This window comes from Platichthys flesus, chromosome 13, assembly GCF_949316205.1.
Source record: "Platichthys flesus chromosome 13, fPlaFle2.1, whole genome shotgun sequence".
NCBI classification, from domain to species: Eukaryota; Metazoa; Chordata; class Actinopteri; order Pleuronectiformes; family Pleuronectidae; genus Platichthys; species Platichthys flesus.
The window spans coordinates 12,597,398-12,669,486 of NC_084957.1; the positions used below are offsets into that span (position 1 = coordinate 12,597,398).

A 72,089-nucleotide genomic window follows, 5' to 3' on the forward strand; every position below is an offset into this window, starting at 1 on the left:
GTGGACCCTTATGGTAGCAGTGACTCAGTACTCTGCTTTAACTGTATCTCGAACAGTAACTCATATTGTCTTATATCATCATATCTAAAAAGAAATGGAGTAGATTTACATGAAAATTGTCACGCAAAACACGTTTGTCACAGTAAGGGTGCAGCGCCAGTGTTGGAAAGTAACTAAGTACATTTACTCAAGTATTGAACAATTATGAGTTACTATGTATTTGTACTGTATTTCTGAGGCAATAGTGTACAAATTCACTGCATGTTTTTATTTTACCAGTTATATTTATTAGTTACAAAATACAACATTTATTAACAAAATATTAGATCAATAAATATAGAATATTCAGTAGTAGATAAAGGAGTTAAGACTATTTTCAAAGTCAAAGATGTGAGTTTTTTACTAAAGCCAAAACCAAGAGAATGATGTGTGTAACCCTCGAATCACCATGTTCACCCACTGGGATAGTTTACGTAAGTTAAATGAAGTGGTTGTAAAATGTGAAGTAAAGTATTATTTTTAGAAATGTACAAGTACAATAAGAGTCCTCAGCTCCAGTTATGTGACTGTACTGATATCTTTATCAGATCTTCCACAAGGTGGCAGAATACACCACAAGAAAATATGTTTTCACCAGCGACTTGTTGGCCTCAGTTATCTGTCCACATTGGATTCATGCCAGTTACAGAACATGGTCGTGTTGTAACTACAGTGAAAACATGTGGTGTGGACTTATCCATTACTTACATTAAAAGGATTTTAAACAAATGTTATATCAAAAAACTGTTTAACTTAAATCATTTACATATTTCATTCGATCTATAGTTAAGAGATATGAAATCCACCTGGAGAATTAAAAGGAGCCAAACTGGATTTAAAGAGATATTAAAAGGTTTATTACAACAACTTATCAAGTCAAATTTTTTACAGAACTTTCACAAGTCACAAGAACACTTTCAACACAGTATCACAGCCCGTTTGAGAAGTTAAGCCAAGGTCAATACATAAAAAACAAAACCTAAAGGTTTCATAGCCTTCGAGCCGCAGCTCAAGTTGAAACTTGTTTAAAGATATTTTATCTGACGGAGACATTATCGAACAAACAGTTAAATTCTCGCAGAGAACTGTTATCTCATGCAGATCGCACACAACAGTAGATTTAAATGAACAAACAGACTTTATGAAAACAAGGTGTTAGCTTGTTGTGAAACTACACAGTAGTAAGTCCGTACAGACTAAGAGAAAAGGCAAATTGACTTCACGGTGTAATTTGCTTCGTACGATTATTTCAATGATGAAACTTTCACGATTTATACAAAGCAGTAGTAGTTTCAGTCTAATATAAATGATGTGACTCCAGGTCACATCTGAACGCTTTCATTTATAATAATAATTTAATAAGCCAGGAGCTCTATCCTAAAGTTCAGTAGCCTTTAACCGCTAACAGAGTTATTGTGATAAAACAGAGCTACTGAATCTACCCTATTTAAAAAAGACAAAAGTACACAACACCTTGAAAGATCATGTACAATGTGTCAGTGATGGTATTTACAATGTTTTCTAGAAACGTTGTTGCGATCATGAAAACAGCTAAATGTCCTTAGACACTGAAGCCAGAAACAGTTATAAAGCAAAGACATGATATAAAAGCAGGACATCTCCACTAAGCTGCGACGATCTATATGAGACCTTTGATCTGAGAGGACGGCATCCGACTGGTACTGCAATAAAAAAAGGTAGCGAAGTTGTTACAAAAACGTTAATGGCACTGAATGAACTCAACATCACCATGATTGAGCAATGGAAAAGTACTGCGATCCTACAATCACTGCTTCAGGAACAATCAGACTACAGGTGGAATGTCAATGAAAGAACAAACACTAGCAGCCCACCCGGAGACTCTTTTACAAACAGAGGTGAGCTCCAACATTCAAACTGTACAACGCCACAACAGCTGATCTCACGAAAACAACAAGATCCGCTTCGACCATTTACATCTGTGTAACGTGGCAGCGTTTCAATCTACCTTTAAAAAGCTGCCTGTACCTAAGACAACGTAAACCCCTTAACTCTCTCTAAATGTGCAAAATGGAAAAAGCTAATTATTAAAAAAAGTGACTGTTGTCTACGATATCACAAAGATAGTGCTTATAAAAGACATGGAAAGAAACAAGCAAACGTATCACAAATGAGCCACCACACACTTTGGTAGAGACTCTAAGCATCAACTGATCGACCGCTTCAGGACAATCAAATCAAAAAAACATTGAATTAATAATTAATGTATAACTCGCCCAAATAAAAAAAAAATTCTGATCCATGTGTTTTACATCTTACACCTAAAGTGCCTGAACTTTCGTCTTCATCAACCAGAGAAAACATTTGCACTTTGAAGAAGCATCGCCTACGGAGGACAAAACGGACCAAACAGGAAACAAACCGATCGAGAATAAATTAGAAAACAGAAGTGAAGCGGGGAGAGAATCGTTTTGCTCCGCCGGCCGGAGACAGAAGAGGCGGCAGCTCGAACGCCCTTTTTGGACAATCAGCTCCCTGATGGCTGAGACTGGCGGGTCTCCTCTGTGCTCTGGTTGGACGTGATGGTGCCGGCGCTGGACGGGGCGGAGACGGCCGGGGTCGTGGAGGAGGAGCTGACCCCGTTGGAGGTGCTGACGGAGCTGTGCTGGATGGCCTCGTTCTGGGGGCTGCCGGGGACGGACATCTCCTCGCTGCTCTCGTCTTTGTCAGAAACTGTAGAAAAATTTTAAAAAAACAGAAATTCAGCAACTAAATCACGACAGTGTCTGGATTTTCTTACACCGCTGTTTCCCCGCTGTTCTTAATTAACGGCGTTTAACTGGTATGATCCAGAGCGGCTCTGGAAAGCGCCGTCATGTGGGCCCTAATCACAGGTAGAAGAGCCGTTTGCGTGTGGTGTACACAAACCGTTCCATTAATCCCCATAATGCTACTTGTGCACCCCTTCCCTTTAATTAAAGCTCCTATGTCAATTTAAAGCCACATCATATGGGTGCGTTCCATTCGGGGGCGTGTGGCCGTGTTTCCATCCCTAACCGCGTTCTCATTTGTTTTTTGTTACCTTGCCAACTGCTGCAGCGACAGATGATTACAGCACCTGATTTTAACGATGCTCACACTGGAGAGTCGGGGAGACTTGGAGTTGAAATGCCACCAGCTGTTCGGCAGTTGCATTGAATTAATTGGATCCGGATGGAAAAAAGAGAGGGGGGGGGGGGGGAGGGAAAAGAAAAACGAGAGATTCTCCTCTCATGCTCGGTTTCATAAAAGGAATAAGGAGCACTATGATAATTAATATTGCTAATGATAGGAAGTCACTTGGTGTGGCACTTTGTAATTAATGACTGGGACTCGTATTTGAGTTTGTAAAATACCGATTCGGTAACAAGAAGAAGCAATTAAAGAACGGTCCGCGTGTCTTTACATTAGAAGCTTCACGTGCGCTCTCCACTGCACTCTGACCGTGTGATTTAGTGCAAGTGAATGTCAAAGCGCTATGAACTACCACGCTGCTTTACTACGCAGAAGGTCAACCTCGGAATAAATCAGTTCGGTGGTTTAGTTCCATGTTCAAGTGAGCATTATCACTCCTAACGACATTAAGGGCTGGCCGGTGAGAACACTCAGAGACCCTGGTTCCCCGGGCAGACGGCGCCTCGCTCTGCTCTCCTGATTCCTGAAGTGGGCACCGCGGAAAAGCAGATGGACGGCTCGGCCTGCCAGCTCGAAGCATGTCCTGGCTTGTTTGCGGGGCAGTCTGGGTAATTTCCTCCCTTCTGCCAGGGCTCCGCCTGGTCAGGACGATGAAGGGTATCACCGGGTCTGGAGGCCAGTGTAACTCTCAGAAAAACTGAGAGCTTGATGAGGCCTTTATATGAGTGAGAGCCATGGATCAGTCACAGTTAAATAATGTGTTTGACTAATTAGAGAGACCGATTATTTCAGTGATTCCCAGCCAGGGGGCGCTGTGCCCCAGGAGGGCACTGATACAGTTGACAGGGGGGAAAGAGTGTGGAGTAGTTCCAGTCCTTATTTCATCTACAATAAAATATATCAGGGGCGGAACTCATATGGAGGCTAGAGTCCTCCTGCAGCAGTGGTGGACTCTGTTCCAACCACGTCCCCACATGTACTACTGTAATTAAAGGCAAAGTTAAATTTAATTAAATTTAAAATTAAAGTAGAAAAAAAATACAAGTAAAATCAGTGTCGTAACAGTGATGAACCGTTGCCTCTCATTCACTTCTGTGCGAGTGAGGAGGCTTACTGTGGTGAGGCAAATAGCTGTGTGGCTTCTCGTGGAGTTTGATACACAAAGTGTTGCCATTTCAAAGCTGATCAAACTGACATCAACAACACGAACACTGCAATGTCTAGAGTCAATAGAGTTTGACATGAATGGCTCTCGCTTAGAAGGGTTGTGAGGAATCAACAGAAAAAATAATATAAATGTAATGTCCTTGATGGAGGTAACACGTGTTTGGGTTGTAAAGCGGATCAAATTGACTTCAACATCGACAGTTAAATTGTAACGTTGATAGTTTCAAATCTATTTTTGCATAATCAATAGTGTTAAATAACATTCAGTTAAAAATCTATTGCAAGAAGCACATTTGAAACATCATGGAGGTCGATCCGGGGGTATATGATCTCATTTGATTGGACAGTGGTTGACCTCATAGAAAGAGTTATTGTTTTAGTCACATTAGTCGGCTTTCCTTCCGTCTAAAATCTTCCCACCTGTCATTGTGAACCAGTCTGATGAACTGGCCGATTTTCAATAAGGTTCTTCAATTTTTTTCGAACTGCATAAAAAAGTGCCCCAAATATCATCCTTCACAAAAGGTCTAGAAACGCGTCCTCCGCAGGAACACGTGGGAACGATGACCCGATTCATCTGCACTTCCTGCTAAAAAAAAAATCCCGACGACACTAAATGGGACCCTGGCTCCGACGGACCACTCCAGCCTGGAAAACCATCAGTCCCATAATGTGTGACGTGTGTCAGTGCAACGGTTGGCAATAAGGGATGCATAATGAACAGCCTAGCTCGGTGGACGTCCTCCCGAGGACATTCCGCAGTCCTGTCGAGCTCTCTGCTTTAATGGACTTATTTCAGAGGCAATCATTGTCAATACAAGTCAGCGGAGGTGTTTAGAGCACGAGCGGGGAAAGTGGCTGGCTGGTGCAATGGCTCTCGCCGCGTACAGGCTCATCCGTGGGGGAAGGTGAGTTATGAGCGGGGGATCGAGTTGACAGAACCACGGTGTCGGGAAACGAAGAAATATAGGTGATATAATTCTAAATGAGAGCCCGTACAGTACAGGCTGACAATAGGAATTTAAATAAAGAGGCAGTAATGGGCAGAAACCTCTCGTATATTCAGGTATTCATAAAGAAGATGGTGGTGTGCGAGCTGAAGACGCTTAACATTATATTTTTAATACCGTATTAAATAAAGACATTCATTTTCATCCACAGGGGATATTTAGCTTGATCTGACAAATGGTTATTTTGGTGTCACATGAACAAACAATTACTTTCTTGCGGTTACCACCTGAGGCCTCATGAAATATCTCTGACGCTGCCTCCAGTCAGAATTTGTCTAAAACAGCACAGCCTATAAATATCTGAACTTCTTCAAACTTTTTTCTGTTAAAAATAAAGGGGGGGGGGGGGGATTTAATACGACAATAGCTCTTTCCACTGGGCCATAAGTAAGACGTGTCCTTCTAGTGGTTAGCTGGAGCTCATTTCAGGAGCATTTCACTGGAAGCCTCGGGCTGAGAATAATGGAGCATTACTCACTGTGATAGCCAGATTTCTTCTGCATGGCGGTTACAGGGCAATCTTTATGAGCCAGGAGAAGCTGCTTCAGCTGAGCCACTTCGTTTCTCAGCAGGGTGACTTCGTTCTGCGGGAGAGAGGAGACACACGGCGGCTCTGAATAAAACGGTCACTACAGCGTGTCGGACGGAGACGTGAAGACAAACAGATGATGTGAGCTCATAGTTCAAACAGTCAGACTTCAGCTCCTTTTTGTGGGAATCAAAATATGACTTTGAACCTTTTGTTTGAGTTGGACCTGTGCTTGATATCGATCTTTGGCAGTTACCGATATCCAATCCCAACATATCAGTTGATACATCTACTAATTATATACAGTAAACACACTGGTTAGTAAAGTTTTTACCAAGTGGAATATGTAACAAACAATGTGTCAGTGCCTCTCTGGTGGACAAACTATTCTACAAAGTCACTATTTCACGTTCGCACACACCACACACATGCTCTCGCCCAAGGGTACAGGCGAGGGGGTGTGCAGGGTTCTTACGGTAGCAGACATTTATGCTAAAGCCATGCCATGTTAGTGACGCCGTTTCGAGTTGAATTTGAACACTTGATGACACCACAGGAGCAGCATGGAGACATTTACTGTTTTTCTTTGTTAGAAAAGCTGTTTATCCCCGAAACTCAAAGGGTTTGTGGACTGAAGCACTTCATCCACCCCTCCATCAGCATAGTGGTGAGTAGATAATGAGTGAATTTTCATGTTTGGTGAAATCACAGCGACCTTGACCTTTGAACACCAAATTAGCTCAGCTGGCAAAAATGTAAGAAATTCCCGCTCACCATTCCCAAGATGTCTCATTCACAAAATAGGACATACAGACAACTTGAAAACATAATGTACGCCAGTGTGAAGGCATAATTAATTAAAAAAAAAATATCATAGTGTGTATACTGTAAATGCTTAGTACAGTAAATAGCAAATCACAGCGTGAATATAGCTCTGTGTCATCTATAGATGAATCGCTGTATGTTCTAACTAATGCAAGTTATTAATTGGATCACAGGGTGAAATACTTGAGACCTTTGTACAGTTAGAACACATGACCACTTCATTACTGCACATTAAACCCGTATTTAGTCCCACAAGGAAGAGCAAACACAGGGAGGCAACAGCACAGTGAAGGAATTCAGAATAAAGTATGATGTACTTCTTCATTTATGTTTTTCCTACACAATAATTATGGGCCTTCACTGCAGACCGACCGAGCACATTTGTCAGAGCTGAGCTGTTCGGATTGTCACTGCAACTTTGTAGATGCTGCAGAGATTTACACAGTCGTGTCGTTACGGCTCCCAGGGGAACAGAGGATTTCTGCATGTCGTAAAAACGGAGCCACATTACGCTGAAGGTGACTTTAACTGGATTTAGAGCGGCCAGGGGCCTGCGCAACACCCAATGGCAGATTTAGGCTCCTTCGCTCCTCCTTAAAAGGACGATAGGCAGCTTAACCTATTAGTCTAAAAGCAGCCAATTCATTTGATTCCATCTGTTTAGTCTTGCTGGTGTTGGCAGCGCTGAGTTATTGTAAGGCAGATTTAAAACACAGCTGGAAGAAGCGTATGGACCACATGAAGCCAACGCCATATTCACAGTGCTTTTGCCACAGACTGCTGCCATTTACAGCCAATCTAAACACAGGCGTTCCTTCCAACTCCCTGTGCAACTGACCCGAGAGAAGCCCACACAATAGACTCGTACACAGAATCTTGTTTCGGTGGTTGAACGTGAAAAAAACAGGACATTCTGCTATACAGCTTAGCCGTGAGAATAGTGTTCGGTTGACTTACAAAACAAAACAATATCATCTAACCGTAAGATGAAGTCAAAAACCGTGACAGTAACCTTGCCGTCAACGCTCCAGCTACAGTCACATCACACTGACGTTGACAGAGAATGTACATCCTGGCTACGTTGGACTTTTGTGAGTTTCACTTGTTTCTAACTTTGTGTATTAATCAAAATTGAGCAAATGGGCCTCGGGTAACGCTGGGAGCCCTGTGAGCTGCCTGGTCTGACACCTCATTAAAAAGCCAGTTAAGGATGATGTTAAAATAATTGTGCATCATTAGAGGCAGTTTCACTGATCAGCTGGGCCGTGTCAGCGTGTTCCTTTTTTACAAAAACGGCACCGCTGATTAATGCCTTCGTATAAAGCAGCCCTTTTACTCTCCGCCACATGTTGTTCTCCTCTTTGTAGTTAACAGCGATGATCTTACTGTTCAGAGCCCCGTTCACTCACCCATCCTTCCTCTTTCTTCTACCTATATTTATGTTAATTCTCAGCTGGTGCACCCATGACAAGTGGTGATAACTTGTTTTGTGAACCAGATATTGACAAAAACAGCATTTTTTTCCCTGTGCCGTCTGTCCCCTCCTCCACCTCTCACATCTTACTCGGCTTTCATAGAAAAATGAGACAGTGAGCAAATAAACACCACATCTCATTTAATTGTCTGGAACACCGATGTGCTGCACCCCCGGCTCACACTTATCAACAGAGACAGCAGCTACATGAACTGTTTCGAACTTGTCAGCATCAGATCCTAATTGCTTCCAGCTAAATGAAGGTTCAAAAAGACACCTTTCCCTAGGAGATTTTTGAGGCCATTCGGTAAACTGCTGAGACAGAAGCGAAGACACGCTTGTGTGCAGCTGACATCTGGAGGATACATCTTTATTGACAGGGACATATCGATGTAAAGGGCTCACACACTGCTGCTGTCACATGACAGCTCTTCTTAATCAGCTTTAATGACTTCATCACCACAGAAGGGAAAAGTCTGTGTACACATGCTTGTGCCGGCAGCAGATGATGATAAACAGACGTGGGCGTGCGTACATAGAGAAAGTGACACTTTCTGAGCAGCTGTGTTTACATGCAGCGAGTGAGGGTCAGAAGTAAAAGGCACCTGTAGTTGTCCGTTCACGGAGTTCATGTCATCTGCTTTCCTCTCCAGAGACTGGACCCACACCTTCCTCTTCTGCCTGCAGCGAGTAGCCGCAGCCCTGTTACGCTCCAGGAACTTGCGCCGCTTCTCGTCAGGGTCTTCGCTTGTGGTTCTGCGCCGCCGCCCCCCTGTGATCGGAGGGTTTTGCGCAGGGGGAACCGGGGAAGCCTGCACAAAAAACAGGAATATTCACACAGAAGAGCTACGATCAAAACAAAATTTTAAAAAAACACCACATCTGTTGTGCTTACAAAAGGCTCTAATGCAGTCAGTATTATGTTATTCTGCATGTACACTCATCCACAAATAAAGACACAAATAAATTTCTTGCTCCTCTGGGACACTGGTGCAACTCTGTCATGAGAAGAGTCTGATCCGTGTGTACTGCAGTAGTGAACACTTACAGGTGTCTCTGTGGTGGAGGTGGCCGGCTGCTGAAGAGAGGGAGGGGAGGGTTCCTCGATAGTGGGCTGGTGGGGAACAGGAGTTAGGACCACGATTGCTGTGGTTGGAGCTGGAGCTGGAGACGGAGCTGGAGACGGAGCTGGAGAAGGGGGAGCAGCAGGGTGGTTGACAGCGCTGCTCTGGACTTCACCACCATCTCCATTGGTTACCTGAGGAAGATGCTGGCTCAATGTGGGTTTCAGCTTCTTGGGAGAGAATTCAAGCACAGGGGGAACAAATGTTAAACCGTTCCTGCAAAGAATTAGTTCATACAAGAAAAACACTTCAGTCAATTATATGAGGACAGTAAATATGAGGACCATTTTTGTTGTTTTATCATTCAATATATTTTTAAAAAATTAGACTATACAAGGTAAGACTTTTGAAGTTGAAAATCAAATGGTATTTCCAAGGCACTGTAGTCTTGCAAAAACCGTGACAGCTTATTAATAATTCCTTGGAACATATTTAACAAATACATTTTTTTAATCCTAGAAGAGAATGTTTGTTATCCATCTTTTTTATTATTTCATTACTATTGTTTTAAAGCTCTAATACTTTTAAGGATTTTAGCATTATTTTATTCCCTGATGTTATTTGCCTCAGTCCTGACATTTTTTAATCGTGTTTCCATTTCCCTGAGAGAAATAAATCCACAGGATGCGATTATAGCACAGATCTCCTGAGTGGTCCTCTGCAAGATATTCAACTGTTAACGAGACCAACGGAAAACTAAAGTGTACATTTGAGAATTCAGACCTGAGCCACTGAATGATAAAAAGTGAGAAAAGTGTGGGATTTATCTGAAGAAAAAACATGAAATAAAAGAAGTGCTTAGTGTCTTTTTCAGACGAAATTTTAAACATTTCTCAAATGCTTAAAAAAAGACTTGCTTGAAGATGTTAAGGGACGAAGTTCCAAAAGATGAATAACACCACCAGACCGAGTCTTTAGCACTATGTGAACCAATTTTAATGAAACTACTGAGCTCAAAGCAGTGAAAAGGAAGAGAGCTGTATCACTGTTGACTATATTAACAAGGACGGGTTTAAGAATATATAAAATATCCTCCTTCTACAACTACATATGGATTCTCCTCAAAATTAAGGTTATAAAATAAGATTCCACAATAAAAATGTATGAAATAAGTCAATAAAGAAAGTAAGCCAAGAGGAAACAGCGAAGAACGTTAAAAAGCAGAAAGTAAGAAAATCAACAAGGTGGCTAATGCCAACATGTGTCATACTCAAAAGGTGTGTGGTGTCCATGATACATAACACATCTATCAAAAACCTTTTCTTTTTCTCAACTTTGAGTGAATGTGACACACACATACACAGAAACTGTTTCTCTGCAGATTGGTCTCCATGATTCAAAGGCCAATTCCTCCAGCATCAAGCACTGAGCAAACAAGGTGAAAGTGAATGAGCCTTTCGGAGCAATAACAAAGTGAGAGGGAATACATTTACATGAGAAAACAGAGGAGCACATTATTCTAACAACTACCTTTGCCAGAGCAATCTATCTACCAAATTAGTTTATAGTGTAATACCCTTCCAGAAGCTCTTCTGGCAGAAACAAGATATTATTCTCTTGGAATGGCCCATAGAACGAGAGAAAAGCCAGTCAGATTCATATTTCATCTCTGCCATGGAAACCTCATCAGTGTAATAACCCTCCATCTCATGGGTGTTATTCAACCATCTGCTACTATATTACTTATCTTTATTTTGCAACTAATTAACAGCATAATCTTCTAAATTCAGCAAGTTAATTATCATTATTGTGGTCTTTGCAGCATCATCAGTCCTTGTAAAGTGCCGTCTCCACGCCCCCTGAGAGCCAGGTGGGGGCGGGGGAGCGGGCAGGTTGAGCAGGGGCCTGTTTTCTTGACGCGGGCTCATTAGGTGTTTGCTGATGAGCTCAGTGCGGTGGGAGGTGCTGGGAGTAAGGGGGGGGGGGGGTGCAGGTCAGGCAGGATTCTGCTGAACAAAAGGTTCCATGCAGGGTGAGGCCGACTTAATGTGCCTCGCTGAGCGTGTGCCAGGATGCCCCCAGCTGGCGCTCGCTGGTAGCCCCCCTCCAGTTGGCCCCGATGACGGCGTGCTGAGCACAACGCTGTCTCCGCGTTTGTCTTCTCCGTTACCCCATGATCCTCGACAACCCCCACCTCCCACTCCCTTCCCTCCTTCTTGCCAGTCAGAATCAATCCACACACACACACACACACACACACACACACACACACACACACACACACACACACACACACACACACACACACACACACACACACACACACACACACACACACACACACACACACACACACACACACACACACACACACACACACACACACACACACACACACACACACACACACACACACACACACACACACACACCTCATCACCATGGTTTATCTGTTAATTTCCACAGACAGACCATGCTGGGAACACTTACAGGTTCTGTGATCCGTGTTTCATCACATTGCCACTGATCTACCTCACAACACTTCATATCCCCGCCCTTCAACTACCATGTTTTATGTAGGAGGACTTCTAGAGCTTACAGGACTGCTGTGACGTCTTCTCCCCAAACAGAAATAGTTCTTTTATTTTGTTTTTTAACAGCTGAATTATTCTATCAAGATGTTTGTTTATAATTAATATGTAATTATTTTCTTAATCACTTAAAGACTGTGTCGTCAGGTAATTGCGATAAATGCCTCGGAGTCGAGCAAACCTGTGTTGTCGGGTCACATATGCCCGAAGATATTTAGTTAATTATCATGCACGACAAAGATGAGAGGTAACTTTCACACATGGTTTTACTGATATTGTTTTTGATACTTCAATTCTTGTTAATGTTAATGTCATGTAAATTGTGAAACAAAATTATGTCAGACTATTATTTTAAAAATTACAATTATTATTATCATTTGTGAAGCTGTGACCACAAGATGTCCGGCTTTTGATGTATAAACCAAAACAAAGATTTAATTATTGAAATCTTTACTGTTATGAAAGGGGGGGTAGTAAATAAAAATCAAACATACTGCTTACACACTGCTTACCAAAGCTTCCTCTAGCGCCCTCATCAGGTCAAAGACGGCAACTATGTCTCTGTAGTCGAGCTCTCTCATTACTTTGGTTGTTATTCTCGCTCTCAGAAGAGAAATAACAGACTCCAACACAGAAATAATATTTGATGTAAAGGAAGAGATAATAAATACCAGCTTTACCTCTGATTGGGCGGGCTGAGGCTGTGGTTGTTGTTGTGCCTGTGGCGAGGGAGGTCCTGGGATCCCGGGGACGTTAGGCACTATGGTGACAGGTCTGACAAGCTGACGGCAGAGACACAGACACAGATCAGCACAGAGAAAATTAGTCTACGGCAGTAAAAAAGGCAGGCGGCACAACACAAACACACAACGCTGCGGCAGGCTCTCATAGTTTCCTCATATCTCAGCCTCATTAGGTCGGATGGCCTGTTATTTTGTGGAGGCAGCGCCACTTGGAGATGCAGTGTGCACGCTAATGAACCTCCGCCTGTCTGCGTGAGAGCATATGGACGGGGAAACTGAAGAGAGGATGGAGAGACATGAGTCGGAAGGGCAGAGCCAGGCTCCCCTCACAGTAAGACAATAAGAGAGAGGGAGGTGGGGAAGGCTGGTGAGGGAGAGAAAGAAGAAGGGGGGAGGAGATGATCGAGGGGAAAGGGAGGCCCACTGGTGGCCCATGTTCTCCATTTACTTTTGCACTACTTTGCTTGTCAACAGCTTTCTCAATCCCCACAGACTGAGAAGATATAGGTTCTTTCCCCGCTGTGCCGCTATCAGGAGATAATCATCCGTTGCTCAGTGTTCCACACAGATAATCAGGACTACAGTGTACAACAAGACACGCTTCCACATGAGGGAGTTCAAAAAACACCAGCAGGACTTCCATTTACAATATGTTCCCGATATGAGATGCAGTTATGATTGGTTTGCTAAACACATTAGTAGCATCATCTATCTGCTCTGCCAGAAATTAAGAGAGCTAATTCTAATTGTACAAGGACAAATAGTAGTGAAGTATCCTGGAAGGGAGCCTGCTGTGCCTCAGCCAACTCCTGTGTCTCTTGTCACTGTGATGCAGTTGTACTCCAAAGTCCATTATTTCACTCAACCTCTATTGCTTCAAGTGACTGCCAAATCTGAGGTGCCAACGTTGTAAAGAGTCCCTTTGTCCAAGAAGTGCAAAAGAGATTTTTAATATAACGCCAGCAGCTTAAGTTTATTTTGAATGTTACATGTGGAGGACTGCAAAACTGCTGATGTTTATACTTTTCTGTGCACATCAAATTCAAAACGTGGGTCAAAAGCTTTTATTCCCATGGAAGGGATTTGTATTTTTATGTTAAATCTCCAAGATGCACAAACAAGCAAACTGGTGCCCAGCAAAGCATGTTATTTGACACAGTCCAGTGAGTTTGTTGGTCTACACAATGGACTCCAGCAGTAAGATACAAAACAAATATTTAAGTTCATTAGTTTGTTCCTTTTAGTGCCTAGAAAACCAAACACTCCCCACAAGATGCATTTAGTAACTATGTTGCGATATGATCAAAAGGTAAAGAACGTGACTAAATGGATGTTGAGGTGAGACTTTTTCAAAATTTCACAGCTGGATAAAATCCAGTTTTTAACACATAGGAAATCACAACATTAACACAGTATGAACTCACCGGGATTGTAGTTGGAATATGTACACTTGAGCTTGTAATAGTCGCAGGTATAGCAACTGGCATGGTCTGGCCGTTAGGCAGCTGTAAGAGCACAGGGAAGGTGCCCGACACTGGGCTGGAGGAGAGAAGAGACAACTTTGTGATAAAAAACACACAAAACAGAATCTGTCACAAATTTAAGAAGAACGTGGCTAATGATTAACAAACTCAAATAAAATCATATTCAAGCAACAACTGATGGGAGTAAAATGAACCCAAAACCCAAATCAAACCAGACTTTAAGTAAATACACTAAATTCATCAAAAGAACATGTTTTACTGCCACAAAAGATCCAACAAATAACATCACTTCTGCTCATATATGGACTCTGCTGAAAATTTGCTGAGATTTTCGCAATCATATCTGGATTAACTTCTTTTAGATCACAATGAATCTTTAAACTCTGACAACAGTTTTTAAATTCAATCTGTGATTTTACCACCAGAATAGTAGACAAAAAGGAAAATCTCTTTTGTCATAACATAGCATAACAATTAACAGGAATATTAGGGATCATTCAAGAGCAAAAGTAACAGCAAAATACAATAAGTGTGATCATGATGATTATCAGGGGAAAACGTCCATATTTGAGCAACGCTGATGTTATTGGAAATCTGCCTAATGAGGTCTGCAAATGAAAAAACAAGCACATGCTTCATGAAATATGAGCTCACCAAGACAAAACTGCACAAAAATCATTTAAAAAACAAAAAGGATGAATTCTTTAAAAACTACGATTCTTAAAAAAGAAATTGACATGGCAAGTTACTTACACTATGGGTCTATTAGTGGATGGGACTTGGGTAATAACAGAGCTAGCTGTTGGCGATGGGAGAGCTTGCTGTATTACAACACTAGCCTCTGAGGTTGCTAGAAGTACATTGGGGACTTGGAGGGAGGCAGGATGGACTATAGTGGAGGTTGGCAGTGAGGTTGGCCGCAAAGATAAGTCCTGAAAACATCATACAACACCTTAGCTGCAGGAAGTGTTTCACCAAAACCAGATGATGATGCTGATATTAAACTTTTTCCTCAACAAACAATATCAAATTTAAAATCAAATCAACCTAATATCTCCAATTATAAATAATCTTTTGTGCAGCATTGTTAGTATTTCTTCTGTGTTTAGACTAGAGATGTCCCGATACCATTTCCTCCCTCACATAACCAATCCTGATGCCAAGGTTAAACATTTTGGAGAGAAAAATACACACATACATCTTACATGTCCATTTTACTTATGGGACCTTCTAGCGTGAAATATTGTCACATTTTTGACATTCTAGCTCTGGAGAAAAAGTGTTTGGGGTAAAATCTGCAGTTTGATCTGGGTAAAACGAATACACTCTAAAGTAGTGGTATCAAATCAGAACATGGATTGCATTCTTGTTGATGCCCAATGATACATTTTTTGCAGAACCTTGGGCGTGTCCGATGCTGGTATCGGTATCTGAACATCTCTAGTTTACACAACAGTGTTAGTCATAACATTATTTAAGTCAAGTCCAATTAAAATGACCAGAACACCTATCAGAAGAATATTCATACCAGGAGATCTGCTGATTCCAGAGTAAATAACTAATCACAGAAGCAGGAGAATATCCTTCATGAACAGTCGGGGTAACTTACCCGTGTACCAGTTTATTTTAAACTTTACCTTGTCATCACTTGTTGTGGACTCAGGGTGAGGCAAAAGATGCGCCTCCATAGGTGTGGGTTGCCCAGTTTTGTTGCGTATGATGGGCGTCGCAAGAGGTGACAAATCCAGTGGTAACTAAAGAAAAGAAGAAGAAGACGTCAGTAATGGACGATTGATGGAAATTATAGAACAAATAGGTGTCAGGTCATCTGCTGCCAGGTTTAATGAGAAGAACCTTTTTAATGTCATCTTCAGCCGCTTTTTTGAAGTCGTGGTCAAACGGACTTGCGAGTTCATTGAAGAGCCCGACCTCCTCGCAGTTCTTCAGAAAGCGGGTAGGTGTAGGGGTTTGATCTGCGGTGGAGGACAACCTTCAGTGCACTGGGCAAAAGTATCAATTATACCAAAATATATCGAGTTCAAGAACATTTACCAGCAATGATGGCATTGTCGGTCCTCGCTGGACCGAACTTCAGGGTCATCTCGTGTTTGTGTTTGTGGACAGCCAAGTGGTCTTCATTTGTAAATCTCTGCATGAGGTCAGAGAAGAAAACAGATGGGATGATTATGATGTACATGAATAAGGTCTGGAGAACAAAACAGTTTTGGTTAAAGTTAGAAAAAGTACATATTATGGATAATTGACAATACATGTTGAGAACATGCAACAAGAACAGAGAAGAAAACCAGGTTATTACATCTACATGTATACTAACACATTTACAACTATATCTGTTGATTTGATCAGTGTGGGGCAAGTTATTGAGAATTCGAAATGAGTTACTACTTCCCTCTTTCAAAAGTAACAGTGTAAAACACAATTATTTATTCAGGAAGGTCTACCTCAATTAATCGTATTACACAAAGCTACATTATGTTAGTGATGCTGAGCCTGGGACACAGAGTGGGAAAGGACTTCTGTCAAATTTGAGGCTTCAATGGGTCTTCAAATTAAGGACAAAGACAATGATACTGCAAAATGAAATTTCAAACTGATCCTAAGACTTTAACAGTTATACAGTTCAACAAGGAACAAAGTTGGATAGAGAAGAGTGTGACATTTAACAAAAGGTATGTGGCTCTGCGGTATGACCTTAGCAATTAGGCCACAGGACATCCCAACTTGTGCATGGTTTTAAATTAAATGTGTATTCATCCATTACCATGAACTCAGTAATAAACATTGTGTTTGTAAGTGCTCTGATATGAGACCTGATTGGTGTCAGCCTCTCTGCACACAACACCATGATGCTGCCGTGTGTGTCATGTGCAGGAACCTTGAGAGTCAACAAGACCTTTGACCCCACCCATGTGAATCAGGTGCACAGAGAGCAATGTGAAATAGTGGCAGAGTTTGTGTTACCGGTTATAACTTACCTGTCCACAGCCAGGAGCAGTGCACTGGAAAGGTTTATCATCACTCATATTAAAAGGGATTCGTGTTGTGTCACCCTGGAATCAAACAGGACAGACTGGAGATAAACATCAAACCTACAGATGCGCGATGCAGACAGATTCACAAATGAGAACGTGGAGGCTTCAATGTGTCAAGTAAACGTTGCGGCTTATTGATAAAATGAATGTCAGCAGATTGCAGATCTGGGATAAGACAGCGTGGAGGTGACAGGTCGGAGGTTCTGGACAAAGCGTGTCGATGAAGGGCGGCTGCTCCAGTTGTTTACATTAGAAAGACACGCAGAGCTCTCCCTCCATTCATTCTACTACAAACACGCGATTAAATAACGACACGCTGAGCCACACGTGTTGTAAACATGACGAGAAAACACCGCACACATCAGCCCCGTAAGGTGTGTAAAACAGAAGGGGGGGGGGGGGCGTTTGTTCCAGCCTCGTCCATGCAATAGCCCGAGCCCCCGCGTTAACATACAACCGTCGCCATGTTTGGAGCTGAATCTCTCGGCAAACACGGGACATGTCAGCGGGTTTTCCCGGGCCTTCGTCTTGTACCGGAGCTCGGGTATCGAACAGTGACACCGACATAGTGTTTAACAGCATCTTTTCGACAGGACGCAATGTTTGTGTGGTCACTTACCCTCAGCCACTACGCTTCCAAATCCCACGACCGAGCCAAAGTATCGCGAGAGCAGCTCGGGTACTTCCGTAAACGTCACACGAATGGCTCATTAGCATAGACTTTTTTCTGGTTTGAATGTTCCCCCTTTTTTCTTTTCTCTCCTTTATATGAACGTTATAAAAAATGGGTTTATGTTTTTCCTTATTAATTAACTACACGACTATATATATAAATGCACTGCTGATACTATTTTTTGTGTTGAGCACTATCTGCAGTTGTTAAATTAGGCGGTTAATATAAGGCATATTCACTGTACTATATTTCCATTGTTTATATGCATATTTTTATACATTTGTTTTGTATTTTTATACTCATTAGCAAAAACATGTAATAGAAAATGTTACTCATTTCAACATGGTAACCATACAGAGCTATTATCTTTTTTAATTAATTTACTCTATAAAATACTGAAAGTTCCTCAATTCCCTGTGTCATCTATAGATCTTAAACATTGTGTAAGAAAACCTTACCTGGAAACAGCAATGTTATACTTTGATTAATGACCTGAAACAATAATCTATTACTGAAACTGACATTTAAAATCGATTGACGCAACAGTTTTAGTCACAATAAGTTCAGTCCAATCGGCCTTAATTACGATTTTCAGTTTTTGGAACAACCTACAAAGGACTTTCATTCGTTACATTCAAAAAAGTCAGAACCCATTGTTTAACTTAATTAAATTGTCTAGATTTATTCAATGCCATTTACAAAAGCAAGCAATCACTTGCTGCCTAATTACATTACTATTTAACTTCATCTGAACCATAAGTCATTAAGCTGGACCCTAAAAAGCTTGCATGTGATGCTGTGAGAAAAACAAGGCTGATGTCACAGAGCTGCTTCACAGAAAAGATGACATTCAGAAAAGCCGACCGCTCTCTGCTCTGAGATTCCACACATAAAAGTTACTGCCATCTTTTAAATAGTCAAATACATGTATTTTAATCACGTAATTTCTTACATTCGTACAATACACGTTTTGCTTATTTCGAAAGTGTCTGAAAGACTTGAAAATGTACATTTCCATGACACCAACACGGGACAATTTTGGTAGCCACAATAAAATATGTAGTCACATCTGTAATGAGCGTGTCACATGACAGGAGATTCTTTTTACATTGCAAACAGGATAAGGAAAGCGACCATCAAACAGAACAGTCCCATAGCTTCAGACAGGGCAAATCCCAGGATGGCATATGAGAACAGCTGCTGCTTCAGAGATGGGTTCCTAAGAGAGAACAAGAACAAAACTGTCAGTGCATCTAGGAAAAAGATTCTTATTGATACAAGTGAATATTTCAAGCATATTTTCAGGTTATGTGACAAAAGCACAAAACAAACCTAGCGTAGCCGATGATGAGACTACCGAACACTGTCCCAATACCAGCACCGGATCCGGCTACTCCCACTGTGGCAGCTCCAGCTCCGATGAACTTGGCAGCGGTGTCAATGTCCCTGCTGACAGCGCTGGTCTGGAAGCCCCTCAGTATGACCTGGGTGAGGGGGCTCTGCTGCATCAGAGCGACATTGCTCTGGAGCAAGAGAAGGCAAAAAGTGTTAACTGTCAGTTTTACTGATTAGTTAAAGGTTTAGTGTTTAGAATTTAGTGACATCTAGTGGCGAAGTTGCAGCTGAATATTTCCAAACATGACAGAACCTGTGGCAGCCTTCAGTTGTCATAGAAACTCAAAAAGGTGTTTAGTTTGTCCAGTTTCGGCTACTTTAAAAAAACATGGCGGCTTCCGTAGAGAGAACCACTCCTGATATAAATATAAAGTATTTAAATATAAAGAGGTCATTCTTGAGTAAAGGAAACACTTCGAACAATTTAGATGGAACACACAAGTGAAAACAGCTCTAGGATTATTTTATATTCAGTTTCTGGTAGCTGATCCCTCTCACTTAAATCTTACAAACTGGACCTTTAAGAACATTTGCTGAGCACCAAAACTGACATAAGTTGCTTCTTTATTTCAAAAGAAGTGTGGCTGTTATAAATAAAATGTGTAATTAGACATGGGTTCAGGTCAGGGCCAGTGACGCTAGCTGGGCCATTTACTTTACTTTCTACACTGCAAGAGCCTTTAATCTGGGGAAAAAAATCAAGTCAAGCTCAGGTCTGAGACAGACACAAACAACTGTGCCTTGTCTTGGAGAGAAAATTGCAGCACGAGCTGGTCTACATTTCAAATGTCATATTGCAGGTCTAAGCATTTGGCATTATATTTGATTTTGTTATCAAGCATAAAACAATTCAATAATAAAAAATAAAAAACAGTTATAAATAACCAAGAATCTGACACAATGTTTGCAAAATCACTCTACAGAAAGCCCCCTGCATGCCCTCTTACCTCTGATTTGATCTCAGGCCTGGACAGCACAGAGGCAGAGAGGGGTCTGTAAAGAGCCCGGGAACCAGCACGGACCTGCAGCAAGGACACAAGCATTTAAATAAACAAAAAACAGTACAGGTCCAGTTACCCAGCATGAGCACAAACTCTACCTGACGTGAAACACATAGTCGGTACTATTCTCAAACAGACGGCAGTTGGGAGGCCCCTTGAAAGTCACTTTGTCAGTCACAGTGTCATTCCTCTCAGTGACAGTGTGACCTGTGGCATTTGGAGGTTTGTGGTACAGTTTGTACCGACAGCCTCTTGTGGTTAGTTTAGTGACATGCTGGTGTAAGGTGAAGGAAGACTACAACAGAGCAAACGTATTTGCCACCTGACATATTGTGGTTGTCAGTAGTTAGCGAGGTGGAGCTAACAGAAACTGAAAAGTGACCTTGGAGAAACACCAGGCAGCGTCACTTTGCAGAGTGTAAAATGCAGAATAGAGGAGCTGATGGTTTGTGCATCAGTAGCTCAGAGGTGTCTACAGGTTTCCAGGTGGATTCAGTTCTTTTCTAAGCTAACACAGGCTAATAATGACCTTAGCTGACGGCCATCATTGAATATGGCCGCTGGAAGCTACAGAACAGACACTGGGGCAGTTTCGTTAAGATAATAAACGTGCATTGTCTTTGTGAATAGCAAAGCTACGATGTCACCGTGTTTAATATCAGTGTCTTCCGGTGCATTAGCATTAGCAGGTTAGCATGCCGGCCTCCTCTGCAGATACCCTTGCCACTGAGCTGCAGTCAAGTTCAAGCGGAGGCCCGGCGGCTCTGAGCGGCGACACCGCGGAGACACACCGGGGAGACAACTCACCAGCGCCGGCGTGGAGACGAACTTTGCACAGGCGTACATTTTCTACGTGTGTTGGTGGGGGTGGTCGTTGGATCCGGTTCGGCTCGAATGCTGACGTGAATCCCGGGTCTCTGTGCGGAGGGAAGAACCGGAGAGGAACTGTAAGGTCAAACAGGCGAATAAAGGCTCCGCGGAGCAAATACACACAACAACATGCACATCCACGTTCGCCCTGCACCGCCCGCTCACATGTGCGCTGCGATGGCCGCTCTGGTGGGAGGATGAAGACGGATTTGTTAGAGAAGTGAGTCTCATTCAATCTCCCATCACACACTTACCGATGCAGAGGTCGTTCCACAGCGGAAGAATGCGCCTGCGCGGTGTGACGTGAGCACAGGCCCGGATGTGTGACAGCAGGAGAGGTCGAAAACTTTATTGAACAAGAGCACTGCGACAATGTTCATTCACAAAACCCAGCCGGACTTGTGTGGATACAAACCCGAATTCTGATTAGAGATACAGTTATTGACACAATGTGTGAGTCTTGATCTGTGATGTCAATACAGATCTTTAAATCAAGTTTCAAGTTGTAATCGTCGTGTGCAGTTAACTCGGTCAACAAAGAAAGGGGTTGGACAAGAAGAAGGGCAATTGTTAAATTCAAATTGAATTAAAAGCAAGGTAAAAACTTATTACTATTTAAAAAAAGTCTGATAAAAAACTAATACTATAAACATTAAGAGGTGCTGGAACTTTAAATGTGTGGAGTGTGTGTGAATAGTTATTGCACATGTATAGTAAGTATCAGTTCACATTTCCAAAATCTCATGAACACAATTACAGACACAACTGTGACAAATCTAAACAGAAATAATACAAGACTTACAAAAAACAAAGTTTTAAAATCTCCAGGAAGTATGGCAAACTCCAGTTTGAGGGCAGGATTGGTATTGAATATTTTCTCTAGTGTCCTTGCAGCTGCTGTTGTTCAGAGTTAACTTGAGAGCTATGAGTTCCAGCCTCAGCTAGATCCAGAGAAGTTCAAGTACCTATTTGTAATCTAAAACGGGAATGTAGTATTTATGTGTTTGAGGAAAGTGTATAAAAATATAAATAAACATTTCCATTTGATGGAACAGAGGATCTATAAAAAGTATTGTGTTCAGGTCAACATCAACATGTTTCTGCTGAAACATTCTGATTCTCTATCAGTGTGCAATCAGATTTTTTCCCCAATTTAAGGGGAATTTTAAGGGCTCATTTGGTTTCTCTAAAGCCGCATTCAGCTTAACAAGTAACTACATCCAAACACTGAGTTCAAAGAAAGAATATATAATTCTTGATATTTTAAATCTTTCGGAATGAATTACTACAGCTCATGTGACATCAATAAGATCGGTCAACTCAACATAAATCCATTTGCTCTCCTTTCACAAACCATAAATTGTAAATTAAAAATATATCGGTTAAATCATATCTAGTTTTTAAGACATTAAAACTGGTTTAATTTATAAACTCATTCTTAAATATTGGGTCACAGCAACTGTAGACTTTTCCTCAACTGAGGGAATGAAAGTCTTTTCCAAGGCTGAACATTTTTCACTGTGGGTCAGATGAAACCAGGAAATGAGAGTTTAGATGAAATTAGTGTTATCCTCAACCTGATTCTGAAGCACACGTTTCCCTTTCCTGCACGTTGGACTGTACACTGACAGTCAGGAGCACAGTTTTCACTGAAATCCATCAAAACCTGTGTCAAAGAATTCACCCAGATATAGGGTATAGGTTCCTCATTTGAGTATATTCTGAATTGCAGTCTGACACGAGTGATGTGATGTGTGTGAACGCTACTTTTCAACACGAGGATCACACCGGACCATATGATTTTGTCTTCATCCTGTTGTTGCAGGCACAGTAGAGGTAGAATTCAGTTCTAGTATTTCAGCTTATCTTTAGCTCCCTGACGTGTTCACTACTCTCACCTGTTGTGGTGTTAATTTAAGGAGCCGCCCAGAGGGACCGATGGCTCAGGGCCCTGCCTGTGCATCTCGCAGGCTGATGGTGGAGCTGTAGGCTACCGACGCTGGGCGGATTTGTCGTTGTGATGAATGACTCCATGGCAGCTGGTCTGTGATGGAAAGGTAATGAGCACGGGGGAGTCTGCCTCTGCTGGCTTTGAGGGAGGAACGTCCCAGTGGCTCCTCAGGTATGATCTTTTCAGTTTTACAGCGCACATGAAGCCACCGATTCCTGACCTCCTGAGCACTGAGTAGAAACAGTCAGTAGATCATACATGTACCCGAAATACTGAGAGAGACAAAGAAGGATCTGATGCATTAACAAAAGCCCAGAACAGCTGGCTGAATACTGCACTCTATTCTGCTCTATTTACTTTTACATTTACTATTTGCTCTGTGCTATTCTGCTTCTATTTTACTCTTTTGTAATTTATCCTAGTCCAAATTTATCTATTTGACTCTACTCTGTTTCATTCCATTCTACTCACCACTATTCTGTGCTGCTGTTTGCTGTGCCTCTCTGCTCAAACTCCCCCAGTCTGTTTTATATTATTCTGTTCTATTTGTCTTTTCTGATCTGTACTATTCAGTTTTTATTTAGTCTATTCTTATTCAGTTTTGCTTTATTCTATTCCTCTCTCCTTTTTTTTTTACAGATTCCACTCTTGGCTGCTCTGTTTTCTTAACCGTTTCTTGAAAACTCTATTCCACACTATTCTGTTCTGCTAGTATCTATTCTTCTTCCTCTCTCCTCACTTGTTCCCTCCTCATATTCTATTCTTGATTATTTTCTGTTATTATTGTATTTTTTCTAGTTGTATTCTGGTTTGCAACAGAATATAAAATGTAAATGTTGTGTTCTATTCTCCTCTGTTCCTTTCTATTCTCTTTTTATTCTATACAAAATATCACAGTATTTCTATATTCATGTTAAAAATATCTAAATACAATAAAAATATGATCTGTTCATTGCACCATCAAATGTCGTGTCAGGCCTAAGCTTAAGACTGTGGAGCTTGAACGTGACCTGTACAATTCAAGAACCACGTTATTCCTCTAAAAGTCCAGCAGAGGGTGCAATAGGGTCTAATGTGATCCTAGCTTTGGTTGTCGAGGTCATGGCAACTACACAAAAGAGAAGAGAAACAGACTGTGTTGTAAATTCATGATGGATTAATTAGTTCTGATGCAGCCCAAGAATAAATATCTCATACAAAATAATGTATCTTTTTTTTTTGAGAACCAGTCTCAGTACCAGAATTAGTCTAAATCTCTTTGTTGCCCTTGATATTATGAAAGTACAGAGAAAGACGTATAGGTATTATTTGACGAATCTTTAATTGGACACTGTTGATAATGTATTTCTGTTGATGTGAATGTAAAATGTATGAATATATTGTGGGCCCAAGTGTAATGGAGCCACTTATAGGTCAGAGCTAACCGTATGATAAAACATGAAGATTTACAATATATTAATTGCACGACAGCACATATCAAAGTGGCCGTTAACCACCTGAGGTCAATGTCATACTGTCTAATTAACCGGGCAGCGGCTGTGTGGTCCTACATGGACTGTGGAAGGTAGAGAGAGCAGCCGATCTCACGCAACCTCCCCACCACCCTTTACCCACCTTTTACTTCCTCCCATTCACGGGCACGCACGCACTCGCTGTCTGAGTTCTTGCATAGAACAATCTGAGACATTCCATTTGCATGCCCGCCCCATCAAGCTGGATGCACTCAGACTGGTAATAAAAGGCATTGACCCCCTTAACCTTTATGAATTACAATTTGTGCCTGCAGCACGTCCTGTCAGAGGCCTCAGAAAAGCCGGCACCTCAGTCGGGGTGTGTGCGTGTTGTTTTGCAGTTGTTAAGGACAGGGGAAAAGGTTTTTACAGCTCCTCGACGGAGCTCCTGACAAGCAGGGAGGAGGCGGTCTGACAGCAGAAGCAGGGTAGGGAGGGACTGCAGCGCTGCTGATGGCTCCATGCTAATCTCCATCTCTGGATGCCGCACGAAACTACTGAGGCTCCTTCCTTTGTCAAGTCCAAGGATACGCAGGCTGCAGGGCTGCAGTTCATCTTACGATAACGTACATCAACACAGGCAGTTTATTCTCAATGAAGTAAATCCAGTAACAGATTAAAGCAGATAGCCTCTTATGGAAACATCTGGATTTCTCAGCAAATTGTCAGTATTAAAGGCAAAGGGCTATTCAACCTTTGTAAGGACAAAGAGAAGATTTATTTAAAAGGTACAAGATGTTTACGTAGTATAAATAAAGAAATATGTTGTGAAATCATTGTTGTCCATATTAGTATTTCACCAAAACATCTTCTATCTGAACTGTAAATTTCAGTTTTTTTACAGGAAGTTCTACATTAGAAGAATAACCTATTAAAACATGTGATATCTGACAAATATATGATAATGATCTAAGACAGTTGTTTTACTTGGTGCATGAAAAGTTGACTTTTGAATCACACAAAGGAAAGCAAAAATAGATTTGTACCATCCCCAACAGTTCAGTCACAGACTGATTAAATATCCACAACACTATTTAAGTAAGAGAAAGAGAATTGAGAGTTAAAAATCTATCAGGGAAATGAGTGTATCTGACTTCACCTTCCCAGTTCAATTAGGGAACATGTGGAACATAGGTACATGAACACAAGTCCCATGTTTAAAAGACCTGCACAACAACGATGGCTTTTCCAACATCTAAGCTTGTGATTTTTGCCAGAGAAAAACAAGTCTCTTTAACATGAGCAGGTCACACAGAGAACCTGAGAACCCTTTTCACTGAGAGTGCAGCCTTCAAGCAGCTGGTCCAATAATCCACGGTAAGAAACACGGGCAGATCTCTGATACTCTCAGAAAATCATCCCAGAGAAATGCAACGAGCGTTCTACACCCCTGAAAGATGTAAAGGACATTAGCATTCGCAAAAATGGATTTTTCAGCAAATCCATAATAACACTGATCTTTGTGCAGCTGGAAGTAGTGTAAGAAATGCTGAGGCTCGCAATATCATTAGTCTTTACACAGAGTTTATAGCCAAGTCTGTATCACCTCTATATCTACTGAACAAGAGCTTTAATATTAAACCATTCCTTAACAGAAACGCTAGGATTTAATGTAAACATTCGCTGCATTTTAAATCAAGTTTAAAACCGACACTGTGTTCTAACAAACACTGGTGTGAACTGAGCTTTATTCCTTCTGCTGTTTAACATCAGGAAATTCAGGCGGTGGCTGTGTGAACAGGAGCGTGGCTGACAGGGGCAGCCGTGCGATGATTGGTTTACGGATCTGTGCTTTCTCCAGTGACTTCAAGGTCACTGAGATTTACAATCAAATGGCTTATGACACTTTAGTAAAAAGCCACCCACGGCTGATGACAGGGGAAGAAAACGAGTCGGGCCACTTTAGAGGAATCCGCTTGACCTCACGCTGCGGTCCATTACGGGGATGTACTGTTGTCTTTTTTTATTACGACACCTAACAAAGATATGCACGTTAATTTTTGCAGACAGAAGGTTGTTAAGGATGGCATATGGAGGAAGTGTTTGATAGACAGACAGTGTATGTAGCACACAGAATAGTAGATCAGGAGCACGGTGTGTTTCAAGCTCCAGTCAAACTGCAGTTACAGTCTACTACACAAAAGAGCAATTAAATATGATTTAAAGGCCAATCTGTAATGGCAGTGTGCTGCCCCCTATTGAAATATTATTGCCCAACTACTTACTGTTTTAGATGGTGATTTAGTATGGTGTTCAGTCTAGTTTAGTTTATTTCTGTCGTCACTCTGAAATGTAATAGGCGAGTTTTGATTTAAAGACTATTTAACTAGAAAACATGTGTATGACTGAATATGGAAAGTGTCCCAGCTTTGTTTTTTGTTAAACTGAATAAATGTATACTGATCCACACAAAGCTTGTCAATCTTCCACACGTCAGCTTTTATCTCCAAAAAACACCTTATATGCAAAAGAATGGGTGTGCAGGCTTTACTTCAATCATTAACCAAATCACATTACAAACACTGGATATGAGACTTGTTACACATTAGCATGTTTACTTAGCACTCGCATGGAACGCTCTGGATTTTTATGGGACACATATGGCTGCATTTTATTGTGCTCAATTAAATCGCTTTAAAGCGAGATTAACTTTTTTTTTAAAGTGGCGAACAGTTATATCATGTTTCCTTACTTAAGCTGCTCACTGCCGCAAACGTCTCCTCAGCACTGCTCGCAGACGGGCATGTCAAACATGAGGCTGTCACAACAATGTTTAGTGAGAGAGCCCTTCCTGCTTTTAATGGCCTGACCTACATCTCAGTTCAGAGAGCTAATAAAGGCAGTCTGGTGGAGGTCCTGGAGCTGCACAATGTCACTCACAGATGCCCAACTCACCAAGATCCGGAATGCTCAATTAGTTGCTTTTATAGGCCCCATTAATATGCATTAACTCCCTTTCCAATGTTCGAGCTCAGACAAACAGTTGCTGCTGCCGACATCAGCCAGGTGATACTGTTTCTTTTTTTTATACCCTTGTAGAACAGGAAGAGGTTGGTGTCATAAAAAACAAACTTCTAAAGAGATTAAAAAGGAGAAGAACTGAATTAAAAACAGTAATGTCAAGATTCAGTGGTGGAGTGTAACTAAGTTAATTTACTCCAATTACCTTGAGTATCTCTATTCAAACAAAACATGATGATCATACAAAATATAAGACACTGCCACAGATTAAACAACCTAACAGTAAATAGCAAATTAGCTCCACTTAAGGCAACTACAATGGTAAAATGCTACTTATACTTTGGGTCAATCAATAATCCATAGTCAATAATAATCTAGTGTGATATTTGATACACACTTTAAACATCATCTTGCACTTTTGATTCTTAAAGTATATGTTACCAACATGTTGACAATGCTTTTTAAAGGTAAAAACCTTTCTTTTTTCAAAGAAAGGTTTTTACCTTTAACTGATTTTTTGTATCATGTGGTACTATTAATATAGCTTCTTTAGAGAAAGTACTTAGGTAGGGAACCACTGGAATGAGTATATTGTCTGAAACATAAACATGATACGACGCAGCAGTTATCGAAAGCCATATGCCACACGTCTGTGTAAATCCTAACACTTACATGGAATCATTCCTCCAGGCTTGAACCAAGACAACAGATAGCTCACCACAGAATCCTACACAATCTGGTACCACTCCTCCCACACAATAAACCGATCTGGCACACAGCAAGCGGAATCAATCATGGCACTTTATTATCCTGTCACTAGTCTGCTTCCTGCAAGTGTGTTTACCCTGTCCATGGCCCTGTGATTGTGGCTGTTCAGTGTACATTAAGACAGACATAATTGAGATTGTGGGCGGCCGAAAGTGCAGGGCTCAACCTGTTGTCGTTAATCTGTCATATTGTCGGGAGTCAGAGCAGCGGTGACCCATAGGTGGCTCCACCTTGGAGGCACGGCTGATGGGGCTTTGTTGTTCATGGCAGAGGGCCTCACCTATTAAGTTTATTGGTTTGCCACCAACAGAGAATTTCAAGGAAAGTGTGATCTATTGGCCAACCTCTGACTTCAATTTCTCTGCTCTGGTCCTAATCCAGGTTAGGTACTGAATGATTAGGAGTGACTTTCCTAAAACTCATTACCTCCACATTACATTCTCGTATCCATGATTGGAGGGATTAGGCATCAGACGTTTTTTCTGATTTCAAAGTGATTCAGTGAAAAACAATAGGGAAAACTCAAAGTAGCAAACAGTCATGCGCAGCATAATGAAAGCTTAATACTGCTCTTTGTAATATACCCAATTATCCATGGAATCAATCTGAATTAATTGGTGGCCCTTCAGATAGCAGCAGTCTCTCTTTAAATTCGATTACTGATGGCTGTGCTGAAGATTCACCTTCACTTTGTATAAATTAAAGCTCTGGAAAAGCATTTACAAAATAACAAGATATAAATGAATTCAATCGTCCTGTTGGAAAAGGTGCTTTTTACAATCACACAGCATATTAGAAATAATAGCTAAATCTTGCCTCAGCGGCCTGTTATTAATTACCTGGCAAATAGGACCTGTCTGCTTTGAGACTGAGTTATAGCGGTGGCGAGAGATCACCAAAGAAAATTAAACAGCAATCAAAGTGCATTTCTATCATCATAATTCTGATTGTCAGGATCACCTTTCCCAAGACGGCTCATAACAGCACAACAAATCCTGCTATTTATTAAGTGGCACAATTTGCTGCTGTTCATATTTCATATTTATGTTGCGGTACAACAGCAGCATATATATGTGTTCCACAGTCTCTCTATACGTGGAATGCAGCTTGATTTATTACAAATGGAAATATGAGAATTCTGCCATGTGGCTGAATTAAATTGATAGTTAGAGAAGACGTCTAAAGAGTAATCTGTGGCATCCTCCGCGCAGAGCAGCAACCATGTTTATGCAGCGATAACGCCCGAGCTCCTGGAAGGTTTTAATCACATCATGCGTGCCTTTTTATCCAGACTTGATTCTGCTCTGCAAAAACTCACAAGGCAATCACTTAAATCTCTGAGAGGAAGTAAGTATCTAGCTCTGTCTTCAGAACGCGGCTTCTTTTATAGTGGGGGGTTATATCAGCCTGGAGACCCATAAGTTATGAAATGTCAGGATCCTATGCATTCTAATTGAGTGTGGAACAGTTAATGGCGGTGGAAATTCAGCCGCTTGACGTCTTATTCCCCCGTGTGCCGTTACACAGCCAAGCCCATGAGCCTCAATTAAATGACAAAATGGGCCCATTCTTGAAAATAACAACAATAAAAACACAAGCCTATACGGCAATAATATCAGGTCTCACCTTGAATCAACAATGGTCACAGCTTGTAAATGACTAAACAGAGACACTGATCGGAGCAGAGACAGTGGAGCCTGTGATTCTTAGCGGTTGCAGGGATATACTGCAGAGGGTCTGCGACTCCGATTTTCATTATTACTTTGTTGATTATTATCTCATTCAATCAATTATTAATTTGGTCTATAAAATTAAAGCATAAAACCCACAAAATATTCCCTTTGGGATCATTGAAGACGGGGCGGCACGGTGGAGCAGTGGTTAGCAATGTCACCTCACAGAGACGAGGTCCTTGGCCGAGTTAGCGTGCTCTCCTTGTGTCTGTGTGGGTTTTCTCCTGATACTCCGCTTTCCTCCCACAATCCAAAGACATGCAGATTGGGTGTTTAAAGAGTTTAAATAGTTTTGGATGGATTTATCGCTGTCAGCTTATAAAATGTGTCATAGCCTCTGATGATGTATCAATAACTGTATTGAAATGCTGAGAAGTCGGGTCTCTGAAATTTCAAGTCGCAATATCCGACATCCGGGTTGTCTGGAACGCAGCAGACGTTTTGCTGGCTAACATTAGCATACACCGGCAAAAGACAAACTTTGTATCACACCGTATTTCATCTATTACACTATCTGAGATCCACAAATACAGCAAAGGACACAGCACCGCGGCATCTTGAAAATACCCGAGCTTGAAGCCAGAAACAGATATCACATGTCACGACTTAACAACTGAACATGTTGGCCCTGCAGTACGCTGGCGACTTGTCCAGGGTACAACCATGTCATCTTGGATTGGCGACCCTCAAATGATAATCGGCATAGATAATGGATGGATGGATTGTTGAAGACAAGGAAAACATGCTGATACTATAGAAAACAGGACTGTAAGAGACACAACAAATCATTTTATTCGGTGTGAATGAAATGATAAGCTGGTGTACCTGTCTGTCACTAACCATCCTGCCGGCCTGCGCTGGAGTCTTTAGCCGTAGAGACATACACCTCTGAACATCTGTCAGTCAGGCAGTTCAGGTTCATGTGTTTCGAGGGCACAGCTTTGACGAGAGGGCTGGCGGAAGGGGGTGGGATGTAACAGGTAGATTTTGTAGCGTGCTCTTGCTAGCTTTTCCATGATAACAACCCTAGCTTGTAATCAACAATTGTTTCAGCTCTACATAATGTGTTGAATTATGTTTGATCATTTCCTACACTTCAAACTGACATACAGGAGGTAGACGTGGCCTGTCCACTGCCCCCATGGGACAAGCAGGAGTTGTTAGTTTTTATAACTTTCAGACTCAGGCCTACTTTTTCTACCAAACTAGATCATGTCCCAAAATACTTCCCCCCAAAAACTTAGAGTTACCTATGTGCTACTGAGTGAAACTAAGAATCCAGAATCAATATCACCTAAACCGGAACCCATTTTCAGCAGACGCCTGCAATCTATAAATACACATGGAGCATGTCCTATTAAATCCTGTGATATGGTGAGGGGCTAAATATTGACCCAATCCTGATTGGAGTAGATTTTTTTCTCACCCTTGCTTATTGTTTTTATGACTCTTTGACTTTAACCCCTTTACTGCTTCACTGATTTCATGCGACAAACAATAGCTTTTCAATAATTCAATTTATAGCTCGCCATAATGGAATTCAAAGGACAACGCTGCTGCAAATGAACACAGGCGATAGGTTTGGCTCCAGCAACGCCCCGGCTACCGAATATTTATTTTACGGTTGCCTCACATTCCCATTAAAACGAGGAAGCTACATTTCCAAGCACGCGGTGTAAATGTAATATACAGAGTTGAAAAAGAGACAGATGGTGGAGGGAAAGTCTCCTGTGGCAACACTGTGTAACGTTACCACTGCAGCCGCTGCCAAACAAGAAATCCTCCCAACACCATCCAAAGCCAGATTAGATCCATTAATACGCCTTCATGTGCAACTATTGCATACCCGTTCACATACGTGTTCACATGAGCAGGCGGATCCCGATGCACAAGAGGCCACATCTCGTTCATCATTTATTGTTAACGCCAAAATAGCCAGAAGTTCTATGCGGGAATGGATCTAAGGCGAAAGCACGGAAACGAATTACCATCCTATTTATTTATCCAAGCCTTTCTGTCAATCCCAGCATTAATCAGTAACTCATTCAAATTTTGAGAAAATGAAGGATGCATTCCGTCCAATTTTCAATTTGGAAGTGGCAACTATGGCCATGATGAATGTCTGAATAGTCCATCTTCTTCTCCTCATTTCTCCTAACCTTTCTTGACAGCTTAGATATTGCCTACCTGGTAATTTGCTCTACAATAATTGTTACTGTGAGATTTCCCCCAGCTTTTAACCAGGATTCTTAACACCCTCTGTAGGTGACAAAATGCAATTACAAACACAAGCGCCCCATCGTGACTGGTCATCAGCAGCTGCCACCTCCATTCCCAAGCCCCAACAGGTTCCATTAAAGGGGGAAAAAAAGACCAAACACATGCAGACAGATACGGCCAACGTTTGCTGCAAATAAAACTTTAATTAAAAGATATGAAGCCGCTTTATTGATTAACAACATCGGTGATTAAACTGTACGGGTGACATTTCTTTCCAGGCTCGCTGTTTTGTTTACTCTCGGAGATCATTTATTGTTTGCTGTTTATTGATAAGTGTGTTTGATGAATGCAGATGCGGCTGTTTGGAGAGCGTGCTTGCTGATGGAGCGATCACATTGTGTGGAACGTCAGGCTCAGGCAAGAACAGCTGTTGCGGCACCGTCCACTGGGACGCCATGTTTCACCACCACCCTGAGTGCATATGCAGGCGTACTGCTGTAAAGCTGCAACCAGCGTACTCATGGCGTCCTAACAACTCTATGAATTTTATGACACATAGCCAGAGCTCTCTCATCTCTGTCCGGCACTAAAACCTTAATTATTGAACTAATTAGTGGGTCTACATCCATCTATTCTGTTCAATAGCAGGCGTATCCTTTAATTAAAGGGATTATTAGCCTTTAAAATTGAGCCATGTGGGATTAAGGTCTTGAATGTTACAGTCAACAGCATTTTTTCCCCAGAATAAGCAGAGACATTTCCCTTAAAGAATGTGGAATGGCTCATTGCCAGGGTTGGGGAATGTAACAGATTACATGTAATTGGGATTACGTAACCAAGACTCTGCTGTTCAGAGGTAATTTGATCAGAATTGAATAAACGGGCTATTTAAAAGACAAATAGAGATGACGTCACATCTTCGCTATGATTTCGAACAAATCTTAAGTATGTCTTGTTCAACATGTCTAGTAGCTTTAATCCAATCACTGCTTGATTATCATGATTCCAGCAGACGAATGTGTGGTCAAACAATACGCGTGTTGTATTTTCATGAAGTATTCATTTTTACTTATTTCACACTTGATTTGTTCAACAGCGATAACGTCGATTTTACCCATTAAGATTTTCATTCCAGGTAAACTCCCATAATATTATCTTCACTGCAGCTGTCAATATCAATATCAGTGGTCAATATCAATATCGATGTTATGCAGGACACAACAGGTAACGCTCTGTGTGGTTCCACTCACAAGTAGTCAAAGCATGTAAAGTGAGCAGTGTTTAAGTGTGTTTGCAGCAGTTAAAGGTCAGTTGAGGGGTCTGACTGACGGAAACAGAGGGGAATGTTTCTTTTGTTTTGTTCTGCTGTTTTCTGTCTCTTCACCTATTGTTCTTCATCGCTGGGAGCCTACATTGTGACATGCAGCTCCATGTGAAGCGCTGGTAATCCACATCTTGAAGAGTTATTCTGTGGATCAGGGATCAGGGTGATCCAATCCAATTTTAACATGTATTGATGTTGGATTGTTAATATGAATGATACATTGTATCTGCACTGAAAGAGAAACATTTTGAACCTCTAAATTTGGAGGCTTTTATTTGTTTATACAGTATAAGGTATCCTGATAAGATTATACTTTTGTAATTGAATGGATTACTTCACTAACTACAAAAGAATTGCCATGTTATTTGTATTCTGTAACTGACTACATTTCAAAGTAATCTGACCCAGTCTTGCTTGTAGCTGAGTTACATGTTAGCTGTTCTAAAGAGCTGATTTACAGCAGTAATAAGCCATCATCCATATCTCCCTCCAATTAAAGTCCACAGAATGCTGACACATTATACCTGGTGCGATAACAATCAGTGCAAAGAGATGGATAATGATACAGATCTGACCAGAGCCAATCTAAACATGGTGAGAACAAGGTGAATGGGTGAACAAGTCAATGCTAGAGAAAAACTAATTATAACACAGACGTTGAGATGTTTGGCATGGCAGGACTTCAAGGCCTCTAGAGCAGGTGAGTTCAAAGTCAAAGTAAGTGGAGTGTGATTGACAATACCTGATAGAAAAATTAAGAGCATATTATCGGACAACAAAGGAGGCTGATGTAACGGAGGATTGACATCACCTCATTGGATCTACATAAGGTTTTGGGTTGGGGAACAGTAAAAGTGAGAATATGCTGATTGGTAAATGAAAACATGACGAAATGATAACATCAGTGACCATCTCTACATGGACAGAAATATTCCAAATATTGACTTTATTCTGATAAGCCATTATTTCCATGACGATGTTTACTTGAGGTGCAAATAGAATATTCCATTCAAACTCCTGTGCAGAGCATAGTCTGGATATGATGTCCAGCAGCTGGTAACTGCCATAAATGTTGATGTCGTGAAAATTCTGCAAAAATTACAATAGGACATTATAATTGGATTAAGACGTGTACATGTCAATAATATGCGACTAATATCAGAACACTCCACAGCTTAAGCCTTGTCCACATTACGGCGGATCATTGTCTAAATCAATATTTTCGCCTCTGTTTGAAAAAAAAAAAAACTGTTCACACAACCCTTCAACGTGAACACAGAAATACTACAAACACTCAATCAAGCATAATGAGAGTGTAGGTGGTGATAAAGTGTAGAGAATCGGGTGCATAGTCACCTGTGTTTATGTTTTTTTCTGGAGCAAGCTAACTACACAAAGCAACAGTCTGCATGCAAAGTAAGCAGTGACATCATCATTTTCTGAACATTCCTTTGTACTTGTACACATGGATACACAGAAACCAGAGTTTTGGCATTTGGAAAAAATCTCAGTCTCAATAACTGAAAATGCCCGATCAGGTGCAGGTGCATTGCTCGGCTCTGCATCTCAGTTTCTGTTTTGTCATGTCTAATGCATCGAGTCTGAAATTATTTTAAATTTGTGTATTTTTTGTTTGTGTCTAGATTTGTGTTGCCTGTAAATGCCGCTGCTATACGACACAATAGAAATTTCAGATTAAATCCAGACAATAAAATATCGTCCACATGGAGCAAAATATTTGCATTAGTGAGGACAGGGTGTTAATTCAGTTACGAGTATGACCTTATCCAGGTTAAGATAATCAGAAAATGCTATTTAAATTGCAGTGTGTCTTATTCACTGTCCTAATTGGGTTAATGTCTGAATATCACTGTCATGTAAAAATAGTCAGTGTCACAGGTGATGCTCTTATCACCCAATGCGGCATTATTTTTGTCTGATCAATACCTGCCCTCGTCAATAGTGCAACAGGACAACATGGCATCGATGAGGCAAACAGGAAGAGACCATGATGCTGAACCCCTCTCAGCTGAGTCAAGCAGTTAGAATCAAGAGCTGTTTGCTCATGCCAAAGCCACGCCGCATTATCCAGAGCAAGTCTTCATTTGAATGTCCTAATTAGTTAATTAGTTGGTGGTTAAGGACGATACGAGCATCTCATCAATCTCTGGATCTCTAAAAATAAACACCCGTGAGTCATTAGAATACTGATGACTGTGGGAAGTGTCTGCGTGGATGAGAGGTCTGCTCGTGACACTCCGTATTTCCTCAAACCGCCCGGCTCCATAAAGAAGACTAAAGAGCAGTTGCCGCGAGCATTGTATGGATGACAAGCCAAGCGTGATGTAATGAGTTTACAGAAAGTCTGAGGAGCTCAATTAATGTGTTTTCATGCGTGGCTTTCGGGAATCGTTTACTTGTTTATCGTTGATGGAGGGAAAATGAGAATTAGACAGGAGAATGAAAGTTGTTTATACTCACAAACCATCAAAACAAGCTCAAGGCAGACAAGATGTGTGCAATGGTTCTCTAAAATATTAACAGGGACATTTTTTAAGTGACTGTTGTCATCCTAACAACCTCCTACCAAGAACATTGGGTCCAGAAATTTTCTGGACTTTGTTTTAACCATATGAATGATGCAGCCGGAGACTTATTAAATGCAAAAAAATGCTTGTACATGCTTTTCTTTTTGGTTTTGCTTGAGTAGGAAGCAGATGCTTTGTTAGAACCTTTTGATTATACAACAGCCCACACTCTTTGGAAATCGTTTAAGAAAATGCCTTGACTTCTGAGCATGTTTCAAGAGCAGCTATGCAGAATGTTAACAATTACTCTGGGTGAAGTATAGCAGCAGTGAGGATAGAGAATTCGTTCTTCATTTCTGCGGCTGAATGTATGAAGGAAGGAGCAGAAAAGAGGAGAAGAGGAGGAAAGAACTGGTTAAAAATAGTTAGCACATGGCAGCATATGATTGAGTTTCCAGGGCTCTGAAAATTCACTCTAATTATTCAACAGTATCCCTCTGTCATCCTTCCCTGTATGCATTCCTTTGTGTGGAAGTACAAGTGACTCCAACTAATATACATAATTCTGCCACTTAATTGGCACGGATCGGGTGAAAGTGGGCTAGGAAAACTCCTTAGAGACTAATAGGGGCACATATCATTGGCTCCATCAGAACAGTAGTCCCATAGGTGATAGAAGTCAGCAAATATTTCATGAGCTGTACTATCAGAGTACCTCACCTCTGGAGTCCTGGGCACTATCCTGCAAAGAACACTTCTGAAACAGTTCTGCTGTCAGGTGTATTTATAGCGGGCCGGCCGATGACTGATGCTAATGCTAGGGAAATTATGCAGTGCACTATTGCTGTCATAACAATATGTTAGACTTAAACAGGAAGGTTAACTAAAGTAGTCATTTAAGTTATAAGTGGGCCACTGGCGTATGTCCCATCCACAGCTACAGGATTAAGCTCTGTGCTGCAGGAACGGGTGCTAGATTTAGCCTTGTGTTGATTTAGGTAATTTAGTTTTAGATGGAACGATGATGCTCACTGGGGGATTAAGTTAAATCACCACTGAGGAAGAGTTAAAGGTTACCCTAATGCAGAAGTTGGACCAGATAACTGAAAATACATAACACATGAGAGATGTCAGTAATCATGATATATTGTATTTTTAAAGTCCAGGTCACAGCACTGAGATGTGTTTATTTAGCACCACAAAGCTACAACCTTAAACACACAAGCAAATGAACACTAACTAAATTGATTGCTTTGCATGGGAAGATGTTTGGACAGCACATGTTAAAATATAAATGTTTCTCAATGCATCAAAATCTGTAAGGAGCCATCTCTGAGGCCATTTGCATTCTTTTTGGTTTAACGTGTTCGAACTCTATTACTCTCCACATGAACAGTTTATCTACGGGCAACCAAAGCCTTCTCAAACTTGATTGGCCAAACTAGACACACCAAAAATCTTTTCCCTTGCCTTACCTTTATAGCGATAACTGTAAGGAGCAGATACAAAATCCGTGGATATATTGCAGGGTTAGGTGTATTGTATGGCGTCAACTTTATTTAATCGAAATGCTTCTGTATGCAATTACAAAATAAAAGTCATATGTGCTCAAAAACTATAAACAAATTCATCAAATTAAACAGGATAAACTGAGCTGCTTGCAGTTCATTTACAGGTCATTTCATTCACTGTTTGCTCTACAGTATATAAAGAAACCACCATCTTAATCTGCCAATGGAGCATAATGTATTAAGAAACTTGTTCTATGGATTGTTTATGTTTTGAATTTGAACGATTTTTTACATAAAGAATAATTTGAAAGATTTTTTGAAGAAACGCTCGTCATTAAGACCGAAATTAAGAGTTCATGGAATGTGTCATCAATCAACCAATTTCCCAACGAGTCTGTGTATTCCTACAGGACGCGGACCTTTAACCTTTCTAAAACGAGCATGCACTGCCACAAAGATCTGAAAATGATTGGTATCTTCCTTTTCTCTGGCCAGTGAAGTCAGCAGCTGTTCGGCTGACACCAAAACCTGCAGCAGAACCACGACAGTTAATGGTGGGATTGTAAAAAAAATAAATAAAGGGTTCACACTATATCAAAGCAAATTGTGGCCACAGCAGGAATCAATTTTTGACATTTCACCTCCATCTATAGAGTTCAGTGACCCTGGCTCTTGAATTTACAGCTCTGTACGGCCTCAATCAAAGTGTTTGTCAGCAACACGTTTGGCAGAAAGTTTTAGTGGAACACACTGCAGATCATGACATGTATGGATTTAATGGGCCCTTGAGCCACTCGTATATATCTCCTGTCGTTCACGCAGGATAAATATCTTAGTTCTTGGTGTAATAACACGGGAGGAGATTTGTGGATGAGGCCTCCAATTCTAATCTTAGATCTATTAAAGTGCTTCTGAATGAATCATCAAAGCTATTGATGTCACTGTGGGCTTGTTAGCCGGATCCTGGAGTCAATAACAATTTCTGATGGGGTTTGTAGGAAGGGTCACAAACACAAAGGTTTTATGAACATGTGTCAATTGAAAAATATATATAAGGTGAGAATATGCCATTCGTATTTACATTTGACTTCTCAGAGATTAGGAAACATGTGATGTTTCAAGTTATGTGGGATAGTAAAACTGTGAAATGCTAACTGCTTATGGTTAAAGATGTTCTGATAACTTGACTTTGTGTATCTGAGGACCGAACCTGTGCATTTAAGAAAATAACTTCTACAACGTATTTTAGAAGCTGTATGGTACTAATCCGTGTGGAAGTGATGATTTTTATATCGCCTGGCTCAGGTCAATGCCTAATTAATGCCATGTGACTTATTTTATGATCTTGTTTGAAAGTCATAACAAAGCAAAAAGAAATCAAGGGAAATAATGCATGCCGTACACGTCGCCGTTTTACCTGTGGAACCTTCCAGTGTGGAATATTGCTAAATTACTGACAATTCAGTTTGCTCTAGCTAAAGCTACCCTAGTGGAAATTACCTCAGATCAGCATAGGGTCAGATCAGTATCTTTGAGGTACAAGGTTCAAATGGCATGTCAGCAGTCAGGGAAGACGAAAATAGCAAATATAATCCCAACTCTTTCCTTTCGCAGGGGCGAACACAAGCCACCGGTCAGGTTTCTGTTCAGTTAGAGAGAGAGAGGAGAACTACTCAAGCTGAGGATTCCCTCTAAGCAGCAGAGATGACTTTGTCCATCGCGGTGAGAGGCGGTTTCTGTTAGCCCGCGGAGAGGGATCATGAGTACAATATTGACTTCAAATTACAGCAATAGCTGCTGCTCATGCTGTCTCAGGACCATGCTGCGGATCAAACACAAAGATCAGGCCTGGATTAGGAGAAAGCCACTGACAAGCACAGAGCCGCCTCTCTGCTGCAGCAGCACGCGCATTCACACAGCACCTCCCAAATCTCACATTAAGCTCTCCCCCACCTCTCCACATGTAAGACACAGACCTTACAGTAATCTCATTTGGGTTTCAAAGACAAAATTGATTGCAAACTAAGTCATCTAAACACAAGGGGTAAAGGCAGCAGGCGGGTGAGTGTGTGTGTACTTTGTCAGATCTATTCTGAGGACTGGATGACGGCAACATTTCCTCCCTGAAGGTAAAGACTCTCACGTTAGCTCACAGGATACAGCCGTGTTCTTGCAACGCCTTGTAACTGGCCTTTTATTTCCCTTTTCCTGGCAGTTAAACACAAATAACAGCATGGATGATATGCTGGGATTCATTGTCTGTGCTCGGGGAGGAGTGCAGGATATGACTGGTGTGATAAATGATCGTGCCGTGGCGTGACAAAGGAACTGCGGCACAATCTGCATGTGCTCCATCCTTTCGCCATCATTAGGTGTAATTGGGACTCATGGCGAGGCGTGTTCTTCTTCTGCTGTGGAGGTATCAGGAAATGAAGCTGCTGTACTCTTAATAGGACAGGCTACAGAAGGGAGACATGTCCAGGCCACTGCTACAGTAGTCATCTGTGTCCTAATATCACACTGCTGGCCTAAATGGAAGCTCAACAGATACTGTATGTGCAGGTGTCAAATGTCTTGAACCAAAGTGTCTGACCAACTCTTTCCTCTGTCTAAGAAAGCAGGATTCTTTATATTGAATAGATTACAGAACGGAAGAGTGACCGCCAACCTTTAGAGCAGCTATGGTTACTGGAGAAAATTTCCAATTCATTTTCTCAATTGACATTTGTGTGAATCCTTATCAAAAGATTTGTAAGCCTGGAACCAGGCCGACCAGCTATGAATCATGACCATAACAAATTTGATCTTGGACAAGGAAAATTATTGGAAATTAAATAAAAGGCAAAGGTAGAAAACTGTGTAGATAATTATTTTAAGAGGAAATGAACTAAGTATCCTATAAACCATTTCCAATGACTTCCAGCGTGCTTCCTCTGGTGATTTTTCCTCCAGGATGTAAGAAAAAGAAAGAGTGGTTGTTAAGTGGTTTAACGTAATGTAACGTTAAACGATCTGATAGCAACTGACACGATTTTCACAGTTGTGGAAAACAATAAACAGCAAGCTCCACCAATCAGAAACATTGCCATTACATCTGAGGAATGTGGGAAGCTTAGAGCGAATAAAACGTGTTTTTCTTAAAACACAGAAATAATACAGATTTGTGGCTTCTACGGGAGCATAACAAAAACACCTTTTCTAATCTCGTAGCTTGTGTGATGTCTACCATGGATGGTTGCAATATTATGGCTGAAATTAAAAATCTCTATGGGAATTTTTGCTTCTGGAAACCACGTTGTTGAGCTCTATTATGCAGAAAACAAACAAAAACACACAGTCAGACATTGATTACAGTGCTGATCATTAGCTTTAATGGGGATGCATGTGGAATTTACTGTGATGTGTAACGAGGTTAAAAACAGGCTCATGATTCGAGTATTCGTGCAGCCCTTTTTCCTGCAGCGCTATTATTCATCATTAAGACAAGAATATTCAAACAGCACAGCTGAGTATGTGCACTTACCTGAGACATTACTGATGGAGAAATAATACATGTAGAGGGTTAAACGAGACAACACGACAACTCGGTTTGTCAGCAAAAATACCCCGAAACCATCTGAATGCAGCAGGCTAAGTTTTATCAGAACACAAAGTCCTTGTTCCATGACCTTAGTCTGTATATCCTTTGAATCCCCGCCCCCCCCCCCCCACACACACACCATCTTTAGCATTTAGAATTAATTGCACAGTTATCCTCAAATTAATTCCTAACTGTTTTACAACACACAGAGAGAAAAGGGCAAACCAATTATTATTCTGTTTTCACCTTACAGAGGGGGATATTATGCAAATGATCCTCTCTACATGAGAAGGAAAAGGGGCTTTATTTTCCTCAGCAGATGCTGCCTAGACAGTGTAGCATTCTGTGGGGGACAGGAAGTGGGGATGCTGTGAAGATCTGATCGCTCCACCTGGCTTCCTACCGACTCCATATCCAAGCAATAATAGAAAACACACTGATTAATTATTTATTTCATAGAATATCTTTTTTTTTTTTTTTTCATATCCAATGCTGGACATGTAAGGTTAAAAGGAATGTTCCAAGTGCTGTCTGGAAGTATTTTACAACTTCTACACTTACGAGCTAGAGGTGTTTCTTGATGGAACACAAAGTCCCCTGGCTACGGCAGACCTGCAAAATATTTTATTTGCTACTTTCCCAGGAAGACAAAACACGCCAAGACCGAGCAGCGAGCCTGTGAGCCAGACATCAAGATGACAGGATGGCGATGTTGGGGTTTCAGAGAAGATAGGGGGCATCTCACCTCCCTCGGCTGCGCCACACTCCTGACCACAGCGAGTGTTTATTAATCTGAGACCTTGAGACCTCTGAGAAGTTGCTAAATGAAAACACAGGCATATAGAGTGTCTCCAACTTCTTAACAGTCACGAGCCATAATAGTGTGAAATGAGCCGATTTAAAAGGCAGCTTCTTCTTCCAAGGTGGAACAAACAAAAGCTTTAATGAGCTGTAATGATGAGTTAAGGTCAAAGCACTTATCATCTTTACAAATCAGGAGAAGATGTGCTCATGGAAATAAGCTCCCATGAGTATCTATCATCACCTCAAAAAACCGCACGCAGCGGCACAGCTCCAGGTGCTCAAGCAAATTGGGCTTTCGATGTGGAATGGCTCAAACGCCGGCTCAATATTCATTATCGCCCCCTGACTCTGATCTGCCGCGGTTCTGCGAGGGGGTGAGGGTAATTGTGTACTTCATTGAGCGCGTGTTTGGGCCAAACTTAATCATGATGTCAGGCTGTTAATAAAAGGTTATTAAAGGAACAAAGATCCAGGTTTTACATATGTTAGGCAGGGAGGTCCCGGGAACTCCTGTCTCTGAGGTAAACAAGGGGCCTTCCATGACAAATGATGCTCATGCTGAGATCAGATAGTTAACAAGAGATCCCCTTATTAACCAGGTCTGCGTAGATAATTGGCACTTGAGCCTCATGTTTCGAATCTGGCCTGAGCAGTGTCATTTATCAAGAACCCCAGCATGCTGTCAGCTCTCCATAATAAGCCGCAGTAACTGATGAATCAAGATTAAGCAGATAGATTGAGAATGAAGGAGTAGAAAATGGGCCACAGCCACATTGCAGGGGGCTTAGCTCGATATTCATGACAGTAAAGTGGTATTATTCCTTTACAGGGAGCTGCATTAGAAGCTGTGGTTGTAAAACAGGTCCAGCACGACAGCCTGATGATGAAGAGACTCACTGTAGATTACAACACTTTTCTCTAATGTGCATACGCCGCAGCTGTTTGACCTGGAGAAGGAGAATTTGTGAATTGCTGGTTTAGTAGAACATACTGCAGCTCCTCTTCGGTTATTTGCTGTAAGAAATCTTAGGAAGCTTTTAATTACAGGAAACTGCAGGTCATGCTTCTGAAAATGGTCTTCATTCAGCTTCTCCAGTGCGAGGAGATTCTGTCTCATTTCTGAGGGTAAAATTATTTATTTTTAGCTTTTATTTTAGTCTGTTTGTCATAAAAAAACAAAGGATTTGAACATGTCACATTAGGCTCTGGATAACCTTACAATGTTTTTAGTTTCTTATATCATTTCTTTAGAGAAATCTATAATAAAAAAATAATCAAGAAAATCATTGTCAGATTGACTGATAATAAAAATAATCATTGGTTGCCACCATAAATCAGCAATTCTTTTAAATGACTCACATGAGACAGTAATATATTTTATTGCTGGTTCATAAATAACTGAGTTTGAGCTAATTATTGTTGTTATAAAATATAATTAGTATTGGCTCATTAGTGGTCTTACTGCTAACAAGGTAACCAATCAAAGTAACAATAGCAGATACCACTTCCTCATCAGGGTAACATGAGTAAACGTATTCCTTCCTTACCCCCTGGAAAAGTTTTTTTAGTTGTTGGTCACTCGTCTAAATCTATACGTGTGTGTGTGTGTGTGTGTGTGTGTGTGTGTGTGTGTGTGTGTGTGTGTGTGTGTGTCCACCATCCCAGCGTTTATCTCACTGGTATATAAGTATAGATAATTACAGATGATGGGCCGGTGATCAGCTGCAGGTATGGGAGCCACCTCAGGCCTAACCCAGCCCTGCACCTCCAGCGCTCCCCTGCTCTGTCAGACATGTTTGGCAGCGTCTCCTTTCCCTAAGTCTCCAGCTGTCCAGTGGGGTGCGCCAAGTCACAGCAGGAGTGCCTGCCTCTCCATCTACAGCCCATCTCTTTCTAGGAGTGTGAGATGTGTGTGCGTGTTTGTGTGTGTTTGGGTGGTGGGGGCGGAGGGGGTCGCCTCTGTACTCGCATTACTCACTAGCAGACGGAGCACGCTGCCAGCGCCCAGCATGTCCGCCCACACACCCCTGCCCTGCCGGTTAGACCTCACGGTTGGAGGAGATGATGGAGAGAATCTGGGATCCATGAGGGGGGTGGATCCAGAGGAATCTGAGAGACAGAGAAAGACAGACAGAAGCCCAGAAGCTTACCTCCGTCCCACAGGCCGATCCTCGGACAGCCCCGACCTGATATGGTAGTCTGAAGTCTCCTTGTTGGGGTTCTTTGGGGGAGAGGCAGCAGGAGGGGGTGTTTCTGAGAAAAAACAGCTAAATGATTTTGTATTGTTTGTTTACTTTTACACAGGCATCTTTCTTCGCACAGTAGCTTGATTTTCTTGTTGACAATCAAATTTCCATTCATCACTGTTAAAAAAATACCACTGAATAATTTACATGTGACTGTACAACTGACTTTACAAGAGTCACTCATGTTAAGTCTTTATTTAACCAGCCAATGATTTGGACTTTAAGAAAAAAAAAGATACTGACAGAAAGTTTAAGAAGAACCACCCTGTGCTTGACATCTGTTTAGAGTAAGTGTATTTTCAGCATTGCCAGAATAAGAGACTTTAAGCACAAAAAAAGAAAACAAAATTACCTTATATCCATCCTTTAAATGTGGCAATTACTCTTGTGTTAAAATTCAGGGTGATGCTGAACCGCAGCAAATTATTCTTGACAACTACTTAGAAACAATAAGAGAAAAAAAAACAGAAATCAGATAATGTTCATCATCATCATTGGGACAAATTCTCAACAGCAAACCCTCATCCAATTATAAATAACTACAGAGGGGCTCATTACCAGCAGCCAGCATTACTTTCCAGTGCCCACAGGGGGCTCTAGTGTACCACAGATTCTAGCACCCTGAGTGTGTGTTAGCCGCTGCTTAAGAGACCAGGGTGCTGATTGTGGTGAGGGTAGACCTTTTGAACTGCTGTGCTGTGCAATTGATATAAACATTAACCAAGCTTATACGCAAATCAGACTGTGAGCACAGAGTAAAGGAGCTAATTAAATGCAAAACAGGGTAAAAGACAGTTGAAGTAAAACAGAACCGTCCTCACAATGTAGCACCGCATCGACTCAAAGTAAAAAGCTGAAAAGCCTGAGTGAACACACACCTTTTCCCGATCCTGATATTTCTGACAATATGTATTTGTGCGTGTGTGTGCGGGTTGTGAGTGTGTGTGTGTGTGTGCGTGTGAGATTCCAAGGTGGTGAACAGTACTTGATGAGCTAGCTCTGGAGACCTCTGAATTTTAATGATGTTGGAGATGATATTGTGTGTCCTTCAGCTTGTTATACTGACACAAGCACTCCATAAATCATCATACCTAGCTATCGTAAAATCAATACCAAACTGCTATCTCAGCGCTAACCCGTAATAAGTTTTTCAGCCATCTAACAGCTTAAACTTTGCTGTAATGCCGTTCGACCTATAGGTTAAGATCAGAGCATGCTTAATTTGTTTTGTAATAGAGAGTTTCTAATCCTTAATGAAGCACCTATTAGGGAGGCTTTTGTTGGCACATTGGTGATCAGTTGGTGGAACAGCCACTGCAATTAAGTGTGAATCTTTGTCCTGGAGCAAAAAAAAGGAAAATACAAAAAAGAAAAAGGAAGCTTGAACGGTCAATAAATGTTAATCCAGTCAGAACCCGTCTGTGCCTTTGAACAGGACTCACGCTGGTTTTTTTTCACATGTACTTATTTCATCCCTCCCTAAGAAAGGCCATCCCCGAAGGATAATGCCACTGATCCTGAGACCAGACTACCACTCACTAATAAGAGCCCATGTGTAAGCAATATTGTCCACATTAAACACATTATTACCAGGCTTTGTGTAACACATAAGCCATAAATACGTTCACCAAATTGGAGGACCATGATTTTCCCATGCGAACGGAGAAATAAGGGAGCTGCTATTAGGTTAATGGTGATAAAGTTAAAATAAATCAAAGGTGCCGGTGCAATTAGATTGTTTTATGGCTCGATAGATGCAAGAATTCTGGGTTATTTTTACCGTTGTCTTGTTTTATCAATGAAATTATCCCTGAATGCTTTATTCGAATACCAAACAAGATGTAAATAACAGAAAACTGAAAAGGACAAGCCTCATGTTACCTTGTAATTGTGTTTTTTTATTTATTTTTTAAGGATGATAGCTATAACTGGGGCAGAATTTCTGAGACACAACATATGTAAAAGCCTTTGCACAAGAGAGAAGCCATTGCCACAATTTCTGAAGCGTAAACAGCTTATGAAAGTCAAATGGATGTGTGGCATAATCTGACACGGCGAGTCGCCGCTTCAAAAACATCCCTAACAAACCACGATGCCCCGACAGCAACGACAATGGTTGCATGTTTTTAACGCTCCACAGGTGATGGAGCTTTCAAATCAACCAGCTGCAAAGTCAACATTTGAAATTAACCAGGTATACACAGAGAATTCAGTCCTGTTGTTTATCTGTGAGACAAGTGAACAGGATGAGAGCAAAACTGTTTATTTCATGACTGCCAGCTTTCACCTCACACTTCAGTGGATGTAGTATTTCCTCTCCCCCCAAAAAAAAGAAAGCTGGCACGGGTCACAACCCCGAAATTTCAGGTTCCAAAGATTAAGCATTAAAGTGACATGGCACCATTTTCAGCTTGCAGCTCATGTTTTTTTTGGCAAGGGGAACACCCACATACCCATGGTTTTTTGGAGCTGCTGACGTTGGCTGTGATTTACACGCAGTAAGAGGTGGTGACCAATTGTCAGAGGTCTTGCTGGCTGACCCCGAAACATCTGTGTTTAGGGTCTGTTGCTGATTACACAGCAGACAAGGCAGCTAAGAGGAAGTTACAACCAAGCCTTAGAGCAGCCGGGAAAATACTGAATGACAGCTACAATAAATTGGATTTTTACTGCAATGTTAAGGAAAGCACGCACAGATTCTAAAGCTCTATTATATAACAGTTTATATTGTAAAACCCCAAAAATGGAATTACATTCTAGTGTTTTGATTTGTCGTGCTGATTCTATGTTATCTATTAGAATATATTTTCTAATTCTAATAATCTCGGATAAATTTGATCCCTGAAGGTGAACTTCTGTGACATTAACATTATTTCTCATACTGATGTTAATTGATCAGCTATGCAGCAATATCGGGAGTTCGGGAAAACTGATGTAAAAACTGAATTTAATTTTAGAAGCCAAATTTTATCATGATATAATTCTCTAGATTTAACTTAAATTTGTTTACGTATATAAAATTTCACCATTTAGCACTTACATTTCCAAAATATATTCCTTTATTTTGATGTCAAAAATATTATATTTCATCTTTCTTATTCTTTCATTATTTCTATGACAAAGTTTGATTTTCTTTTTTTTGCTATTTGAAAAAGATAAGTTAACCAATACGTTAATAAAACAAATGATTAATGAGTGTAAACCTAAATCTTTTCAAATTGATTTGATATTTGTATATAATTATTAACCTGCAAAGCAGCTTTGTATTTATTGTTTTTCGTGGTTTAAACTTGGCGGTGACATTTATTAATGTTCAAACCAGAACAAGATCATATGAAAAACAAATGTATATATCTGCTTTAAGGTAATTTATCTTTTAATAAAGATGACTGTTATTCATGCTTAGATTTCTAGTCTATTAAAAAATAACATGAGCATATGTTGTACTGATTGATCCTCTATATTGGCTTTTAATACGGAATCAATTATCAGCAGGACAACACATGTCTTTGGGTGCATTTTAAGTTTTGCAACACCTTTCATGTTATGTTGGCTCAATGGCAACTGTCATTGACTTAAAAAAGTCACTGACTTGTGGACTTTGTAGAGAGAATCTAGTATTTAAATGAAGGGATAAATTGGAGTAACCTGGTATCTCGTATGTCCGTCGCAGGCTTCCCGTGAGGCTCTGATGGGGCTGTTAGGGACTGGCGAGGCCAAACCGGGGCAGCGATTGAGGGGGAGGGGAGGATTTACTCTTAAGGCCAGAGCTGGGATCCGTCAGTGTGGGTGGGTCAGGTCGTCTTCAGTGTGACCTGCCACCTCTGATGGAGCTCTGAGAAGAGCAGTCTGACCCTAATGCCGAAACAGTCGTCCCTCACTGTCACAAGCCTGGGTCGTCTGAATAGAGACCACTTACTGTAGTGTAATTTATATTTGTGCAATCTCTACATTATATTCTCATAAATATCTATGAGTTCATATGAGATTAAAGGTGACCAAAGAGGAGACATTTTCGGCATAAATATAATTCTAAAATGCGAGAAACCCTTCCCCTGTCTGCATGAGAAACATAGCGATGCCTCTCAATTAAACCCACACAGCAGCAGCCACCACTTCACAACACATGGATGTAGTTTTTCACAATTGTATGATCTGCCAAAAAGTCCAGTCTCGCCCTTTGTTGAGCATCTACAGAGGAAGAAACAAGGATAATAAAGGTCTCTTTATGATGAGGCTCCTGCACACAGAGGCACAAAAAACTTAAGAAAAAAAAAGATCTATCAAGAGGTGGGAATTACGTTGCCCTGTGCAAGGGTGGGGAAAATGAAGCAGGCATTTCTGAGCTGGCTGGCAACGTAACCTTCAGAAACATCCTATTTTTCATTAGAGCTGTGTCAGACAGCTCTGCCTTTAATAACATTCATCCCCGCACCAAGGAGAGGATAACTCAAGCTTTAGGCACATAATGAATGGGAGAATAGGCCCCGGTGCTGTTAAGAAAAGGACAGGCAAACAGGAGGAGCTGCACTGCTGCACTCGTGCCAAGCCTTTCACAGCACGGCATCCTCCTGTATTAACGCCATGCAAATGAACAGTCAGACGCTTCCTGAGGTGGCTCTCTAATGTGGCCCTGTTAATTACTGTCATTAGAGCAGGGGCTGGCAGAGAAGACTAACAAGCCGCAGTCCTCATGATCTCTGCATTTGAAAGTCATCTTCTGCGATAAATACGTGTCAGAGTCCCGGTAAGAAAATTGCAAATTGCCAAATTTGCTGACAGAGAGGGAAAAAATTTCCGCTGACTCTGAGCCGCCCGCCTGTGATGGATGCATTCTTGACACAGTCTTGGTGTTTAGACTTAAGAAATAATGAGTATCAATGTCCCAACCCGAGGAATATGCAAAGATGAAAGAGTGCTGCGTGGGTTTAATTAAGGAAAGCTGAGGCAGGAGCTGCTTTCAAACAGAGTGACCCAACATGATCAGGTTCTTATTGCTGTCACTTCTGTTCTGAAATATGGCCGATAAGGAACAGGCAGGGTTTTAATAAGACCGACGTAAGGTCACAGCAAGTGAGTGCGAGGCTGCTAATGCATTGTAGATGCAGCCCGGATATGTTATTGTGCAGCGTGTCTTGGTTTCAGGAGCAGCGGTTAACTTGTAGCAAATTTTTTCCAATAAGGCGAGAGTGAGGCTCTTTGGATGAGGCCAGTTTTTGTTTTAAGATCAGCTCAATTGGTTGTTTTTTTCACTGCATCATTACAACCACAGGGGGTGTGTGCACTCATTGTTTCCACAGTCAAGTATTTTGTTTTACAAATGCCCTCCGGCAGCTCACACTCCCTATATCAGGGGGGAGAAAAAAATGTTTCTCATACTTCAGAGAGCAAACCAAAATATCCCCTATTATGTCTGTGATGCATCAAATCCCTGGTGTGGCCTTGAATTTAGTTTCTCCCCCAAAAACTGCAGGGTGACACAGTCGATATATTCAAAATACGAGGCTACGTCCAGGCTAATATACACGATTTTTCTCCCCCTCTTCCCTTTCTTTGTTTCACTTTTTCTCTCTCATTCCCTCCTCTGTTTTTCAAACGTCTGTGCTGTTGAGGACAAATCAAAGGCTCCATTTTACTAATGTAACACTGAGCAGACTGTGAGGTGGCTGTGGGGATAATGAGGGACTGCAGAGATGTGAAACAGACAGGCAGAAATGGATAATTAGGACAGAAAGTTTCTGCGATGCCAATGACACTCTACAGGAAATAGGATCATTATATAAAATCTCTCTATGTATCTATATAACATTGCTCATCCTTTTCATTACAACTTTTCATTTCAGTACATTTGAGCTCTGTTAAATTTAAGGTGCAGCCCTTACTTCTGTTTTGAGACGTGAAAGAAACTAGTCACTTTCAATGTAGCCCGTTTTACTGCCTGCTTAAGGTATCTGTGGCAACAGTTTTATTCCACAGTATAGCTCATGGACCCCGCCTCCTCCGTGTTAGTGAATTGGACATGGACCTACCTAAAACGTCAAAATACTCTCCAAATAATTAGTGTCAGTCATTTCAGGTAGTTATTACCACACAGATGTATGTTAAAGTGTATTCATTTTTTGGGTGAAACATCATGACTGGCAGCTGAGGCTGACTCCCCATTGGTCGAACATGTGTTTCTGCGGTACCTCGATTCCGCAGCTTCATCCCTCAATCGCTAATGCACAGACTTTGGCTCCAAATTACATCACTGGCACAAGGTGGCCGCCTTCATATCCAGGATAAATTGGCTTCATAGAAGGAAGAAGTGGGGATGCATTGTCTTAAGACGGCGTAAACAAGCTTCTTAACGGCAATATAGCAGGATATCTCTTAAAAGGGGGGGTTTTAACTTTCTAACTACCTTTTAATTAATTTTGCATAATTACTCACAACAGCCCATTTTGATTTTATCTGCAAATCAAACAGTTTTGTTGTGTCTAATGCAGGTAACTCAGATCACAGTTGTGTTGTTTTATTTTTAATTGTTAGGACAAGATGTGAGTGAAAAGGACAGCCTGACAGGTCTGTAGGACTCAGGAGTATTTCACAATGTACCAGAGGGTCTGGTGCAGGCAAACTGGATAATGAGCTGCAATAGCTATTAAAAGGCATTTGAGGGAGATATCATGCCATGTTGCTCTATTATGATTAGATTTCTCCTTGACAATATGAAAAGATCAAATCAATATCTACTGAGATTTTGATGATCCACAAGCCACCCCCATCCAGTTACCCTTCCCCAGGCTCTATTGAGAGAGCATGATCTGACATCACCACAGTAACATCAGGCTTCTCTCTGCTACAGTGAATATATGCAACTTCGATTAGTGAAATACTGAACAAAATGACCTGCGTTTTGGACTCGCTCCCAAATGCTGCTGTTTGGGTACTGATGATAGGACCTATTGTGTTTCACTTTAAAGCAATTCAATTAGGAGTCATTAGTCCTCTGAGTGATTACCAGTGGCCTATCGATAGAGAGGAAGGACACACTAATTAAAGGCCATTTAAATGTTTCTCAGTGCAGAGTAATGAGGAAGAAACACAGCATTTAAAATGCAGTTTGGAGAAAATATCCTTGCACAGCAAATGACCGACATAACATGTTCAATTTGCTCTCAGCAAATTCCCTTTATAGACACATATACGGGAATGGATCCCAGAGGAATACTAAAACGTGGTCATACAACAGTCACCAAGAAGCTAGCAGCCCTGCTAAACGCAGGTAAATATTCAGATGTTATGGTTCCACTTTAGAAAATAATAAAACAAGACATATAAATTGCAAAACTGATGTAAAATCATGGCAGGTATTTATATCGTGCATATGTGGAAACTGAATATGAGGATTCCACTAAAAGCAGGGAGCAGATTATCTTTCATTTTTAATTGACTGTCAGAGCATCGTTGAATTCACTGTATCAGAGATGAATAGGTACTTTTCAGTGTATATCATGAAGTTAATTCCATTCTTAGATGAATGGTGGTGATTATGTAGAAAGGAAGGTGACTTACTCGAAATCTGCCTCCTTTTTCCTGTAATAGGATGCTGCCTTTTTAATGCAATCACACTTTATACTGAGGGAATCATCAGAGGTGAGCTTAAAGACCTTGTTTGCATCAACAAGATGAATATAAAAAAGGTTTGAGCTGAAAACTAGTTCATCTAAATCTGATAAAAATATATACATAGAATGAAATAATACAGCATAAGCACGGGTCACAAAACCATATTTAGATTCCACGAGTATTTCCAGAGCTCATCAACCATAGCACAGGACGCTACGCCTCCATAGTGTTGAGAGGACTGCTTTGTGTTAACTTAGTGAGAGAGATATTGATTAAAGTATGATAACAAGAAGCTCCAGTCCCAGAGCAGAGCATCTACAGCGATGATTAAATACACTGCACCAAGTTAGGACCTATATCTCAGTGAGAGGCAAACCGGGTGCATCTATATACACCAATTGTCTTTGCCACTAATATAGAATAAAAGACTGCAAGAGCTATAGAATCATAACCACAGTTATTGAAGATAGAACTGAATGTAGAACTGAACTTTTTGTACCGTATATTTGAAACGTAATCAGGTTTTTGATCACATCACTGCTACTGTCATGGTTTTTTATTATGTTGCCGAAACATGTCAAAGGTGCAACATGATGCAGACAAAACCTGAAAGGAATATCACAACAGACAAGAAGTATATCTAAGAATATAGTACATATCAAATATAATAAAGAATATAATGAGATTGACATAATGTGACAATTATAGGCTATACGTTCCAGTAACAGTGAATTTAATTTATGGATAACAAAAACAGAGTTTATTATCTAAATGCTAGTGAAGGCAAAAGTTTATTGTCGTAAAAAAAAATCTAACACAATATCAACAGGAACAGCTAGCTGTTAATGGTTGTCATGGTGATCCTATACAAGTGGGTTAATTGACTAAGATAAATTCTTAACATCTGATAGTCGAATTGTAGTTTTCCCATTTCCAATTGATTAGGCTTTCTTGTGACAAACACTATTATATTTATATTTTGTCCTACAAAAAATAATAATTATTCTCCATTTTGATAAAAAATGTCACGGTGGTCTGAAAAATCTACAAATCATTTTGTACAGTGAAACATCAGTAGAGGTGTGTGTAGGGTTTAAATCAATTTTATGTATACAATCCTTTTAAATTGTTGGTATAATTGCACACCCAGAGTTTGTTGCACCACCACAGATGCTTTAAGAGACAATTCCACACTTCCAGGTACAAAAATCTAAATTTCAATTATGATCCTCCTACATTTGACATGTTGTCTCTCAACATCATTGCATAAGGCCTCATATTGGATGGGACCACTTTATGTAACTTAAAGGGGAGGGTTTAATGTCTGTGACGTTTTCTCCCTCTTTCTTTGTAGCTCCCTTTTTTCTATAATCTGACATGTGTTACTTGCTGGACATATCTGCCAAAATCTTAAAATCTACAAGAATCTAAATATAACAACGGTTTTCATGTCAGTGTAGTCAAAGCGAGGAGCCGATTTTGCATCAAGGGAGAAAGGTCTGTTGATATGTTTTGTAAAACTCATAATGCTTTGCTTTAAAAAACGGATGATGCAATTTTGCACGCCAGGCGCGTTCTTCTGTTTAAGCTACGCAGCCGAAATAACTGTGAGACATGTCCCCTTGGTCTGACTTTTATTCCTCACCTTATTCCCAATGTCATTCATTTGCCACTGAAGGTAACAAGCCTTTTCCACTCGGTGCTCTGTAACGGCAGACCTTTAATAGCCATTTCCCGGTGTGGCAAGAGGAGAGAGGGGGAACATGTTTATTTGTGTGTCTGCACATGCCTCTCCAGCGATTCTCTCTGCTCCAGTCACCCAGCTGCTGGCTGGAGGAGTGATTCATGGGCCTGACAGATGCCTGGTGCAGCTGGATCTGTCCTTGATCATCCCAAAAGCCTGGACAGCACTGTCATTCACCATTGCCCAAATTATCTCTGTATTGACTGCAGAACCCTCTGTGACAGCGCCGTAATGGCTAATTACCCAGGATGCTTTGGGTACTTTTAAACCCCAGAGTGTTCTCTCGCTGTCTTGCCATTCCGCCGCTGCTGCTGCTGCTAGCGCTTGTCGTTGTGAGGGCCAACGTTTCCTCTAGCCCCACCTGAGTACCACGGCTTAAGGATCCCGGGGAAAAATGTCTGAGCAACAGAAAACAAGTCATGATGTCCTCTTTTCCAGGAATTATGCAGCGATGCAACACACTTTTCCTCTGGTCTCTGTGGTGTTTTGTGGGCTGTCGCTTGTAACATCTCGTAGAAGTGAAATGTGCACATAGATTACCATTTACGGTCTGTCTGTTTCTCTATCCTTCTCTGCACGTCGGGGGAATTACCTCGTGAAACGCACACACAGTTAATTATCAAAATCAGTCTAATGAGGTTCGAAAAATTGGCTAATTGAAATCTTTCTCACTATCCAAACATAAAAGCATATTTAATCATGTTTGGATTCAGAGACGAACACCAATAGTGGCTGAAAGTTTTCTATTCCAGGCATAAACAAAGTCCACAGTGAGCATACTCATCTACAATTCTAAAGCTGCATTGTGCTTGAGACTTTGAGATGCATTTCAGGAGGAAGGTGACAGAGGGAAGTGAAAGGAAATGAACAGAGAGACAGAAAGAAAGAAGGAGAAGGTGAGGGAATAGAGGGTACAAAATCCCATCCTGACTGTTAGAGAAGATGATGAGGTCCCCTGAGAACGGACAGAGCAGAGAGGGAGCAGCTTTTCCTCACAAAGACTCCAGTAATTTGCCACATCCTGTCCGCACAGCCGGCATGGAAGCCACTCTGTCCTTAATTACCAGGATAACAAACCCTTCCCCTCCCTTCTCCTCGCGGTCCTGTTCTCCTCACGGTTACTCCCCCCCTCAGCCGCCGCCAACGCCGCCACCCGTGCTTCCTGCGCTCCTCCTCCCCATCAGTGTCGGAGTAGAAATGGATTGCCTCTGTTTGTGTCTGCAGACAGTGGACGGATAGACACCAAATAAAGTGATAAAAGCCGAGAGAATGGCCCTGCCTCGGTTAGCAGCTCTGATCTTGATGGACAGGGGCACTATAATGACACAGAGGCCTCACCTGGATAAACTAGCGGTTCTGACAGCCCTGTTAGCCACAGGGGAAAGACTTTAGACAAACCCTATACCACTGATGTTACACAGCTAACGACACCGTTAAAATATATTGAATAGTTCTTAGTTATTTGATCAAATATTCTCTCGAGTTCCCAGAATTTATGTTAAATCAACATTAAAATCGACACCATAAAACAGTGCAAACCTTGTGTCTTGTAATGACACCGCTGGCATGAGACAACCAGACTACGGGGGCTGTGGCCTTTTCGTCTGGTCATCGTCTGTCATCTTCAAGATGGCACCGTCTCTGCCTGGGCTCTATTTGCATTGGCTTTTGCATATGTCTGCGTTGCTGCATTCATCCTTACTCAACAGAATCAAAACAAAAGGAGTGGGCGGGGACCGGAGAGAGCAAGGAGTGACACCACAGTCCCGCCTCACCACAGTACATTCACATACATTCAGCTCAGAGGGAATGAGGAGGTTGAATTAGAGCCGTGTTTGTGTGCCTTTTTTCCGCGATCAGGCAGTGGGAGGGTCTGCAATTCCTGGGGGTGAAGGGGTTAGAGTGGTGTGTGTGTCTGTGTTACCAGTCACCTGCTGCTAAATCCTATTAGCAGAGGCCTGGGGGTTAAACCAACCATCACCATTAAAGACCTGTCAGGGGAAAGCCCACAAATAATAGGGCTGATTGCTACAACTCACAAATAATAAGGTGCTTTGATAGAGGATAATCAATTAGTGTTAATAGGATGAGGCTTGACATTCTGAAAGGGGGAAAAATAGCAAAGGCATCAACAAAGAACTTGAGAGAAATGGGGATTTAGACTTTGATTAACAGATTAAAACTTATTTCAGAGAGACACGTTTAAAATAATGAAAACATAACATTTTATTTGTATCATTTTACTTACCACTTACCATTTGTCCTTTTTGAAATTAATGTAGATTGTGATAAAGAGATAAAATAAATCATAAAAATGTAAATATTTAAAAATGTTTCCACACAATGTTTCGCACAACACTTTCTTCGATCATTCAATCTAACTCTCCAGGTAAATTATTATATTTTGTTGATCTTTTCGTGAAAAAGAAAACTTTAGCTCAACTACGACACAAGTAGCAATACTGAGGACACCTTTCTCACAATTCACTTCAATTATTCATCACAGTTGTTTTCAGACTGCATGTCCCTTTACTTGACTTTTCAACTAGAACGTTTCTTAGCTCTGAGGCCTCATCATCAATGAGAATGAACTACAAGTGAAAGTCATGAAGCAGATATCGCTATTCCAGGATAAGAGCGTCAGCCTAAACATTTCCGTATGTTTTCTACAGCGAGTAAAACGAGGTGAGACAAAATTGGCAAAGCAAGTGTTAAATGAGATGAGAAGTGACAGTTTACATCTCCAGCCACAATTAACACGTTGATGGCGATTTTCGCTGGGCCCCTCACAGTGATAATGCCTGTTGTCAAATCTGTTTAGCACGCCAAATCTCCTGGAGCCTTCAGCTAGGCAGCAAGCTTTTGACAGATTGAAGGTTCAGAGATAGGCTATCATGACAGATGGAAGCTGGCATCGATGTTCAGCTCTCGCCAATCACAGGGGACCTGCCCCCCTTATTCTGCGGGGCGCAGCTCTGCAACCTTCCCCCCTCTGATGGGAGCAGGGGATGGCATTGTTAAGCAGTGCATCTGTGAGACTCAGTCTCCTCTGATGGAAGCATAAGGCAAAGAGCTCTCAAGCAAAAGACGGCCACTGCTGTAAGCACATTTCAGATATGATGGGAGGCTAGCTCAAGGGAATTGTGGAAGAGAAAAAGTTTGAAACATTTTGAGGAGCAGGGAAGACCCGGGAGAGAAAACAGTGGTGTTTGCGGCAAGCCTCAGCTACTCAGTAATACCATCATTAAATTTGATTATTACCTAAATGCTGGCAAATGCTCGCTTCAGTCACAGCACAGTGGAGTTTGCCAGAAACATTCACTTGATCACTTTTTATATACTTGATTAGTAGAATGACATTTTTCTTCTGACCAACATAATCTCACCTCTTAAATACTCAATACTGAGAGGGAAAAATCAATTTACATAGCCTTGTCTTGTGTATAAAGTCCTCCTTACAACTCAGACTACAGTATGATTACCCTTAATGAGATCTATCTGAAATGGTGGCACAGGAAAAACTCATTAAACTGAGCTTGTTCTAATCAGACTTATATGGATTTTAGCAGACATCAGAAATTGTTCTGAAAAAGAAAAATACATCAGGGCCTCTGAAACAGAAGAAGGGATCCGATAATTAAGTATCTGCCATGCGCTGATGATATCACGAGTGTTAATGATCACTGTAATGACAGTTCACGCAGCACCCAGTTGATTTACAATACACCTACTGTGAGGCACCACTGCGACAAACACTGCAGCAAACACACTCGAGCTCTAGCAGCTTAGTATAGATTAAAAAGCCATAAATTAGACCCAATAGGCACTTTCAGGGAAAGGAATTAAATGCTTACTTGCACTATAAGATTTCCACAGGTAGATAACTTTGAGATGCAGCGTTGTTGGTTTACTTGCTGGCAGGCAGCCCTCTAAGTTGTTTGGTCTCTCCCTCCCTGTTTAGGCGAACACATTGTTGATTCAGACCCATCATGTTGAGGCTTGAGGTCACCCTGTCTCAGGCTTGGCTAGTTAGCAGCAGCCCACCTGATGGCCCAGAGGAAATCACAGCAGCCGCATTCACAGGAGAGGGCCTGACAGCCAGGCCCCGCACCAGAGAGAGGGGTCCAGCCGGGGGGGGGGGGGGGGGGGGGGGGGGGGGGGTGAAGAGAGGAGGATCAGTATGGGGGAGGGAGGAGAGAAAGGAGAGTGTGGAAAGGAAGGAGGCGGGGGGGGGGCTTCAAATACAGGGAGGGATGAGAGACGGCTAAAGAGGGCACGACGGTGGGGAGTATTATGTTAGCTCTAAGTGAGAAAGACTCGGTTAGAACAATGTCGAGATGCCTCAGTGATGAAAGGAGGATGCAAGGGGAGAAACGTGGTTGATAAAGTGAGTGACACCAACTTACTGGGTGGTTTTTAAGAGATGAGAGATGAGGGAGACCGTCTCCGGGTTAAGTTCTACGAAAAAGGGTGAGAGGAGGAAGGTGCGTCAGTGTGAGAGAGTGATGAGGATCTTTACTCGGAAAGATGGATGTTTGAAATTTGGGGGGGTGGAGAGGCATTTCTGTTTAGTGGTATATATGGATCAATACTGGGGGGGGGGGCTTGGTACAGTGGTCTAGTTGTCTGGAGTTTCCAACACCTAACAGCCGAGTCTACTCTGGAAGAAGCAAAAGTGCACTGTGTAAATGAAGTGAGGCATCAGTGTAAGTTATCCCGGGGCATTGATGCTGCTCTTGCAGAGAAAACGTTGGCTGTAAAATGCTGTGATGAACAGCAGACATTTCCAGTTCACAAGTCTCCCAGTCTCTCCTGAGAGTCTGCTTCATCCCTATTATAGCCAATAATAGCCCCATTGTAGTCAAATGCTCTTTCTCCTCACCGTGACTGAATGAGGACACATTATTTACTGAGAGGAGACAACACTAATGCACTGCTGCAGAAAACTGCTGACAGGAAGAGGGCAAAAATCATAGGTTTTCCCTGCTAGAGGACGTCACACTTATATTATATTTATAGTTATGCTTAATACCATCCAACAATATGCCAATACACCTCCAGACAACCTCCACAGAGGCTCTAAGTGCGGGCTCAGCGACAAGGTGTTAAACTGACATAGAAATCAATTATTTATATCCACTTTCTATAGTAAGTGTTTATTGACATTGGTTATTACGGATTATATGAAAGCAAAGATGCTTATTCAAAATGGTAATTAGCGAAATACCAATGTTTGACGTGAGACATACATAATTTTATAATCAGATATTTTAATTAAAGGGGTAAATAAGAGCTTACGGTGCATGGGGACACATCTTTAATTGATAATCGTACTAAAGAGCAAAGCAAAAATTTAAATGTGACACTGAAATAATTCCTTTAATGGATAAAGGTATTCTGTTCTGAAGCATTTCAACAGGACAATAACTGCAGATCACAACCTCATGTATTCTTGTTCCATTTACCACAGTTTTTTCCCAGTTTCCATTTTATTCTTGTGTCCAAAGGCATCTGGAGACAAATGCCTCAGCACAAAGTCATACACCATTAATGCAGTCAGTGGTGCTGCAGCCCCAGAATCTTATTATCTTAGTTGGTTCAGCCTCATTAGCTGTTCTATGCATATTAATGGATGGGAAATGGAAAACTATACCCCATTTAAGAACAAAACATGTTCAAAGTACTCGCTGCTTCGGGATTGAAGGACATAACTCACTCCGCAAATTGCTATCATTGTGCTCCTGGCAGAAACCTGCTGTTTTCTTTACCCAATAGCCCCTGGTTCCCTCACAGAGACAGAGTTTCATTAACCTGCACTGCATTCAGATGCTATTATGGCTCTAATTATGGCACATAGTCTTGTGAGGAACTACCTGGGTTCTCAAAGACTTTTATGGCCAGCTGTCCTGTCGCCAAGGCCACGGTCGTCCCCGCTACCACCGCAGTTCCAGATAGAGAAGATGTGCTAATCTCAGATGCATTGAAGCTGGCTTTGTCGACTTATATAGGCTTATCTATCATGGTCACGACTGCATTAGACATAAGACCTTAAGTTTGCAGGCACTGAAGTAGAAAGGGGAGCAAATTAAATTCTTCTCATCCACCTCCTCAGCTGTGTCCAGATTGCATCACTCAAAAAAAACTTTTACTCTAGAGGATAAAACTAGAACCTTGTAATGCAAAGGTAAGTCTTTATGTTCTGATTATTCTCCACAACACAAAGACAATGATGTTATCCATGAGCATTCTGCATTTAATGATTAAAAAGCAATATAAGGTCAGTGTGTTTGCCATCCAAGACTCAGCCCATCTGCCAGCAGACCAATGGAGACCTTAGCTCGGGAAACAAATAAAACCTCTGTCCAGTGTCTCATTATCCATGAAAGTATCTCCTCGGCTTCTTCTGTCCAATCAAAGGGAAAGGAAACACAGGAACAAGCTGAAAAATTCCAGCATGAGGGAGACTGAAACAGTTCCCTCAGCGTTGAGCATTGCTCACTCACGGCCGATAGTGAAGGTAAGGAGATCCTCTGGCAGGTGCTGTGGGCTGTCAGAGCAGTAGATGAGCCCTGCTACTGGATAACATCTTGCCAAATGCTCTAAGCTTGTCAGTTAACACTCCGCCACAAAAAGGTGGACAGCTACTAACCTCTTGGAGAAAAAGACAAAGACCAACTGTAAGTTTCAAGTCATAAAAAGAAAGTTCCGAGTTTCCTGAGTGAAATTACCAGTGTTGTTACACTCGTGAACTTCAACCACTTTGAAATATAATGTGTTTTAATGTGTTCTATGGATGGAAATCGTGCCCGGGGGCATATTCAGTTGCTGCTTGTGCGACACAACAGAAACAGAACTGCTCCAACGTGGTGGAATGAGTGTTTTATGTTTTGCGGTTTTAAATAGAAATAAGATCAATGTAACCGATGACAATTAGAATATATTTAATCATGCTACAGGTGAAGTTTGGTTGTATGATCGAGAGGCAGTCATCACTATAATATACTGTTTTTACAACTGTATTCACATGTACAATAATATTATGCACAAAGCGAACGAAACTGATGGCTTAGAAAATATAACTCTTATTATTGTAGTTACTGCTGTATTTACTTTCCTCTCCTGGCTTTCCAACTGTCTTGCTGTCTCAATACATCTTTTGCACTGCCACCTTACAACATTTCTGGGGACTTGGCAGTTCTTCCACCTGCTTGGAAATCTGATAATTACAATCAAAATTGTGGTAAATTAAGCAACATGAAGTAATATTCTGTATGTAGAGCTCAGTCAAACTACAACACAAGTGTAGCTGTACTTAACATTTATATGTATTAATTAGAGCTGTGAAAAATAACGCGTTAACGCGTCATGATTAAATTACAGGATTAATTTGTTGTTTTTTTTTAACGCATTTAACGCATGCGCACAAGGACCTTCCAATATACCCACAATTCCGACCACTCTGCACTAGTCGCCTCTCTAATGCAGTCAGACGGCAGTTGACATTCAATCAAATAAACAACATGGATAATTCTGATGAACCTTCTGGACGGGAAGATCGTGTTCCAAAAAAACAAAGATCGAACATTCAATAAAACCAAGGTGACATGTACACTCTGTGGGAAGACGTTATCGTTTCACAGTAGTAATACCCACCTAAAGTACCACCGCAACGCAAAGCATGCAAGGGGCATTCAAGTGAAATGCGCCAAACCAGCTTCACTCGCAGGACACATTGTGCAGAAGAAGTGGTCAGCTTTACTGTCAGTGAATGTGGACAAGTTAGTTTGCCTCACCAACTGGCTAAAGAATGTCTAGCTAAGAGGACCTTGAGAGGCATTAGATTGTGTCATGGTGTGGTTAATGGTTGTTTGACAAAAAATATAAAAACTTCAACCATCATATAAAAAGAATGGCTAAGAATCTCAATTAATTTCTGTTTGATTTAAAAAGAAAAGAAACAAGTTTTATTCAACCATACAATGGCTAAGAAGCCCGAATTCTGTTTAGGATGAAGATAATATTAATTTTCCATATGGAATAGCAAAGAGAACTGATTAAGTACTCCTGAGTTGCAGCACCATTGTTTTGTTTATTTATGATTATTAAAAGAAAACATGTTAAATATATATATCTGTCTGTTGTCATAAATTGTTTGTTTTCACAAGAATATACAGAGAAATCGGTAATGTGATTAATCATGATTAATCCATAGAATACTGTGATTAATTTGATTAAAAATTGTAATCACTTCACAGCCCTAGTATTAATGTATGTCAATTTCATATGGTCATAATACTGAATAAATAACTACATGGAGAAAGTGTTTTTAATACTAATGAAGACAATGATCAACAAAACCCAGTGTGCAGTCCAGGCCAGCTTTAAACACAAACTCAGATTGTAACTGTGGTTTACACAAAGCGGAACAAAGGCAGTTCACCAACTGTTTTACTACTTTTTTTATTCACAGCACAAAAAGCACATAATGTTTCAACGGTTTGTGAAAGAAGTCAAACATCCTAGTGGTACCTAGTAAAGGTACCAACCACCACAATACTGCTGTTCAGTTGCTGAACCTGCGTTCAACACATTTGTCATTTACACGGCACTGAAAAGGTTTATTTTGACATGTTCTGATATTAAACCAAACAGACAAAGCCGAGATAATAATCGGGCACCAATATCTTACTACAATAGATTGAAATGAGATATACTGTCAAATACTTGCAGTTGAAGGCACAAATTCGATATAACAATACAATGGAAGGACATTGGAAATATTTCATGGGCATTATAACCTCTATGTGTCAGTCTAAACAAGCTTTGTTGCTTATAACGTTAGTATGAGCAGAGATCATTTGTGCAACTATAATAAGTTAGGCCTATCACATTTATCATGCAAATCTTGAGTCAATAACCAATATTATGGCCCGAGCTTCTTTCTAGCTCAATTAAGCCATCATAAGTCCCTCAACACATGATGTGCATAAGAGTGTACTAGATAGGGAAACATTGAGCCTTTGGGTCATCAGCCAACTATTGAAATGAGAAAATATTACAAATCTGGCTGTTTGAGCCATATTAATATTGACAGTGTCATTTCATCTCCATAATATCCATAAAGTTTAAAGGAAAACCATTTGCTGACTCTGAAAAGCTTCTGAATTGCACCTGCAGAGAACAACTTCTCCTGGGACGAGCTCAACAACCCTTAAAAGGTACTAAACAGCATTTTTTTATTTGTAGCGTACAGGTAGGTACTGCAGCATCTATAACTTCCATCGGAAGCACTCCCATGATATCACAAAGCTGACATCACATGTAAAGTATGATCACTAATTCCTCTATGATTTTGATTTAACTCACTTCCTGGCTTTCTTTTGTTGTAGTGAAATTACTTTTTAAAGAGATTTATGGAGTTAAAACATCAAATATTAACTGATTTTAAGCTCTAAAATGTGTCAAGTTGTTGAGCAAGGACGTTATGTTTTCACCCATGTCAATTTGTTCGTTTGTGGGCAGGGTAATGCAAAACCTACTGAATTAATTTCTACGAAACTTGGATGGGACATGGGCCAATAACCTAAAGTTAATTTGGGTGTGGAAAAATGTGGATCCAGGACTAATTTTCATATAACTGACTAATAACATTGTGAAATAGAATGTTTTTACTAATTTCGAAGGGAAAAATTAATGGATCTGACATCTGATCTGAAAAGTTTGACATAGTTAGCGTGTGCTATTTGGTGAGGCTTTATTGAATCTATAGGGACAGTTGGCCCCTGATGGAGATAAGCACTCTGAGTTATTCACACTACTTGTTACTCAGCCAATAAAAATCCTGATTTCACTCACAGCTTTGTTATCTTGTTGAAATTAGTCATATTCTTTTGCAACTTTAAGACAAAACCTAAAATGAAGAAATGAATAGAAAGAAAGATGATGGAACTAAACTTTTAACATACATACATACTATATACAATTCATTATGTTTCCATTAACAACAGCCATATACCTGATGCACTGAAATGTTTGGCCATCTCAAAGCCTTCACACGTGAAACATGACAAGTGTTACTGAGCCTTCAACATGTCACGTGTAAATCACTCCAATTGCAGTGAATGGCACACCATGTTTTCCAAAGATTCAAGCAGATAATGTCTTTGTTTTCATTCCCTATGCCAACAGAACAAACCATTTGAGTTAATGGGACCTCATGATTGAAAACACAGTTGAGGTTTACACACTTGCAATGCACTAATTCCAATAAACCCTTTTCCTATCTAAATAATATTGCTTTAATTACAACCACCATAACAATGAACAACAGTGAGATAAATAAATAACTTCACTGTCCTCCCTGGAATTGTGCTGATGCAGAGGTCTGCCTAGGCATTATAAACCTAATTAGCAGAAGATTACTATGCAGTGTGCAAGGCTGTGGTCCAGAAAGACATCATTAGGTCTTCTGATGGGGATATGCCTTCAGCACATTGATTCTTTTTCGCTCCAAGAACAATGCAGATTGCAGACTTTATAATTGGGCTTTCAGGTCACTTGCGACTTCACTTCCACTGTGTGTGGCAGGCGTTCTCCATTCAAACAAAATAAGCCCATAACAAAAAGGCATTCTCGCTGAGCTGAAGGAATGAAGAGGATGTTTATGGATTATAAAGAAAAATATGGTAAAAATGTTGATAAACAAAAATAATAATAACAGCTGTCTTATTTTGGTATCATAACTAACCCTGACCCTAACCCTTACAATTTACTTAAAAACTCTTTATTGTTGAAAGTCAACAAAAACAATACATTTTATATGTAATAACCACTACTAACTAACCACTACTACTACCAATACAAGCCTATACTATTAAACATACATAGGAAAATACTCTGACTATTACTATAGATGTATTAGGACTAATGAAAAATGGCATAATATTTGCTGACCACCACATTGGGCACATTATGACTAGGGTTACAAATTGAGGAGATGTGTGGAAAGACTTACTCTAGGCTCGCAAAACAATGTGTTAGTACCACCTCTGGGAATGTCTTCAGCAGATTGGAAATTACTGAGGGATGCATTTACACTTTGCTGTAAATTAATGATCATAAATTATCACTACTCTTAAAGAAGCACAATGACTCTATTTAATCAAACAAGCAAATGCAAGAAAACAATTATTGATGTACATAAAGTAAAGGTCAGAAACAAATTAAATGTAACAATATATATAATCAATATATATCAATCGATTTTTCAGCAAACTGTCAATAAACAGCATTTAAATACATTCACATTTGGACCTGCATGCTTCAGAAATGAAAGTTGGTTGAGCAAAAATAAACCCAGTATGTAAAGACCCTAGAAATAAATGTTCCATATGAAATGTGAGGTTTTGCTCTGCTCATGCTCCAAGATCCTGATATAATGAATGTGCTATTTTACCACAGAGTCAACCAATGAATCCAATAACAGCCTATTATTCCTTCTCCTAAGTTTGGTCATTTAGCAACTCCAACAGATTCAGCATTTGTTGACCAGGTGTGATTTTTTAATCTCTGTTCTGGGTCTGCACCATCTTACCAAAGTTTCCCAGTGAGCCTAGAGACAATGTGAAGGAGGATAACTTTAAAGCCTGCTATTCAGGTGTCCTAACTAATGTAAATACAATGGCAAAGAGAATCAACAGAAAACCATTGTTACCATGGTTGTCAGCAATGTGTGTGTTTCGTTCAACCTGACCAAGTTCTGAAAGGCAAACATAAAAAGCCTTGTGCTGAAGGACATGTTAGCCAATGTTCTCTATGTTCAAACTTCTATTATCACAAAATTAAATCATTTTTGTCTCGTTATTATCTGGGGCCTAAAAAAACCTCTAATTTTCTGTATATGGGTCAGGGGCTTGAGGCTTCTGCCTTTAAGTTTAGCCCCCCTTTCAACACGATTGTCAGTTACAACGCCTGTATCACTGCAACACTGCCCTGCCTGTCAATTTCAAACTCCATCTTATTTAAAAGAAGCACGTGGTACTTGAAAACATTCACTTTGGGAAATGACTCACAACTCAAATGGGGGCAATCCAAAGAGAATACAATGGATTTAGATCTAGCAGCCGAGGTTTGCAAAAGGCTGAACAGTGTTATTTGCAGACTTAAACCCGGCTACCACTCCACTCTTTATCTAAAAGAAAAGCATGAGACTCTGAAGTGGTTTGAGTTCCTGGCTTCCTCCAAATGTTTGATGTATTGACCAAAAATATGTCAAGTTTTTGTCTGCATTTCTTGTTGAGCCTGGTCAAACCCCTGACACAGCTTCTGCTCATTTTTCATTATGCTTACCAAACACACTCTTCAAATTTGTATATTTCTAAACCCTATAAAGGTTGCAGAAAGAAATTCCTCCACAGGTGTGAGATGAACTCTTCTCAGATAGGGGTCTGAGCCAGATGTGGCCAGTTCTCTCTCACTACCAGTTTGGGTTTAGTGTTTCTGTTTGGTACCTTCCTACTTCTTCAGCTAATCCAACTCTCCACCAGCCATAAGGAGTTGACAGCTCTACTCCTTTCTTCAGCAGTTCAGATGCTCCAACAATATAGCCAATCATCATTCTTTGGTCTTAGTTGCTCTGGCACAAGGCAGACACCTTATGTTGTTTATTATGAAGAATCCATCACTAGCAAGGAAGCCAGATAACAAAACAAGATTTGAGTCAAGGATATCATATCATATCTTTAAATAAGTTTTGTGAAATGAACGCACAGCCATCATATGGATGATACTCTTGGCCGCTAGATTTTCAACTCAGGCAGGCTGTTCCTCCAAGTCCTCCATTGAAGTATCCTAGAAGAGATATGTGTCCCTATGTTGTGTCCTCTCAAGGTGCCTGTGACAACAGACCTCATCATTGTGTTCACTTTTTGCGAGGTCAATAGTGCGCATAAAAATAAACAAAGAAATAACAAGTTTAGCACCATCTACCTAACTCTTAACCTTAAGAGCATAAAAATAAATGGGAGGTCAACAAAACCACAACCAAATTTAAAGCTATGAGAGCAAAAAATATGATAACCATAAATATTCTAATGCCCCCTTCTGCCTTGTGCTTGTTTGCTTATTTTGCATTCCTCTATGTGCGTCCATCAGAGAGCTTGTTTAATCAGCTCTGCTTGCTGCCTTCCTTTCTAGGACTCACCCGTCCTATGTCTGTCTCCTGCACTTCGTTCGTTGTAACAGAGCACTCCAGCCCAATTTGAGGTATGATAATCAGCTGATTAGCCAGCGAAGTCCTTTTCCCAGAGGCTCCTTTGTGTGCAAAATCCTCACACTCAATTGACATGTGGACATCATCAAGCTGATGAAATGCAATTGTAATGAACAAGTGAGGCAGAGCATCTGCAGAGGGACTCTGAACGAAAAGGACCCTTCCCTCCTGACATGCTAATGCTGAAAGCTGCTCTCTGCCTGTACTCCCTGTGGGTCCCTCATGGAAATGTGAAGAGATGCATATTCAAACCAGCGCCTTCTGAAGGGGCTAGATGTACGAAAGAGAGAGATGGGAGGGGGGGGGGGAGGAAACCCTGTGTGGACTTGGCCAAATGCTAATTCTGAGACAGATTATATTGCATCACACGCAGTAATGATCTGACAGTTCATTTGTGAGGAGAGTTCAGGATCTGAGGTTTAATGCTTGGGTGGACGCAGGTGCTGAGCCCCAGCTCCTCAGAGCTGTCAGAGGAAGGCAGGGGGCTGCTGTCAAATTATCCCAGTTAAAAAGGCTGAAGCGCCTGCAAATATGAAAGACATTTAAGAAATTAATGCATTCGTATTCAACACATATTGCAACAGGGTTTCATTAGAGGTGCTCTAGTCATATTAAAACTGACATCTGACCTTTCACATTTCTCCGAGGCACTCAGGAACATTCTTATTACATACATGCTAAAGTCAAAGAGAAGGTAATTGTGATAACTAGTAATAATTAAACAAACTGACATTTTAGCACCACCATCTTCCCTATTCTTTCTGTTCTTTTGGCATTGTACTGCAGAGTTATATTTATGTGAGGGAGTTTATTTCAGAGCTAAACAGTGACAAACCTGGAGGTAATGTGACTACCACACACTGCCTAAATATACCATCATTTCATGTCTTAGTTGTTTTGCATTATCAAGGAGACTTATTGTATTACCATTGCTGCTTTGTTACTGCATAATCTTGCTGTAATTATGATAAGCATGCATAATAGAGACAAATTCCATACAATTTCCCTGATCAACATTTTATGCTTTCATGCATAAAACATTCATCATAAGCAGATACGAGGGAAAGTCATGGAGACTATGAAAGTCAGGGTTTCATAAATTAAAATAAGGGAGTTTCTGTGATGTCACACAGCAGCAAAGTTTATGTAGGTAAAACAGACTTTTTATGAACATGAGCCTGAATCTTTTGGGTATTCATGTGAGCAGAGAGAAGAGCTGTGCTATGAAATTCAAATACAGTCAGTAGAGGTCAAGCCAGATAAACAGACTGATCATGCCATACATATTATTCTATATGGATATATGTAGGTCATTACACCTATGGCCTCCAGCTGAGCTGCTTTGTGGTGACAGGACCTCTGGGCTCAGACCTCGGAGACAGAGCAAATGGGCAGTCAGCATGCCCCCTGCTTTCTGAGCTTTTTGCGCCACTGAGATGTCAGGGGCTGAGAGGGTCACAGACCTTGGAATCTAGCCTTCCACACCTCAACACTATCCCTAACCCGGTGTAAACACAAGTAGACCCTAGGCTCTGAGGTGGGCTCCTTCCCACCAGGTGTTCAGGATGGCATACATGTCTTCAGGGTATGGAGTGCCGTTGGCCGCCCAGGACTACACATGGTGCTGGGGGTCAAACATGGAGCCATGCTGGACCAGCTGTCGCTTTGCTGTTCGCCCCAGCTCTGAGCCAGGCCCGCAGTAGAAGGCCAGATGCACACACACTCAGTCGCTCTTCTGAAGCTCATCGCAACATGGATCTCAGTATCTGACCTCAGTGCATTGGCATTATTTGGCCTAGATCATTGCATTAAAGTAAGCAGACATGTTGTGATCATGGAGAAAAAATCCAACTTTGGTTCTCGGCACAACAGCTCCGAGAAGTGTTCAAGCAGTTCCTGAGTATTCCCCAAATAATTGGCAGGGTCACTGTTCTGTGTTCCCATTCAGCATACAAGGGCATCCATTAATTTGAAAAGGCTAAGCTACCATGCTCACACATGTACGCACTCAGATCACAGAGCTGCGCTGCTTTTAGAAGCAGCAGCACTCCATCTTCTGTCTAACTGCAGCTAAAAGCATGAAAGCAGCAGTGAGATTTCATTTGGCTAACTGACTGAAGGCACTGAGGGAGTAAAGCTTGCTGGAGATTTATACACTCAGCCTGATGCCTCCTGCTCCCTATAATAGAACAAAAGCTTGTTGTCTCTTCCAATTACAGATGTCAAAACGCTTATTTTGAGGGTTGTGATCTTTTCCCTTTTAATCTGCAAAGATAAAAGGTCTCAGCTTCATTAGCATGTGTTCTCTCCCCCCAGACTCAGATTCCCTGCAAGCAGCCAGCTCAGCCTTACAGCCTATTACCCACTCTTGGGGCAATTAAGGTCTAACATTAATGATGTGTAATTAGCATATGATGACAAATAATAACAATGCACTCCCATTCGATATAATGGGGGGTAGGATAATAACACGGATTCCCACTGTTTCAACCGTACATAAAGCTCACAATATCTATGTTTTATGACCCGCGCTGTTGTTCAAAGGTATAATGGAGTGGGATGTAGTACTTGCGCATAAATTATTCAAATTAATATGTTTATCGAGAAATATAACAATTATAATGCATCAATAAGTCAAAGTGCTTAATCTGCACAAAGCCTAACAGTGGTTTAATCATCATCAGTAACAGCAGAGGTAAATTGTTATATATTTCTGGGGTATGTGTAAATGAAATGAGAATATTGTGAACAACTGCTATTCTTCTGTAACACCAACGACATGCAGTGTAATCTTTACACCTACTTAAATAACCAAATGGGAGAATAATGCGGCTTCCTGAGCTCTCTCCATATAATTTCTATATTCCTAAATTATTAATTAGCTATTAAAGATAATTACAGCAAGAAGTGAAGTTAAATTGAGGGTTATTAGCAGACAAGTGATCAATTATGCTGTACAACAGAGGCAAAGCAATCACAATTGACAGACCATCTTCAAACGGCTCTTCTCATCCATTTAACAGGCTGCCTGTTTGTGTCAGCTGTGGGTCTGGAAGAAAACCATACAATTAAAGAGACCCCGCATGTTTACGCACACACATTCATATTCAGCTCCAACATGGAGCATCTTGCATTGTGTTTTGAGTAATGCAACACACACGCTCCTTTTTTTATTTTATTTTTTCTTCATTTTTCCACATCTGTCACAAAACAACCCATCACCAATTATACTGAAACACAAACACGGACGTTTTCAAATTTGTTGGTTACCTCCTGTAAAGAAGATGGTGGGGCATCTCGGAATCAAACTAATCAAAGCACCTCAAAAGTGGAAACTGAATGAATATATTGACAGACACGAAGTGTGAGGTGCTGTTGAAATAAACAAGAGTGGGATCCTACTGTCTTTGTGTTTTAAATGTGAGTTGTAAAATTGGGTAAAAAAAAAATCAAGTTGTGGCCAACATTTAAAAATGCAGCGTTGAATAAAATAACATACATTTTTTCTTTTACTGCAGATTACTGGAAAATTGTCATTGTCATAACAGCGGTAATAAAAATATTATTTCTATCCCAAAATGTGACTGAATAGAACAAAATGTAGAAATTATAAAAATGTAGAAGCGCATGAGGGGAAAAGTGCAAAAAAAAACTACATCTCAACTGTTTCAAATTGAATTTGTTCCCTGGAAACAGACGTTCCGTCTTTTTTCAAGCGAGCAAAGCAGGGCTATTCGAAGCCCTGTTTACAGCACCCAGATCTCAAATTGACTTGCTAATGTTAACTTTTATTCCGTTGCCATGGGTTACCGTGTCGTGTGATTTGACACCGAGCTACAGACACTGCTGATTAGTAGCATCCAGTTCTGTCCATCTCTGTGCATCACTGAACCATCTGGTCATTTATTCACTAATAAGCCCCTAATGGCCCAAATATTCAGCGGCCTGTCATTGTGACATGGCAGAAAATGCCTACATCTTTCAACTCGCCTTGACATGTTGCTTGTTTCACATCAAAACTCGTCATTTACAGGAGAGAAACTCAGAGGGGTAAAAACTTGACCTAATCTGCAGTGTTAACACTGAGGCAAGGAGCTTTGTTATCTGCTAGACTGACTGAGAGGATGTTAATGCATTCATCCTTCCCCACTTCAAGATCTTCTTTTCTGCCACAGGGAGAAGGATATGAGTGCTGTCAATAGGAATTTGATTATGCACACATTGATTCTACGCTAAAAAATGATGCACAGCCCCACACTAGGAGATGCTGTGAGAGAAAGCAACATTCTTGTGGTTCTGCAATATGTACACGTCCGACCTGTCATTTGTCGCCAAAACATTGACTTTTCGCCATAAATATTTCCAGATGAACAAAGCCAGCTGGGATTGTAATTGGTGACACGCAACCATAAATTCAACCTTTCCTGGACACCGGTGGCAACCAATTAACCAGCCACTGAATAAAAAAATATCCTCAATTATCTGTCTCATTATGGATATGTTGACCCCCATGTACAAGGAGCAAAGAAGATAAGCAAAAAACGATCCACTTGTTTTTTTTCTAGTGTTGACGCTCGCGTTATTATTTACATTTAAGAGCTTATGGTTGATTAAAAAATATTTAGAATTGTTTAAAGCCATGGCAAGATGGATAAAAATGTGGAAAGTGAAATCTATAGAAATGGTGATTTATTGAAAAAAAAAAAAAATGTTTTACAAATTGCTGTAAAAGGATAAGCATGTTAAAACAAAACTCTAAATGAAATCCTGAAACAGCTCTATTCTGTATCATTGGTCCGATTGGAGCGTGAATGAGCTTTATGTTGACCGACTGGTTGCAGAACCTCTCTGTCAACTTAACTAGCAGCCCAGGATGGTGTGAACGTATACTTAACTCCCTGTCACTTAGCAAGGCATGCACCCTGAGTCTCCATCAAGACGAGCTAAGTAAGATGGAAGACGAGCAGGCTTTGGCTGAAAAGAAGACGGGAAATGCCACCTTTGGTGAACTCGCCTGGGACCCAAATCTCTCAGACTTATTTGAATGTTGTGCTAAGGGTGAGCGGATACAGAGCGCGTGTCTCTCACACAGTTAATATAATTTCTATTGTCGAAATGTTAGGGTTTGGCTGTTTGGGGGGATTTACTTCATACTTGAAGCGTTCACAGGAAAATCCCTATTCTAGCTCATCTTTTCCCTTTTTAAATCTCCTTCCATGCATTGGCATTGCAAACTACACCGTGAGCAGAGGAAAT

The 72,089-nt window shown here is 40.9% G+C and overlaps 2 protein-coding genes across 7 annotated transcripts; both read right to left on the reverse strand.

Annotated features, from left to right (window-relative positions):
• Positions 1-869: 869 nt before the first annotated feature.
• On the reverse strand, positions 870-17,792 carry atf2 (activating transcription factor 2). 5 transcript variants are annotated; one of them, XM_062402785.1, is made up of 12 exons: positions 17,752-17,792; positions 17,076-17,150; positions 16,132-16,228; positions 15,934-16,052; positions 15,717-15,833; positions 14,833-15,011; positions 14,020-14,134; positions 12,533-12,634; positions 9,246-9,491; positions 8,803-9,009; positions 5,848-5,953; positions 870-2,751 (listed from the first exon to the last, which is right to left on the reverse strand). In XM_062402785.1, the coding sequence occupies exons 2-12, from the start codon at positions 17,121-17,123 to the stop codon at positions 2,546-2,548; spliced, it is 1,542 nt and encodes a 513-aa protein (XP_062258769.1). In that variant the 5' UTR covers positions 17,124-17,150; positions 17,752-17,792; the 3' UTR covers positions 870-2,545. The 5 variants fall into 5 exon arrangements, 4 of the variants coding, with proteins under 4 accessions (XP_062258769.1, XP_062258770.1, XP_062258771.1 ...); XM_062402786.1 differs by lacking the exon at positions 17,752-17,792 and having other exon boundaries at positions 9,246-9,488; positions 17,076-17,735; XM_062402787.1 differs by lacking the exons at positions 14,833-15,011; positions 17,076-17,150; positions 17,752-17,792 and having other exon boundaries at positions 16,132-16,226.
• Positions 17,793-18,712: 920 nt separating this feature from the next.
• atp5mc3a (ATP synthase membrane subunit c locus 3a) lies at positions 18,713-21,472 on the reverse strand. Of its 2 annotated transcripts, none has more exons than XM_062402805.1 (5): positions 21,326-21,472; positions 21,009-21,118; positions 20,148-20,222; positions 19,138-19,328; positions 18,713-19,024 (listed from the first exon to the last, which is right to left on the reverse strand). In XM_062402805.1, exons 2-5 carry the CDS (start codon positions 21,045-21,047, stop codon positions 18,910-18,912), a joined length of 420 nt encoding a protein of 139 aa, XP_062258789.1. In that variant the 5' UTR covers positions 21,048-21,118; positions 21,326-21,472; the 3' UTR covers positions 18,713-18,909. The 2 variants fall into 2 exon arrangements, with proteins under 2 accessions (XP_062258789.1, XP_062258790.1); XM_062402806.1 differs by having other exon boundaries at positions 21,237-21,366.
• Between the last annotated feature and the right edge of the window lie 50,617 nt (positions 21,473-72,089).

Excerpts from the sequence above, each read along its gene's own strand:
- atf2 (XM_062402785.1), bottom strand. The coding sequence starts at position 17,123 with ATGAGTGATGATAAACCTTTCCAGTGCACTGCTCCTGGCTGTGGACAG. Across the intron at positions 15,834-15,933 it reads CTGAAGATGACATTAAAAAG|TTACCACTGGATTTGTCACC; the intron begins GTTCTTCTCATT and ends TCTTTTCTTTAG. Across the intron at positions 9,010-9,245 it reads CCTCCACCACAGAGACACCT|GCTTCCCCGGTTCCCCCTGC; the intron begins GTAAGTGTTCAC and ends TTTTTTGTGCAG.
- atp5mc3a (XM_062402805.1), bottom strand. The coding sequence starts at position 21,047 with ATGTACGCCTGTGCAAAGTTCGTCTCCACGCCGGCGCTG. Across the intron at positions 20,223-21,008 it reads TCGTCTCCACGCCGGCGCTG|GTCCGTGCTGGTTCCCGGGC; the intron begins GTGAGTTGTCTC and ends TCCTTGCTGCAG. Across the intron at positions 19,329-20,147 it reads GGCCTGAGATCAAATCAGAG|AGCAATGTCGCTCTGATGCA; the intron begins GTAAGAGGGCAT and ends CTCTTGCTCCAG.